This window comes from Sinohyriopsis cumingii, chromosome 9 (genome assembly GCF_028554795.1).
Source record: "Sinohyriopsis cumingii isolate HCF-2022 chromosome 9, ASM2855479v2, whole genome shotgun sequence".
In the NCBI taxonomy this organism is placed as follows: Eukaryota; Metazoa; Mollusca; class Bivalvia; order Unionida; family Unionidae; genus Sinohyriopsis; species Sinohyriopsis cumingii.
Window position 1 is genome coordinate 32,123,911 of NC_142969.1, and position 72,089 is coordinate 32,195,999.

A 72,089-nucleotide genomic window follows, 5' to 3' on the forward strand; every position below is an offset into this window, starting at 1 on the left:
TCGAAGGCAAGTTAGATACTAGTTTCGCACTGTTCGTTGTCAGTTTATTGCATATATATATATATATATATATATATATATATATATATATATATATATATATATATATATATATATATTTTTCCGATATATTACAACAGCCGAAGATATACATCCAATACATGATTTGTTTTTTAAATCGAGCACAGTGTCTTGTGTGAGATCTTTGTAGCTTTTTAACCTCATCGAGACTTGGTTTCTATAATTAGAATTTCCAGTTCGCTGCCAGATTGACCCTCTTTGAAAAGCAGCAGAGGGGACGAACAGACCACTTGTCTGAAATCTCATTTGCTTAAAATATAAGCTTCTTCCGAAATAAAAAAAAATAGGGTCACTGCTGACCTGACCGAGAGTTGTGTTTACATACCGGAGGTCCCGCCCCCTCTGCTGCTATCAATTAAAAATTATCGTATTAATAATGCCACCAGCTAAGGAATCTCACACTGCTAGATTAGCTCGAGAGAGACTAAAAGCAATCAAAACATTTATTCCTGTTCGTGATTATGTTAGACAAAAATTGCAAGAACGTCAAGAAGCCCAAGTTGAATTTACAGAAGGCACAGAACAGTTATTTAAACCCATTACAACAATTACTAAAAAAGCTGTATGGGGATATTTTAAGGATGATGAGGATGACGAGGACGAGGAGAAGAAAAAGAAGAAGAAAGGTAGTCTTCAAGTATTAAAACAAACCGCTGCGCAGACTAAAAAATAGCAGAAAGAACCAAGAAAACAAAAAAGATTTTACGAGATCTTCCAACTGAAATAGCTGCAGCTCAACCTCTACCTGATGAAGAAATACTTAAAGGTATTGGTAAAGTTCGTACTGAAATCGCCGACGTGAAAAAAGAACTTGCGTCTAAACCAATAACAGAAAATATTAAAATAATAAAAAAAATAATGAAAAATTTATCAGAGAAATTAGAAATACTGAAGAATATGATTTACCAGAAAAAATAGTAATTGGTATGTTTGATAAATCCAGTATTTTAAAACCCGGTCACGAAAAAGTAAACGATGATAATCTTATTAAGTGGATATATCGCATATATAAAAACACAAAACAAGTTAGAAATGATGATCTGGAATATAAAGGTCTTTTTAACGAAGTACAAAGACTTTATGACGAGGCACGACAACAACAATCTTCTCCACCGCAATCCCCCCAGCAAGAGCTTTCCTATCCGCTTCTTCCACCTCTGCAACAAATAGAAAAACAACAGTCTTCTTCGCCTCAGCAAATGTTGATGCCAGAATTTGAAAATCTTAAAAAGCGACAAGAAAAGGCAAGAGCAATAAGAATACAAAAAGAAAAAAAGAGAGAAGAATCAAGAAAACAAACGGAGGAGGAAGATCTCGAATCTGAAAGAGTTAAACAATGAAGAAAATCGCAGTCTTTACCAGGTAAGGAAAAAGATCTTGATGATGATCCTCCTGGCGCTACTGGAAGTGGCCTGGGAAGTGTTGTTATTGCCTGTCCTAACAGTGTTCTTTCTGACGTAGAACGACTAGAAATACTGATTGGAAGAAAACGAGCTGGAAACAATTCTTCAGAAATTGTTAATGAAATATCTGATTTTTGTCGAAGATTATTTCAAGGCGGTATTATGGATCGCAGCATTTATCGTTCCCTTATTGATGAAATTGCTGATGATTATCACAGCGACTAAACAATTAATTAATCAGTATATATAAATGATTGTACACACTGCTCAACGTGGACCGATCATGGTCAGGGTAGTAAACTCACGACTGCCAAATTACAAAACAATTTACGGAGATGGACTTGGTGATGTTGTTCAGGGTCTATTTAGAAGGATCGCTCCAAAAGCAATACCAATTGCAAAACAATTAGGGATGAAGGCTATAGAGGCTGTTCGTGATAAAATTCCTGGCGTCATTGGTAATCTTGCCAGTAAAGCGTTTCCTACAGTCAAGGATAGACTATCTCGATTAGTACGAAGAAAACAGCAACAACCAATGAAACTGGCCAGCACTGAAGTTATGACCGCAAATGTCAGTAAAATAATAAACCAAGCGGCAAATCAAAAACTAGCGGAATTATCTGAAGAAGCAGAAAGAAATATAACTGCAAATTTAATGGCGGGAAGTGGTCTTCATGTCAGACAACGATAAGTTAGATCACCATATGGAAAATTAGTAATTATAATAAAATGTTCAAGCGGATATCCGACCCAGCATTTGACATGGATGCACCGGTCCTCAAAGATGAATCAGTACGTGATTATTAATTTTATTACTATGACGCAAGACAACCAAATCAGCGGGGGAGAAATAAATTGCAGGTTCAGGATACAAGTAGATATTTCTTGCCCGCTGAGGCGTTTATTGAAGTAGAAGGTGAACTTGTAACAAATGTTGCGGCTAATACGCCATATGATGCCAATTTGCGAGTTGGTTTTGTCATCAACGGGATTATGGCACTGTTTGATAGCGCCAGATACATGATTGATGGAAAATATATTGAAACAATTCAGAAGGATGTTGATGTTGCTACAACAATAACTGGTCTAGCGAGATATTCTGATGATTACAAAAGATCAGCTGGTCCAACAATGATGTTTGCTAAGGATATTACCAACAACGCCGATCATGTTCAATATTTTAAATTACGGACACCAGTAGGTACTGCATCTGATCCACAACCAGTTGCTGATGGTCCTGAATATGCAGCCAGACCAGGTACTGCTTTTGATATTATAAAAGGTCTTAATGCAACTTACAACTTAGGATTTGCAACACGCCGAGCAGCGTTGTCAGGAGATAATATAATTTTTTCATGTGCAATTCCACTGTCTCACATGTTTGGATTTTGCAGAAATGTTAGAAAGGTCATCTTTGGAGCTAAACACACAGTTGTGCTTGTAAGAAAAGGTGACGATAATGTGCAATCTGTCGAGGTGCTGGTGTTGCTGATGCTGGTAAAGCAAATATAACGAAGCTTTCATTGTGGATGCCTGTAATGATTCCATCTATTGCTGAAGAACAAAAATTACTCTCTTTTACGGATCAAGGCGGTAAATCATTCACAGAGGCTGTTCAAAGTAATGTTAATGGTTTATTCACATGGAATATAGCATCACAACAGGGCGTTTCTGCGCCACGACATATGTTTATTACGCTGCAAAATGATGATCGGATGAATAGTCAAGAACGTTCACATATGATATTTGACAAACTTGGAGTTGATGAAGTTTCCTTGCGGATAAATGGACATCAAGAACCAGCTGAAGATATATTGTTAAATTTTAATCAAAATCACGTAGCGCGTGCATATCATCGTTTGATGCCATTTATGGGACGTGATCAAAACGTGGATACTGGGCTGCAAATATCACAGTTAGATTTTATAAATATGTATCCGATTTATCACTTTTCGCTGGAGCATCTTGATTTATCCAAGCAATCTGTCGTTGATATATACTTTCGAGCTCGTGTTACTGACCTGCCAGGTGGTGGTGTCTACAGAGCAATCGCGGTCATACTCAGCGATAAAGCAATGTTACTTGAAGGTGGTAGTGGTCGAATGAGGGTTATTGATGTACCAGTGGAAAATCTTTAATCATGTTATTTAAAAACACGAGTATTATCATAAAATGCCATATCATCACGTTAGTGTCAGTCTGACTCCTAGTCAGATTAAAAACCTTCAATCAAATTCAGCAAAAAACTGCGGAATGAAATTATCACTAAAGCGAGATCAGATCATGGGAGGTCAAAATAAATTATCATTATCAGAACGTCAACTTAAACATTTCAACAGCGCTAAACAATCAAAGACAGGCGTTAAACTTAATCTCTCTTCGGGTGCGGTTAAAGACTCAATTCAAACAGGCGGTATTTTTCCACTTCTCGCGGATATTCCAGCATTAATTGCTGCAGCCGCACCTGCCGTAGCAAAAGCAGCTGCATTAGGTGCTGTTGGATCCGCTGCTGGAATGGCTCTAAAGAAAGCAAAAGGGCGAGTATTAAAACAAAGAGGGACCGGATTAAGATTACCGGAATCTCGCTGGGGAAGAGGTCTGAGGCTTCCAGGATCACTTCGTTAATTATTCCAGCATCAAATTTTGATTTACTTGATGCTGCTAAACAACTAAAAATAAAAATAATTCAGAGGTGTTTTTATGCGAGATCAATTGCCGGACCGACCAAACAGTGCTGAAACAGGTATTATTAATCTCGATGATAATTCAGGACCTGGTACACATTGGACCGCTTACGCAATTGATCCACGTGGAATCGTTTATTTCGATTCGTACGGGTTAGCTCCACCTCGTGAGTTTATCAGGTATGTCGCGCCACTTCACGAAGCGGTTTGGTATTCAACGCTACCAACACAAATAATGACGGATCCGCCAATATGCAGCAGTGAAGTAATTAATGTATTCGACGCTATATCAAAGTCCTCCGCGGCACCTCATAAAGTCGTGCATGATTATACAAGTAACCGCTTCTTATTTTGAACAGATCTTAAATTATAATGGTTGATATTTACGGAAGATCTTCTACCAGTAAGAAAAAAAATCCGACATGAATTTGTCGAAGTACGCGACTAAAGATGAACTTGCTGATATTATGAACCTGGCTGGAGTTGACCCAGATGAGGTTGTTATTTTTCAGGACCGATACGGAAAACTAAAAACGAGCAACACCAAATGGAATGATATAGTTCGACGAGTACTCGGTGCGGTCACGGATGACATTCCAGTGTTTACTGACGGCGGTAGAATCAGGGATTCAAGTATATCGTTTATAACCATCAGAGATGAAATTATAAAAAGTATTGCTAATCGTGTAAGAAACACCGGCGACTAAATGACAGGTGAACTCAGCATGAACGGAAACAAGATAGTAGTGTTAAGAGATCCAACATCCGACGAAGATACCGCGTCGAAAAAAATATGTGGACGTCGGCTACAGAACCGTATATGGTAAATGATCCAAGTTGCGGGCAGAGTATGATGTGCACGTAGGCGCTTTTGGAAGATTTCGAAGAAATTTTCAAAAAACCGATGAATCCATAGATAAATTCTTCGGCACTCCGCACGCCGTTGACATAAAACTTTCTGATATCAAAACTAACCTAGACACAACTAAAAAAAACATTAGAAGATGTCGTCCGTGGAATTCCTGATATCGTTAACAAAATTAGTCTGATTAAAATTTCAGCTGGAATAACTCCCGGGCATATTAATAATATCGTATGCACGGTGTCATCTGGATTCGCAACATGGTCGCAGGAAAATAAAACTATTAAATATACCGCAACAGTCACTGGCGTGTACAGGCTGTCTGTGTTTAGTGCTGCAAAATTCGAGATTTTTGCAAAGTACCCATGGCGTCATTCCACCGACAAGTTTTGTGGAGTTGTGTCTATCATATTAAATAGCGGAAATGAAGAAGTAGTTATTCTGGAAGCAGCTGATAAGAAATTAACCGCAGCATCTTTCTGGTGGTGTCTAGAAGTTGTAGCTGAAACGCCTCAATTGGTTACTGTATAATATATAATGGGTACCTCAGCATCGCAACATTACAGGTACAATCAAGCACGTGAATGGCAAACGAAGTTAAAAAATCGAGTCGAACAATACACGGCAAAATTAAAGAAATATCGGCGACGACTAGTTATCGTCGAAGTAATCGTTTATTCAGTATCCGCTATTGTTGTGTCCACCGGCGTATTATTATCAACGATAACAATGATGGCGCCAGTAGCCATAACAATTTGTATTTCAGCTACAACATCAATTGCAGGTGTGCTCAATATCATTGCAAAAAAGATAAGTACTTGTACAAATAAATAATTATCCGATTACATGATAAAATTAGTTATTTTCGTTGTTATCAACAGGTCTTAATGATGGAATTATATCTGATTTTGAGTTTACAGAAATGATTAAAATATACAACTGTGCTGGTATTAAAGGCACAAATATATTAAATAATGACATCACTAGAGCTACTCCAGCAGATCGTGACAAACACAACTCCGCTGAAAACAGCGATCATCTCAGTAAGCTCGACTAATCCTGAATTCAACTTCAGTTTTCCAATTGCGATTCCAGCAAAAGAAATTGCACTAGCACAATTACGAGTATATCACAGTTGGCCAAATATCAGATCGAAATTATTTAATGGTACACCAGTAAATAATTCGCTTGTATTTGCTAATAAAAATAAAGATGATGGAACACCTGACTGGAACGTTGTTGGCATACCAACTAGCAGTTATGAGATTGAAAAGATCAATGAAGAATTTGCGCGTGGACTAAAATCAATAACGGGAAAAGAAGCAAAAATATAAATTAACGCTCATGAGCCAACTTTATCAGCAACGATTGAAATACATTTACCTGATTACGCCGTTGATTTTTATCAATCATCGATAAGATCAGTACTAGGTTGGCCTGATATTGCGCCAGAATATCATGGACCAACAGAACCACGTCGGGTTGATTTTATTACAGATGAAAAGAAATTCATAACAACTCCTAAATACCGAAATTTGTATCCATGGAATGGAACCAGTGCATATGAAGTTTATACTTTTAGTGGTGAAATAAGATATTTGGAGGTTTATGAAATGTATTCGGCCCTATTAATTCTGAGGTCAAACAATCAATCGATAATATACAAAATTTGTTTTTGTCGTTATCGCAACATTATAATGATGATATAAAACAACAGATCATTGAGTCAATAAAACATCTAAATCAATTGGAATCAGATTATAATTATGTTAATGAAACTTTCATTAGGGAAGTACTTAATCATGCAAAAGCAGAGATTGCTGCTCGTGTTCTTCCTTTCCCCCGCCCTAGAAAGCCATTTATCAATTATTACTGAATAACAAAAAAGGAATATGAAGAAAAGATTTTATATTTAGGGTACCAACATTTAAAAAAGATGAACTAAAACAAATTATTGATACAAATTTTCCTAAAATCATCGAATCATTGAGAAAAATAGCACCAACTTAGGTTATTTTAAGACATGATAACAATCCATACGGCGGCGGCAGAGATATTTCACCAGTAATCATTAACATAACATCGACAATCGCGGTTAATCTCGTTTGTGATGTGATCGATGGCAGCTATCAAATAGATCTTGGAAAATCAAATCAGGCTCAACAAGAATACATTTTATACACGTTCACACCACAAGTACCCCCTGGGGATTTGATCGTGCAAGTACCAACCAATCCTGTATATCTGCGGTTTCATACTAATATGTTAACACGAATAAATTTTAAACTAACTGACCACCTTGGACACTTAATTGACCTGCGGGGAGAGAAACTGATTGTGAATCTGTATGTGAAATCTTAATGATTTTTCAGAAATATTTTATTTATTCTAAAATATTTTATTTATTCAGAAATATTTAATTTATTCTAAAATATTTTATTTATTCAGAAATATTTTATTTATTCAGAAATTGATGGGGTGGTTTGGTACAAAATCAATCGGTTTGTTAATTTTGATCGGGTGGTACTCAAAATCATGTAAATCAATCAGTTTGTTGATTTGTATGGGGTAAATGATACTTAAAATTGTGCAAATCAATCAGTTTGTTGATTTTGATGGGGTGGTTGGTACTTAATATTGTGCAAATCAATCAGATTTTTTGTTTTGATGGGGTAAACGGTACTTAAAATTGTGCAAAATCAATCAGTGCTGCAATAATTATTATAATCTGAAATATTTTATTCTGAAATAATTATCATAATCTGAAATATTTTATTCTGAAATATTTTATTTATGCAGAAGTTGATGGGGTGGTTGGTACTTAAAAGTGTGCAAATCAATCAGATTGTTTGTTTCGATGGGGTGGTTGGTACTTAAAATTGTGCAAATCAATCAGATTGTTTGTTTTTATGGGGTGGTTGGTACTTAAAATTGTGCAAATCAATCAGATTGTTTGCTTTGATGGGGTGGTTGGTACTTAAAATTGTGCAAATTGCAATAATTATTATAATCTGAAATATTTTATTCTGAAATATTTTATTATTGGTGGGGTGGTTGGTACTTAAAATTGTGCAAATCAATCAGATTGTTAATTTTGACGGGTAAAATGATACTCAAAAGCGTGCAAATCAATCAGATTGTTGATTTTGATGGGGTGGTTGGTACTTCAAATTGTGCAAATTGTAATAATTACTATCATCTGAAAAATTTTATTCTGAAATAATTATTATAATCTGAAATATTTTATTTAGAAATATTTTATTATTGATGGGGGTAGTTGGTACTTAAAATCATGTAAATCAATCGGTTTGTTAATTCTGATGGGGGTTGGTTGGTACTTAAAATCTTGTAAATCGATCAGTTTGTTAATTCTGATGGGGTGGTTGGTACTTAAAATTGTGCAAATCAATCAGTTTGTTGATTTTGATGGGGTGGTTGGTACTTAAAATTGTGCAAATTGCAATAATTATCATAATCTGAAATATTCTGAAATATTTTATTTATTCAGAAATTGATGGGGTAAATGGTAATTAAAATCATGTAAATCAATCAATTTGTTAATTCTGATGGGGTGGTTGGTACTTAAAATCATGTAGATCAATCAGTTTTGCAATAATTATTATAATCTGAAATATTCTGAAATATTTTATTTATTCAGAAATTGATGGGGTAAATTTGCCAACTTTTTTATGATCGATGATAAAAATTATCGATGGCGAAAGTGCAAATCGATCCTTATTCAGAAATATTTTTTGAAATATTTTTCTATTCTGATATGTAGTTTATTATTCTATTTTTTTAATATCATTGATATCAACAAAACAAAATAAACTCCCAGATTGCCATCGCATTCTAGCAAGTTCAGGGATACACAAGGACAGCACAACCCAGAAGTCGTAGCTTGCCATCGCATTCTGCGAGTTCAGTGGGCACACGAAACACAACCCCCTATGAGAGCCCCTAACCCGTCAAACAACGGCCTAGAGGCTCAAGAGTGTGTATTTGATGAGGACAATACAACCCAGAACTGGTAGCGTGCCACCGCATTCAACGAGTTCAGGGGTACAAAGGACAATACAACCCAGAACTCGTAGCTTGCCACCGCATTATACGAGTTCAAGGGCATAATCCCCATATAAACTTCTAGATTACCATCGCATTTTAGTAAGTTTAGAGGATACATATAAATCCCATAACTCCTAGTCTGCCACCGCATCCTAGCAAGTTCAAGGATACATATAAAGACAGTACAACCCCATAACTCCTATTCTGCCACCGCAGCCTAGCAAGTTTAGAGGCGGCCCCATAACTTCTAGATTGCCACCGCAGCCTAGCAAGTTTAGAGGCAAAACACAACATTAAACCCTATAACTTCTAGATTGCCACCGCAGCCTAGTGGAGGAACCCGGAAAAACCCATAATTGGGGAATTTTTCTGGGGTTTCTCCGCATCATCAAAATGATAAATGTATCCGGAAAAACCCATAATTGGGGAGTTTTTATGGGGTTTTTCCGCATCATCAAAATGATAAATGTATCCGGGAAACCCATAATGGGGGAGTTTTTCTGAGGTTTTTTCCGCATCATCAAAATGATTATGTATCTCTGCAACGGATCTACTATTATACAATGCAACTTCAGTTATTTTTTCTGTTTGTAAGTTTGAAACCATAAATATCCTTTTACGAGTATAAATAACGACGTGGATGGTTAATTGACATACATGAATACATCGCAAATTTGCAATAGATGTACTGTACCATTTGATTTACAACAATTTTCCGCTTACGGTCGTAAACACGGTCAAAGGGAAGTAACTCAATTACATGAATATTCTGAACGGAGTTATCCCCCTTATTCAGGTAAGTAGTATACGAGTGGGAATTTCCGACAAAGAAAATAAATAATTAAAAAATAGTTCATAAATATAATTCGAGGTAATTCCATCATTGACTTTTACATTATTGTGGCAGAGTTATCTCCATTATCTGTATCTAACACCAATTGAATATAAGAGAACGAAATCCAGTTTCCAAACCGGTATGAAAATGATGATTTGTATTTTTTATCTGCGACTATTTGTACTGAATTCGTGTGAATACCGAAATATCATCTCTTCGTCGGTCTCTACATTGACAGATTTAATCGCTCTCTTTCCAATGCTCTTGAACCGACCAGTCGCTCCTCGTGCAGAATTCTGGCTTTGCGTGATAGCTTGAAGATTGTGCAGGGAATTGTTCTGAGGATCTCCGTTAATATGATCGATCACAAGACCGTCTTTAATCACCCCAAAGAAACATTCGAATACGAAACGATGACAAAGATACATTTATTCCCAGCGTTGAACCTTAGATAACCAGTATTACTAATAATACCAACTGGTCTCTTCAACCTGCAATTTCTGATCACACCATTACGATTTGATTCGTAATTCTTGATGATAGGATGCTTCACAAACTCGTTCATATTTTGCTCCATTTATATAATAATAGTATTTGTTTAAATCATAATTTGTCTGAGAATTTATTTAAATAATCCTCTTCACGTTTTATAACTCTGTCACTGTCATTATTTTTTTAATCATAATATATTTTAAGTTCCCTGTATCGCTTACCACCACAACAAGCACATAACTGTGTCTTTCCCCGGATTCCGACACCACATCACAGACACGGTATTGGTTCTAAACTACCAATACGAACACATTGTGAATGTTGTCCGCAGAATTCGTTTTTACAGGATTTATTACAGTGAGATAATGAACCGATCATCAACCATTTTCATTGAGACATTATACATAATATTTTTGATTTAAATACTTGTTTGAAATATAATATGAGCGAGTTCGATAGATTGTCCCGAAGAGCAGATTAATTTAATCTCGACAGGATATCTCCCGACCTACCGATGCGAGATCTGGTTGATCCGAAAAATAAAAGCTTGATTAATAAAATTCACGGCGCCATGAAAGAATTTCACCCAGATGGTGCATCTCATGTATGGTCAACGTTCAAGATTATGCGCAACGGTGTCATCGACACTACGATGAATGACGAACGAGCAGGAACTATCATTAACTACATTGATAAACGCAAATATCTTTTCAGAATAAAATTTGTCGTGCTAACAGAAACAGGTAATTGGATTATCCGTGACAAATATGATCCTGTACACAAGGGTGAAAAAACTGTCGTACTAAGTAAAGACTGCAAACCAGGTCTATTGACTGGTATTGACAAACCGTATTATGAGCGAGCGTATCCTGTATGAGCAGTTATTTATGGAATCTATGTGATAAATGAAAAGCCTAGCGTTGATAAACTGGCGCCGATGAAACTTTCAAAAATAAACTGTGTGGCTGGACGAGTAACAGAACATTTTACCGTTTCGACTCGTGGAAACGGTCTAACGGATAAAAGACGTAAAATAATAAACACGTGGGAGAAATGGTTAAAGATACCGGGGCGTCAATCAAAGATGTGGCTGAGTTAGGAAAAAAACTAAAGTTCCCAATAACCGTATCGACGATAACAGGAGAAATATTGTTTCAATCAAAATATAAATCAAAAGGAGCTTCGATCGAAATTATTGATCATAACGCGCATGCATGGACTAGCGCAGTAACAGTGTTTCCACGATATCGAACTGTTAAATACTATCGCGGAGACATGTTTGATTTTATTAACGAAATAAGCAAAAACGATCCTGTGTCAGTATGGTTATTTCAGAGTTCTAACGACGAATCATGCATGGAAGAAAAAAATAAATTTGATCAGTTTGTACGACCTAATGGCATTATTTATCGAAAAGATCTTCTCCACGAGAAAATGAAAAATCTTGCACTGCAATATACTGATGATACTGACGAACTATTGAGCAACTGTTGCGGCTCATTTTGCTAGAAAGAAAAATTCGTGGAAACCAACTAGATTTGATTTTCTCAATGACATAACATCCAGTTGTGTCAAATACGGACACGGTGGATTATGGAATACTAAATACGATCACAGCGATGTTATTTCGGTTGATGTGGTCGCGTGTTATCCCGGAAGTTTTCTCGGGTACGGAGATTGTTCTGTGTACTTTGAGCGATTCGGTCATCCAACGCATGAAATGACACGAGTATCGATAAATGGACCATTACCGGATTTTGACCTGACTGGATTCGCTTGTGTCGAGTCATTCGAATTTGCTATGGGACTTCATCCAATTTGTTATATTTGGTTTGGAAAACATTTTTCAGATAAAATGTGGGTACCAATAGTACTGGTACGGTATATACTTGATTATGCGATGTTAATATCGTTGACGATCAGCGAAGCAATTATATTATATCGGAAACAAACCGAAGTTTGGTTACCACAACAAAAACAGTATTCTGTTGATGAAACCCCGGATAAAACAGATTACGAGAATAAAATTACGAAAGATCTTGGCAGAAAAATAATTGGCAAGTTCACTCAAGGAGGATCATACGATTATAAACGACATTGTGCAAGATTGATCATGGACGATGCTGAGTTAGATTTTATAATCGCTGATACAACGAAGAAAAACGCGTTTATAAGTCGAGAAATAGCTTTCTTGTCAAATGGAACGAAACTAGGTACAATTGTGAGCTACATGGACGGTGAGTCACCTCAGTATACTCATTTAAGATCATCGATGCTCGCATATGTTTCGATAAATCTGTTATCGATGATAAATAAGGTTTCTGAGTTTGCTGTCAGAGTTGCCACGGGCTCGTTTTATATCAATAAAGAACATTCAGGATTATTAGAACAACTACTTATCGATACTTGTGCACAGTGGGGTTCGTGGAGAATAAAAAAAAGAAAACATACTCGATTATTCCGAATCCGCTGATGTTGCGATCAAAGATATTTACATGATAAATAATCAGATATCAAAATTATCTTCTGCACCATCAGTGTACGATCCAATAACCATAAATAAAACGGTTTATCTGAACGGACCAGGGTTCTGGTAAAACGACTCGAGCAATCGTATTATTTCAGAATTCAGATATAATTGTTTTAACGCCTGCACATAGACTCGCGCGAGAGATGAAACAACGAGGAGTACAATCGTGTACTTATCACAGCTTCTTCCGATGGAAGGGTGATGCATGGACTTCTTCGAGGATGGGTGAAAAATATATTCCGAGGATTATCGTTTGGGATGAAATATGTACAGTACCGTTAGAAACATTAAAAACATTTTTTGATTGGTTATTAACAAGAAATACAGCTGTAATAATGTGTGGCGATCTCGGTCAACCACCACCTTTTGTTGGACCATCTCCACATGATTGGCTGAAAGATTTTGTTGACCACTTCGAAGAAGTGACTGATGATCATAAAGCACTTGATGCAGAATTAAGTGAGTTTAAAAAATTAATCAGACTACGACCGAATAAAATTCAATGTGAAGTAATGCGTGAAGTGGTTCAGAAACACCCATGAGAGACATTCTGCAAGCGTGGAGACCAAACGATTTGATAGTTGGAAGTAGAAAGATAGTCAGAGACACACTTCAGCAGCGGTTGTTTCAGTTACAACGAGAAAAGTTTCCAACGTTGCCAGTTCTGTTATGTTATCGACCAGCTGATACACGGAGGCAAAATATTCATGTTGATATACCGCGACTGACCGAGAAACAGAATTTAGTATTAAATGATATTGCCACAGTTGATGTCAATGTTGTTGAGGATGCGCTAAAAACAAATAAATCCCCGTAGACGCTAGGATGCGCAATGACGATTCATTCATCTCAAGGATTAACTATCTCTGATACAGTTGTTTGGATCGTCGATGATCGGATCGAGTGGTCAAATTTGGTTTATCTCGCAGTATCTAGAGTTAGAAGAATATCTCAACTACGAAGGATTATCAAGAACGAGTCAGTGATCAATGATGATGATGTTGACGGTGACATAATAAGAAAAAAATTAGCTGGTTATAAACAGTGTGATAAAAAAAATAAACGTGATTTTGATGTTGACACTGATTTCATCAGCGCGCTAAAAAAACAGCAGAATAATCACTGTGCAAGTTGTAAATGTATAATGTTATGGCGGTATCTGAAAAATGATCCAAGACAATTTACCGTAGATAGGAAAGATAACCATCTTGGCCATACACGAGAAAACACGATGTTGACCTGTCTTGAGTGTAATCGACGTAGGGGTGGTAGTTAATTGATTGCGGTGGTAATTGAATGACCTCGGGAATTATTTGTAGTTGCTCACGTACAAATCCATGTTGAGGAGCAGTTGAATCTAGTCTGTAGATTGCTGGTCTGCCAGTGGATCTTGTTATGTTAGATATATTGTGTGTCGTAATACTTAGCCAACTTAGCCATACTTCGTTGAACTAATTCATTGATGATTTTTACACCGTTGCTCACATTGGTGACAAGGACGAGAGTGGAACTTTAACATTTCACTGTGTGGTGCCGTCCGAATACTGTGGATGTTCGATCAATGAAATACGCGAACGGGGTATAATGCAGTGACGACGAAGAGGCGATACTGAAAATAGGTTGAACTGGAAGACAGAAAAGAAATCGTATCGATCTGTGAAATTCAGTTTATCGTTTTCTGGATATTTTTTTTCTTCTTCAAAAGTTCAAAGTGATATTAAACACGTTTCTGACAAATGATCCTTATTATTAATACACAACCACGACAGTTGTGTCTGGATGCGATTCCTAGCAAACAAAAGGTAATGCATCAATAATGAAACGTTCATATAGTTCTGTGATGTATATTTTCAGAAAAGACATTTGACCTAAATGGAACGATATTCTTTTTATTGCCTTCGTCAGAGATGATAATTGATATGAAAAAGGAGACTAAAACAGAGTGTAGGTGATCAGTCTTTCTATATTTTTGTCATTGATATGCCCACATGACGTAACGAGAGCTTTTGTAACTTCGTCTTCGGTATCTGACTTCCATTTATGCTTCCATCCATGTTGGTGGGTTAGTTTTATTCATGCAAGAGAACGACACAATTTGGTAGAATACTATATCTTACTTTGAACATTCAAAAGCTGCGTCTTACAATTAATTAATCGGAAGATAAAGTAGAGTACATTTCATGTTAGTTATAATATAATGAGCAGCACCCAGCCAATATCCACACTGTTACAGTTTATTGCTAGGTAAAACCCATGGCTTGCTGACCTCACCGTTGTTGAATGCTATGCTGGTCCTATACATATACGCATTTGAATTGCTCCTTTGTGGTGGGTATTTATTTGCTCAGAGAACGACCATTTAATTTCGTGAGAGGGAATGGAATTAAGAAGCAACTACTTGCTGAATTGTATGAATCAATTTTATAATTGTTTATTTACTTGAAATTGTTCGACAATATTTTATTAATTTTACATTTTTGTCATCATATATTTTCGGTACCGGCAGAATAGGTACAATATGAGCTCATCCATGTTGCAGTATAAGACAAGTGTGGTTGTAGCATGCGAGGTTCAAGGCTGAAAGGGTGTGTGGTAATATCTTGCCACTTCATCAGGCCGAAGTGGGTATTTTGTTGTTCCTTTGCGTGGGGCAATGCAATGTACTTGACTTGGGAGTAGATGGCTACTGATAGTTCTATAAGACTACTTAAAGTTCAAGCAGTAAAGACCGATTCAATCATATGACACTCTTATCAAGCTACTGCATGGAAAGGAAATGAAAATAAACTTGACAAAACAATCCCTCACACGAAACAAAAGACAAACACCCACCTACAAATATCCTACCAGAAACAACCCATGCTCCTAGACTATTTACCGGGATTACTTTAATTTCCATTAAAACTCCTCATGCTATTGAAATCGTACTGCTGAGATAAATACAGATGATAAAATACTAGACATGTGACAATTGCAAATTCACAGTGTTAAATGTTTTACTCTTAGTTTAACAAGATAAATAAATTAGCAAATCGACACCACAACACGTTTCAAAACTAGTGAATTGGATAGTTGATTACAAGCTACTTGAGGTATCATACAATGTTGATAATAACACAAAGTTTCATATATAAATTTCAACCATAATATAGTTCACTGTACTGTTTCAGTAAAGATACCGAATTAAGGAATGCAGTTAAGCATGAAAAGACTTCGATAAACATAATCAAATGAGACATCCGAAAGATTACAACAGAGCGAAATACAGATGAGTTAACATACTTAATGCATTTGTAGAGATATACAGTTTATATACAGCTGCATCTGTGGCGGAGATAAAATGTCTCATAAACTTCACCAACTCTAACATTATTTGCTTAGAATGTGTGGCAAATAATGTCAGTGTCAAAACACTACTTGGTGACTTCGATCTAAAATCATTTTTTAGTTTCAGTGGATTGAAATCAATGTAGCACATGAATGGATATACTAGTGTCAGATATAGATGGATAGTCTATTGTCTTGATGATCATTCGAAAACACAATTAATCAAGTGTAAGAACGCACTTGAACATATATACACTTTCAAATACGTAGCGTTGCAAAAGGCAAATAGTTGTCAATAGACTCGAGGTCTACAAGAGATAGTTCACCAAATCTAGATTTAGCAGACGATGTAAAAGAATAATATTTATGACACCTGGACCACAATTCTAAAAGTTCAGTTTGTTACACAAACATTATTCATTTATGGGAACAAATTCAACATGACAAAGGTAGCATAAAATATGATGAATTCAAAGATTGGCTAAACGAGCAGTCTGCATATACTTTACACAATTAAGCCTGATCATGTGGATGATCAGTTACAGTCATGCATCTAATTATAGTTACAAATACAGTCACAGTGATAAACTACGCATGGGTTGAGCATACTAAAGGATGTTATTTGAGATGAGGCCTTTAACATGGACGTTTTTCAGTATGAAATAAGGACAATAATAAAGAGGTTGAGAAATTGACATTTGCCACACGTTTACAATAGCTACATGTACTTCAAAAACTTAACCAGATATAAATACACTCGCGTTCAGTAGTTGTATGTAGCAAGCGAACTGAACATTGCGGTGCGATCGAAGAGCATTGCATTGTGGTCAGAAAGGACGAATGGAAAATGGAAAGGAGAAAATCAAACCTGAGTTAGATGAAAAACTCAGTTGATGTTAGATATATAGTGCTTAACGAGTCCTTTAGTATACCGAGTTAACTGGATCCGGATATCGTTACCACGAATGTTGTTAAAGGTATACATTTGCTTTATCACATCAAAAATATGTATTTAACGTGCTTTTAATTAATATCACACAGCGAGAGAGGTGCCGAAGCATTTAAACGTTGAACAACACCACTCACGTTAACTAATTTTTTTAATAGATTTTACCATGTTTCATCACGTTTCGCAAATGCATGTTCCACGCTTTTGACTCACAACATTGACATTAAAATCCAAATGTCAGGATTGTACTTACCTTGTGTCACGATATGCATTGAAACCTGAATTGGATATAATTTATATTTACTTTGATGACGCACTTAACGTCGTTGATGGGAACCTAATCTATATCAAGCAAAACATACAATTTACCTGCAAGAAAATGCATCTTTGTATTATAGATGGAAAGATAATCAAAACTGTGAGATTTTAATATAAAAAACAATCATGTGGTGTTCACAAGGGATTAAATTTGGCATCAGTGTTACATTATCTGTGTCTTAAATACAACTAATATAATATAAAAATGCTCCTCCTATTTTCTAACACATACAGATGATATTATAAAATATAAAACTTGAACAAGAATTACAATATAAACTGAATAATATCACGAACGTTTAAGCTGACAAGTTAAATATGCATGAATACATTTTTATTGCAGTTTTGACGGATGTTTAGGTGGATATCGCTTACAATATGTTGCAGAATTGCTTATCCTAAGCATATTTTAACAGCCGGTAAATAATGACTCTTTAAAAGCAGGTTCATCAAATACATATCACATCACTCACAGCAATTTCAGTCAAACAACAGTATAGGACACACATACACATACACACATACACACACGCACACACATACACACACACTCATATATATATATATATATATATATATATATATATATATATATATATATATATATATATATATATATATATATATATATATATATATATACACATTTTAGGTGCGTTGTGGGCAGTCATCCCGAAAGTGGGTTTACGGGAAGGACATGATATAGTTTACATTTCAAATCAAAATACATATACATAGGTTGTATTTCTTACATAGTAATTATGTATATGTTGAAAATAAGTATATACACTTATGTTATAGTCCTATTCATGTTTTCGGTTCGTGGGCAGATATATAAATTTCATGGGCAGTTTTGACCTTTAGGTTGAAGATGACAAAGTAACTGCCCAAAAATACGTTCACGAGGAACAAACATATAGCATTCTGCCCGCGAATATGGCCCCGGGAACAGTATATAGCGTACTGCCCACGAATACGTTCACAAGTAACAAATATATAGCATGACTTTCCGGTGTGCGCGCGCAAAATGGTTGTCAAGACACGACGATAAACATTAATCTATTAAAGCATCCTTTGCAATGGCCAGCGTACATATAGCGGACGTGAGGTTCGTTTTTCACAGCTTGTTTGAAATAAATGGATGATTATATATCCAGTGTAACAACTTGTCTTGACAGCTTATGGATGCTAATGTTTGACATTTATTGTGAAGATGATTGTTCATTGCTTGTTGATGAATTCGTAGCTTCTGTTAATCGATGCTATAGCTCAATTTAACTGTCATACACTGATATGTTTAAGTCTGCTTGCACAGTTAACTATGCAGAGTTATGGAAATATAACAAATTGGTTTTAATAACTTTCAGAGTTTGTTTTACTATTACTCAATATTTGTTTCAAGTACTATAAAGGCTGTGATAGGTTGGGTGGCTTAGATTACAAATCAGGCCCTTCTCACTTGGGGGGTGGGGGGTGGGTACTGCCCATTATGAATATTACTGGTCCTAGATGTCCAACCTGATATTTATGACATATAGGTTCAACATCTTACTGCCAGCAGAAATGGTGTTCTGTAGTATTTTTCCCAGTCAATAGTTTATGGATATATTATGTCATGTACTATGCTTGTTTAATTCTGTCATCTCAGTTCTGACGTTACCATTGAATGCTATAATGTTCCCAGACATCCGGTATTCTTGGTTATTAAAATTATATATATACACAGATAACTGAAGGTGAGTTCTCATTATTCCCTAACAATTGTAATTAGTGGGGCTGTAGCAATTGATGGTCTGAGAATTCAAGTTAACTGGTTCAAAACTTGGGTAAACAACAAACTGTTTTCTTCCTTTGACAGGCATCATAAAGTTTTGCATCTTTGTCACTCTGATGACTGTGGTACACAAGTTACAGACTTTGCCTTAGAATGAGCCTGATTTTTGATACTTGTTACTGAATGGGGTGGGGTAGGGAAGTAACAAAATTATTAAAGGTGGAATGTATGCAAACCATGCTGGAAATAGATATGTGCCAGCAACTGCAACATGTAAGCTTCAATCAATTTGGAAACTATAAGCTTTATCCTGTAAATATTAACAGTTCACACCCTGTATAAAAGATGATTTTGTGTTTGATTAACTGGAACTGTTAATTTATTATGTTAAGGAATTTATTGTTTTAACCCTAGTAAATGTAATATAATTAGGTCAAAAGTTCCAGTTTGTTTATTGTTTCCAGAGTTGATTATTGTAACTTGAAGAACCTGTTTCTAAGTGTTAAATGAAACGAAAGAGATATTGTTTACTCAAGTGATATAAAATAAAAGTTTAAAATGAACTGAAAGAAATATTGTTTATTCAAGTGATACAAAATCAATGTAAAAGTGTATATTCATTAAGAAGTGTATTGTCAATTGCAAATAAATGAAGATTTATCTTATTTTGTTCTTTACTTGTGTACAAAATTATACCTGGATTGGGCAATAATTACTTGGACTCCATTTGGAAAAGAAAAATCTATATGTTCTAAATACCTAATGTTCATATCATAATGCTCTTTTAATGGATGATTATGCTTTTCAGCTGACGTTACCATATTGCCAAGTGAACTAATAGTATGGCCTTCGGTGTGGCCCACTAATCACATTTGTAAATGAATTATGCATACAATAGAGAAATAGCTCTTAAAATATCTTAGGAGTTGAACAATGTGTGTACACAAATAAACATGAAGCAAATCTTTGAACTTGTATGCCACACATGCAAGTGAATTGGTGGTTTTCATATGTAACTTGTGTACTCTTATGGCTTTTGTCTATATTACTTTTAGCCATTTCTATTCACACACCAGAACACAACCTTTTTTGTCTGATTCAGGTACTAATGCAAAACTTATTTCAGCTGTAACTGAAGTATACAGAATTTTTCCTGATACGGAGGCCTACTGTGTAGACAGTATAGCTGTAAGTCATCAAATCAAATGGAAGACAACAGTGTGCAGTTGAAGAAAATGATATATACCCAGTACCATTTAGAGTTATCTTAAAGAAAAGTCACAATGCACACTGATACAAGTAGTTTTAGAAAATGCATTTGTTCCACATACATTTTAACTTAACCCAAAAGTTCAGTCTCTTGCCTAAAATTCAATCAGATGTATGCATTTATTCCATAAAACACAAAGATATAATGAACCAAATCATTTTCATTATTGAGTTAGGTAGTAGGCTATGTTAAAGAGTGCAATCACTTTATCGATTTTTTTTCCATTACATTTTTATTTATTATAAAATGACATTTCTTAGTGGAGTGCTAGCAACTGTAACTTGAGGAATATTTTGTACATGCTGGCCTAAGTGTCATGAATATACTGTGCTACATTTTGCTTTATTAGGTATAATACTATCATGAGACTTGCTTGATTAAATCCTAAATTTGTCAGTTACACTTACAAGTCCACTGGTAGAATTTAAAATCTGTGACAGTTTGGGAACTTTTTTTGCAGTAACTGCAAATCACTTTGCCTTCACAGTCAATGAATTCAAGCCATTGATAACTGTCAAACCATTGTGACTGAAAATGTGATTGTCTCTTAGTTGTGTTCTATTTGATAATTTTGCTGCCACAGAGTCTGGATTGTGTCTCTGAAGAAATAGTTCATCTAGACTCTGTTGCAGTATTACATTTTATATGTTCAATTTAATGAATTTTCTTTCTTTGAATCATTCTTATGTCATAACTTGCGAAAATAGTTTAGTTAACAATATTTATTCAAACAGAAAAGATAACCTCACTTGACAAATCATCCTACTAAAGTGATCATGGCATACACTTTTATCTTTGAAATTCAAATATTGCCCACTCGTTAATTAACATAACTAATATTGCACATTGAAGGTGATCATATGTATCATCAGTTTTAAAAAAATAAAGACATAATACTATCATTTAATCACTGCATACAGGAAATAGACACTTGTGTCTGTAAAATGCCTTTCATTGGATTACTTTGGTTTATTAAAACCAAACAGCGATCCACTCAGGATTTTCTAGGGTAGATACAGAGAATATATTATGGTCATTCAGAACGCTATCAATACATCAGACCAGGTTGTTTTTATTATTATTTAGGCAAAATAACTTAGTAAGTCAGATGGCAAACATGAGGATGGTGATAGGTTATGTGGAATTTGCATTGAATCATCTGATCCCAGAAGATTTGATACAATGTCACTGGTTGTGGTAATCATCAAGTGCAGTTGCACGGCACCATAAGACTTATCAAGATACCATAAGCTAGAAAGATGAAGAAAAAGAAAAACGATGACCCAAAGACAAATCCTGCAAACTGTGTGCAAAAACGATTCCACAGATTATAGATGAAAACTTTACTATATTTAGCTTCAAGATATTAATAAATTCGGATTACTTCCTCCAGTCTGCTACAGTAATTCATGCCCATTGCACTCATAAATTGATTATAGTCCTTGCAGTATTTTGTGTGGGCCACAATATTTTAATTGATGCAACTGATGCACCATTCTTCAGTTCAGTGTTGATTCAAACATAGCAATGTCCCTTTGGGATGTGTGCATAAATAAAGAATGCCTGTCCCTTCATTACCACACTTGTTGAATTTATCGTGTCTCTCTGAAAACTGTACCATGTGAGAAAGAATTTTATAAACAAACTGGACATAAGTATTGCTAGACATATACTCAGACCTGAGACTTCATAAAAGACTGCTTACTTGTGAGGCATTATTAGTGCTAGGGTTTGAGGTAATAACTTGCTATATGTTTGGTAAGGCAAAATAAGGGGCCTTATGACTTAAATTGAAACTGTGAAAAAACAAAAGGTTCAAATGCAATAAACTTTTGTTTTTCCTCATTTGTTATATTACAGTGCCATGAAAGGTCATTTCTTTTATCTTTTTAATCCCCTGCCAATTTTAAGTCATCACCACTAACCAAGTCTCTAAATCAATTCTTGGCATATTTAGCTAAAATGGTGTCTACTGTTCCATTATATCATTGATTGTTTAGCTTGCTTGTATGGAGCTTAACACCATTTTTCAGGACATCATAGACTTTACATGACAGCCAACATATTTATTGGAAGAAATCAACACACATAACGCTACTGGCAAGCTTTCCCATATACACACATTGGTTGGACTAGAGAGAGTTGATTAGTGATGTGTATGCCTAGACCATTCTATAATCCAGGGCCCCATGATTGAATACAGCTTAAAGAAATTAACCCTAATTCAATTTCCTTGTTGCATTTAAATCATAACACCCACCATGCAAAGTGACACGTCTCAAGATTTTCAAATTTGTATATGTTTTGCAACTTTTAATTCTGAGTTGATGCATGTGGATGTGGAAATTCAGTTACTGAATACTTAGCTACTTATATAAGGAGCTCTCACACTGGTAAAAGCATGCAATTGGGATTTTATTTGCAAGAGGGCAATTAATTGTTCAAAATACTGTTTTAGCTAACTACATATGCGAAGGGTTGATGTATAAAAAGAGGATCAAGAAATCCTAGCTGGTAAAGATAATTGTATCCAACTTGATAGAAAGTCAGAAGGCCTTTTAATTTTGTACAGCAGTTTCATTAAGGAACCAACTATAATACCATTAAAAGTTTATGAGCAGCAAAAACCACATTTAGGACCAACTAGACATCAAAACCATATGCATAGTTCCATTTACGGCCAACCAGACATCAAATAGGTCATCTAGTGAAAGCACAATGTCAAAATGACCAGCCATCTAGGAGAAGTAGCAAGGAAGGGGTTTTCCAGATGCCCATTAAAACAGCCATATTGGAGGTTAGATTGGCACTATTTTCATTTACGTCCAACTAGACATAAGAAGTCTTTCACTGATATGACGATTCATTCAGGAGAAGTAGTTATAACAAGATTTTCAGGATGGCCACATTGATGGCCTTATAGGATGTCTGTACAGCACCATAATTCTCATTCAGGACCTGCTAGACATCAACATAAGTATTTTGTACACATGTTGACACGCTAACACAATTATCCATTCAGAAGTAGCGATAAAAAGTTTCTTAATATGGCTACTGTGGCAACCACATTGTATGTGTGAGTGGCACCATCTTGTTTTTTCTTCCAGATATTTTCACACAAATATCATATTTAAAGATAACATGAATTCATACAAGATCTTGTCGGTTTATTTCATAACAGATTTTTCCCTCATATTAATATAATCTTTTGAAAACATTTATACATTATAGTTCTAGAAATTTTTCATGCTCTCAGAAACTATTAAAATCACAGCAGAAAGTGTTATATCTTTATTCAGCACTGAAAAATATTTATGAACTCTTAAAGTTTTTTCCCCTATATTAACTTAATTTAATGAAGATTTTCAGACTATAACCTTTCCATTGGATTTATTTTTTCAAACATGGCGTAAAAAGTATGTTATAGTAACCAATTTTTACATTGCCTTCACCATCGCAGAAATCTCTATAATCAATTTCCTAGTAAAGAAAAGCCAAGAAAATAAATGGACAGTTAATATTCACTTCAGGATCACAGACCTGAGGCAAATATGTCATTGTTAAATCAAACATTTTTATTGTGTTTCCTTAGACCTAAATATATATATACTTGCTGTTACTCTAAACGAAGGCTGGTGATCCAGTTGATAACCTTTTGGGGGTTTTAAGGATGTCTTTAAAATTAAGGCCTTAAAAATGTTGAGATCTTATATTAAAAATGACAATTTGAGCCTTGCAGATTCATGTCCACAGGTGCCCAAATAAAAAAAAAGGGGGGGGGGTGCAAGGGGCAAGCTTGTTGGTGTGTTATAAAATAACTGACTTATCATCGGTGTGCTGACAGGTAATGTGTAATTAAATCACTGTTGTAATATTAATAATGAGTGAGTCTGCACAAAGGAATTTCATACAGCTAAACTAACTCAACAACTAGAGGCAATTAAGAAATATATCCACATTCGTGATTCTGTCAAATGGCAGATACAACAGCATCAGGAAGCTCAAGTGGCATTTACAGAAGGTAAAGAGCCGCTATACTTGTTATCTTTTTAGGGATGTGCTTGGATTTTGCCCTCAAGCTGGAGCAGTCATAGGATATATAATAAATCGCCACGGTCGGAATTTATCCCCAAGCTGGGGTAATCGATGGGTAAAGTCTTATCCACAGTCGGGGATTTATTCAAGCTTCAGGTGCAAGTTTTTGTGCATCTCCATGCCCTTGCATAAAACACAGTTACACGTTTTTTTATATAGATATTTTTCAGTTGTAGACAGGAATAATATGTATTTGCGAGTGTTTGAAATGAATGGGTTCATTATGAATTGAGTGGCACTACATTTCAAAAGCAAAATTGGATTGAAATGCAAGAACTGTAGTACGGAATTAGTGTTGGTTCTGGATCGTAGAATGGAATTGTGTGTGTGTGATTGGATTTTTAACGTAGCTTGAATAATTTTTCAGTCATATTGCTACAATGTCTGCAGTGTGGCAGTTTATAGTGATGTATAGCACTGGGGCATCATGCTGCAAACATGTAGTATGATGTTGCACCCAGTCACATTATCCTGATACCAGGCCGATCAGTCCTAACACTAACCTCTTAATGCTGAGCGTCTAGCGAGGTAGCTGTTAATACCATTTTTGTAAGTCTTTGGTATGACTTGGCTGGGGTTTGAACCCATGACCTCCCGCTTCTGAGGCGGACGCTCTAACCACTAGGACACCAGAGTGGTCAGAATGGAATTGTAACAATTACAATGGAAGCAATTTGTATTATGCTTGTTGGGGCATTCCTCACTCATGGATGTCAGTGACATCATCATGGGAATGTGTAACAGCCACAATTTGTAAGAACAAGGTGTAGTTGGTGAACAATACAGACACTTTTCTGCCATTTCCACTGGCATCATCTCATATGATGTTATTTAAAAAAACTTCCTACAACATACTCACAACATATAAAACCTATATGCAAATCTGATGAAAGCTGCTTGTGTTTCTGAAACACATATTCCATACTGGTGGCAAGAATGTCCAAATCTACATTACAAAAATGAAAACATTACCATCCACCTAGGAGTTGCAAATGTATGAAATCCTCTTGTTGGGTAGTTTTACTAACAGGCTTTACAGCAGGGCCTTCCATTAGATTTAAATGTGGCAGGTAAGTTGACAAAGTAGGGTGGGGGGTTGGGGGGACCTACCCCAATAGGGATAATTCATTTGTTTTTAAAGTAGCATGGTGTAAAGTAAAAGTAGATGGGCTGATAAGGAATCCACTGAATTTACAGACTAAAGGTTCAGACATTTGTTTTTAAGAGAAAAATGAAAGAAGGAAACAATACAACAGATATTTTAATATGACTTTAATGTTTATTTTCTAGATTTAATTAAGATTATGAATCAGAATCAGTCTCCAACTCCACTGTAAAGTTTATCTATTACTTCTTCTGCTCAGGCACCTGCAAATTAAAACAAAATTGTAATGCTTAAATAAAGTCATATCATCTCAGCACTAGTTACATATGCAGAAGTCATGTTAATCAGCATTATAAAAATGTATGAAATTTTCTTCACTGCACTTGTGCTTCCCTTACTATCGTTAAGCCATGATACAAGATAACTTTGCACTTACTTATCATTTCTGGCAAGTGGATGGTGCAATCAATTTGCACAAAGATGAATTTATTTCATCCAAATATTTCATGTGAATAAAAATTCCAAATGGAGGCACTTGTCCGATCAGACAAGATATATGCATATTGTAGTTAGCTGGACTCTAGCTTTGATAGTCCTGGGCAATAGGATAAGCTGATTTTGTTATCAGTTTAGAAATGCATCCGCTTTGCAAATACTATGCTTTAAAAGACGAAACTGAATCCAATATTGATGAAATAAGAGCCATTTGGATTACCTTGTTTTTTATCATTCTGCGTTGGTTGGGTGCATATTCGAGGGTCTCTGATATGGTCTCTTCCATTCCATTTGCCTTTGCTTTGCCATTAGTTTTCAAGCAGGCTTCTGCAAGAGTAATACAATGTTTTAAAAAAGTTTAACAACAAAGGATGCATTGCATTTTTCTAAATGCCAGCAATAATCAATGGAATATTTTTAAAACATGTACTTTGAAATGTGGTCTCAAGTTACTTTATCAATTCATTTAAAAATCTCTGGCAAGTCACATGAAAAACACAATTTAAATCAAGCCATACTTACTTATCAAAACCTGACATATCACAAGCTCTTGAAATGCTTTTTTCCCTTTACGTCCCTTTGGACTATACTCTGGCCAGTCTTTTTGTTTTAAGCTTTTTCATCATCCTGCAGACACTATCCCCAATTGTAAACCTGCCAAGGGAGCTCAAGTAGCATATCTGAAAATAATAATAATAATAATATTACTATTTTTTGATTTTTATATTATTATTAGTAGTAGTATTTCATGATCGATGTGACAAAATATGCTTGTATATAGTTATTTTTTGCCATGGTTTTGCAAGCAAATTTAATTTCTCTAACTTGAAAAAAATTTGATAACATTAACTATGCAACACAATGTACTAATAGCAATTATAAACCAAATTAACCACCGTGAATCTATTAACTTCATAAATGACATTCACTCAAGGATTGAATTAAAGTAGCCACATAATATGTAATAGTGTATATGTAGTAAAATACCTGTTACATGTTCATCTCTAAACATGTTTTGGCCTACATTCGTAAGACAAAACAGCCGACCACTACATGTTCACCCCACCTCCAAAAATAATTATACAGGCACTGCAGAACTTGCATAATGCATATTGAGGTTCACAACAGCAAATAAAGGTTATAACAGTTTTTTTAAATAGAAAATAAAGCCCCAATTTACCATCTTCTTGGAGAGTTTGGGATTCTCCTCCAACCTCTGGCAAATCACATGGCATTGCAAGAATTTCTTCTCTATATTCTGTGTCTGGGCCTTGTGTATGAACTTGGAGGGCCAGCTGCTCCAACAAATTCTCAATATTTGTGTCCAGTTTCATAAGTACATTGAACTGGAAATCTGTAACAGATTTGTGATGAAATTAGTTTTGAAAGATCAAGATCATTATTATAAACTCCTTAAAAAGATCTGTACAGTGAACATGGGTTTAACAATGAAATATATTTATGGAATGAAATACATGGCTTTTGTACAGTTTATATGAAAACTTTTCCCATAATCCTTTATTTTTTTATTCCCTGGATATGTTGTTTCACTGCTGGTGTCTGTAAAGTCTGCATTCAATGTAGATGGTTTAGGCGTCTGACTTACACAAGACAATGGTATACATCAGAAAGAAAAATAAAAAAAACCAATGGAATGATGAACAGTCGACACATCAATGAAAAACAATTCATTGTTTATTTGCACAAATAAGTCTTGAACAGTATGTTTTATGACCTATAATTTAATTAATTAACATCTCACAATGTTCTGAAATAACAGTATCTAAGCTACAAGAGCTTGTGCTTTCATGTCATAATCTTCCATTCTGCAAACAAATTTTGATGTTGAATCAATGTATATGACCTTAGCATTGAACACTAACATTCAAAATGTCTACAAGATGACAAGACTATTATCAACTGAAGTGACAACAAACCAATGAGTTTTACGTGCATTGAACATAAGCATTTTTAAATGCTACAAAATGTGTTTTTAGTGTATGGCCACAAATTACCCAACATTTTGTCAAACATAAAACAGTTCTACTACCTTAGATGAGAATTAAATTCATAAATACAGTGTATAATTGACCTACTCGTATTTAGAGAGCTGTAAATGAAATAAGAGATTATATAAAAGTCAACACCTGTAGTATTTGTTTCATTATTCTATAATGTACATTTTTTTTCCATCCTCAATACTTACTACTTGCAGAGGAACTGGCAGAGAGAAATCTTTATATTCTCCACTCCAGAGTGGATGGGGATGGTGATGGTGTTGTCCTTCTGGATGCAGCTAAGAGTATAAAGATTATCACTACTTCTTAATTGCAGTAAAAAAGAAACAAAGAAATCAGACTGGATTTTTTGGCATGTAAACAAAATGCATACTGGTTGCAATGACCACTGTATATAAAGCAGTGATACAATATATCACAAAATGCATTCTTTTTTAACAAAACATCTAATCTCATATATACAGCATCATGAGTAAGTAAGTACTCTTAAACACATCTTATTAAACAGACAGAAAAATGATGAAATTTATACATACTTTTGATAAAGAATTTCCAATTGTGGCATGGTATAAAAGCAATTGATAAAAAATAAAAAGAGACCAGATAAACTAAATAGAACATACCAGCAGGATAAGAGGAAATCTTGGAGTCTGCAAAATACTCTCCATTTCAGGAGGTTTTGGATGAGATGGCTGACCAGAAAGGTTTCCACTTGAGATTTTCATCTTTTTTCCAGTTCTTCATTTTCATCTGAAATGTCAATGAGAACTTGTAAATACTGTATGAGTCCTTGAATACACAGACTCCTTGTGACATACAGGGTTTGCAGAACAATCGCTAGCAATATTCACCACTTTTAAATCCAGCTGGTGAATTTTCACCATGAAATGCATCCGAATGCAGTGAATAATCCTGGATTAAAGACAAAATAGTGTACAGAAATGTGCAATAAATTAGTCAAGCTCCAGACAAAACAAAGATATGATTTATCTCTGATTCATAATGACTTTTCTTGTGCTACACATTTTACCAATGCAAATTACATTGAATTTTGTAAATTAAATGGTACAATTAAGATATGTATGTCAACAGATTACTAATCTTCAGCTTTCCAATTAATGCTAAACACAAGTATCAAGTCATGTATTTAGTCTCTCACCACCAATAAATGCATTTTTAAGTAATCATCCTAGAGTGCACCAAAGTCATGTGAACTTGATCCAATTCCAACATTACTGCTGCTTGAGTGCTTAGATCCAGTATTGCCTTCACTAACTGATGTTATCAATACCTCTCTCTCATCAGCATAATTTCCATCATTTTTCAAAACTCCCATTGTAAAACCTCTGCTGAAGAAACTAACACTACACCATAAGGATTTAAAGAACTACTGCCCGGTTTCTAATCTCCAATTCATATAAAAAATCTTACAAAAGGTTGTTCAATCCCAGCTTGCATCTTGTCTGAATTCAAACAGTCTTTTTAGCAATGTACAATCTGCATATCGCCCTTGCCACAGGACACAAATTGTGTCTGCAAACAGATTACACTCCAGCCCAGTTGATCTATGTTGTGGTGTTGCACAGTGGTCTGTTCTTGGACCTGTTCTCTACACTCTATACACTCAGCTGCTCTCAAGTGTCATAGATCATCATCCAGTGTCTCACCAATTGTACACTGATGACACCCAAATATACAAATCTAGCCACCCAACTGAAGTTGATGCTACCATCCAAGGTATAGAGATGTGCATTTCTGATGTGAAATCATGGATGACTTGTAACAAGCTGCAGATGAATGATGATAAAACTGAGGCCATTCTGATTACAACACAAAGACTTTCTCATTCACATCCTTTACCTCACACAATAAATATCAGCAACACCAACATTAAATTCACACAATCAGTACAAAACCTAGGTGTTACTCTGGACAGTACTCTCACATTGCACCAACATGTCATGAACATATGCAAGGCTGCATATCTTGAGCTGAGACGCATCAGCTCCATTCTCAGATATCTTTCAGTTGATGCCACTAAAACACTTGTGTGTTCATTACTACTTTCAAGACTGGACTATGGTAACTCAATTCTGTCTGGTTCATCTTAATATCTACTGCAGAGACTTCAAAAAGTTCAAAACATAGCTGCTTGGATCATACTTAGAGTACCACAATCAGAGCACACCTCCCCGCTGCTCTGTACCCAAAACTGGCTATCCATTCGATCCAGAATCAAACACAACATTAGTTCTCTGTGCTACGTTTCACTGACAGACTCTAGTCCAACATACCTATCCGACCTCACCTATGTGTACACACAAGCAAGATACTTACACTCCTCTTCCGACAATCATATACTCATTATTCTCACTATGAAAACAGAGTCACATGGACAGCATTCTTTTGCATACCAGGGCCCAGCAACACGGAATGAATTGCCCACTGAACTTAGACACAAAGACGCAGTGATCCCATTCAAAAGTGCTCTCAAAACTACTTATTCTGACTGCAAAAACAAACTTAATGACTTAATAATGTTAACTACCTTAAATATTCTCAGCATGTTTTTTATGTTTTCTAATTTCATGGTGTTTGTTTTTGTAATCATATCATTGTGTATGTTTTTATGTTGTCTAATGTTGCAAAGCGCTTAGAGCTTCTAAAGATTAGGCGCTATACAAAGTCCTCATTATTATTATTATTATATTTAGCTTGGATGAATATTTTTTAAATCAGTGGCCATAACTAAAACAATGGGACTTTGTTTTATGATCATAAAAGTATGTTGGACACCATCCATGATGTACAATGCTGTCTGACATTTCTATGCACCTAAGGTTTCCATCTCAAATATTAAAGCAAAATGCATACCAAATTTGACAGATTGACGAAAATAAAAAAAAGCAATGCTTACCATTTGAAAAGAGGCAATTGTCACTAGAATATTCTATTCAAAATGATATTAATTTTGGACACAGGGGATACCACCCCCATGTTTTCCTGACTCGTGATATGTCGGCCTATTCTGTGCACAGCTTTAAAAGATGTAATGTTTATCCATCGAGCTATAGAAATGAAATACATTTACTGTAGACTGTTTCTGTCAGCAGTTAAGTTGAGTAATTAGGTCAGGTTTATAGCTAGTTTACAAAATTCAATGTAGAATGCCAATAAATGACAAGATATATTTTTGCAAACTAAAGTGATCTTGAAAAAAGATTAGTAAAGTTTAACATTTTATAAAAAAATAAGCTATTATGTGGAAAAGAAACAACAATGAAATAGGATGCAATGTGTTTACGTCTAGTTTTGGAAGGTACCGTCTCTAAGGTACCATCATAATTGTACCGTAGTTTAATGGGTGGAAAGGCCATTGAAAGGTAAGGGCAGTGCGGAGACCATCGAGTATGTTCCAGAATAGCTGAATCTTTGTAGATACATAGATCCATTCGTAACTTCAGTCCGCAAGCGAAACACTGTACTTCGTATCCCAATCCTGACTCGGGTCCGAAGTAGACAAATCCTGTTCTAGCTAAAACATACGAAGAAGGTAATCCTTCCCTATCCGTAGGCCATTTTTGAAACATGTCCAATCGATGGGCACAATCACAATAGTCAGGTAAGAAGACTGGAAAATGGTAGGGTTTGAACTTGGAGTTCTCGCTGGATTTCTCACTCGATTCTTGCTGTGGCGAAGTCATCCTTCTGGTGGGTGGCTATCCTCTTACAACCAATGTTTTATACCGACATGTCCATACGGCAAAGTAAAGTGGGTGGGAAGCCGCACTCGCTTCTGCTACACGATTTGATAGACTTTTTCCAAGGGTCGACTGACGATGTGGTGTGTGGGTAAACGTACAATCTTGTTGGGTTGATAGGTGGTCACTTTCTCTAGACTGCAAGGCTTCTTTCAATACGCCAAAGTTGACCACTCGACTGGTACGATAATTCAGAGTAAGTCCTTTCACTTTACACTTCGTGTGCACTTCTTGTTTGTCCCAGTATTCGTAGCCGTAATTTTTGGGACCACCACTGACGAAACTTAGAATCTTGTCATTGGGGTGCTCGTCTGTCCAGGCTCCTAAACGGTCTCCTTCGATGTCAGGGTGCTGTTGACTCGGGTGATCGATATAAATGCAACTGTCCACGTCAAAGTACAAGACACGTTCCCCTAACAGTTCTAAAGCTTCGTACAATTTTAAGCGAGCATGAGCTGTCATGTAAGCTGCAATGATGACATTTCCAAAGGGGTCATCTTCTACAAAGTTCAGATCTTCTTCGTAATTCACCAAGATCAAATCCTCACGAACGACGTCCACGTGTTTCATGAATTTGGCTTTGTCGTGAATCATCTGAAAGTAGCGGGAAGGTTCGGTCAAATACTCCGTCTTGGGTAAACACGGTCATTGTGCCATTTTACCCCACAAGCAATTTAACATCACTTTGGCAAACGATCGCCTGCCTTCGTTTTTCTCAATGTGATCTAAAGTAATGCCTTCTTGTGCCCAGAATTTCTCTCTGAATGTCTTTTGGTCTTCGGGAGTGTGACACCAGGACAGATAGCCACTGGCTTCTTGCTTCAGTTTCAAAAAGGCATCCATGTAGTCTGCGAAAATGCCTTTCTGCGTGGGGTCACCCTTGTGGAATTATTGTGTCTTGGGAAAGTGGCAAATTTCGTACACTTCTAACAGTTGGTATCCCATGTTCAGAGCTTTGAACAATTCTACGCTGACCCATGTCCCCGTCAAGGCCCGTTCTTCCTGGGTGTGATGACAAGGTTGATCTTGGTTGCACGTTTCAGCACAAGTACGGCACAAAGGAAACATAAGTTTGCCTTGGCAATGGCGAGGTAAGACGGGATGGTATAGGTTCATGGGAGGCAAAACTTTGCACTTGATCAAGCCTTCGTAGTGTCGAATGTTTTTTAGGTCGATGTGTTCGGAGAACAATTGTGGGTGCCTGCAGGAAAGCAACAATATTTGCACACGTAGGGATACAGTGAACACACGTCCAAGTATTTGATTTCTTCTCCTTTCTCTTCATCAGCTTGGTACAGCAAACAGGTGGCATTGGTCCTTCCTCCGTACAAACTATCCCTCGGGTTCAGGGGGTCCATGAACTGGTAACTTTCCATGAGGCGTTTAAACTCGGGATCGGTGTTCAAACGGTGATCGTATTTGTGTTCCCACATTTCCACCACTTGGTATCCTTCCTGTTCTAACTTTAGGCGTCGCTGACAAATGGCCTGGTACAAGTCTTCCATGGTTCGTTGTAAGAACTGATTTTTAGTGCCGCGGTCAGGGTAACAGACGGGACATCCGTGAAATAAGCAACCGTTAAACTCGTACATGATCTTGGGGTTTTCTAAGTCCCAGCCATCGACCGAATGCATTCCAATGATCTTTTCGCCCTGTCCGTTGCGGGCATGCTGAATCCATTTGTCTTCCTTGTCGCACAAGTAATGCAACCAGCATGGGGCTTTGACCGAGTCCTGACGTTTGACATAGTTGGTCGTTTGAGGACTGATGACAGCCACAGTGTTTTCAAGCATGAATCGTTGTCGGTAGACTAAGGAACACGCTTTGGCAATGGTGCAAGCTTCTTTCAAAGGATCAACCCCTCCGTGTTCCATGAACAGTTCTCGAAATTTTCCACAGCATCGCCGTAAAATGTCCACGTCGGAATGATGATACTTTAGCATTTCTTCCTGAAAGTCGAAAGGGTCGGAGGCGTGAGCCTGGTACCAAGCGTAGAAAGTTTCTCGTTCGGTACGCATGTTGTCAGGGTCGTAATAGTGAGCCTGAGGCAAATGGGGTAGAACGGCGTGTTGATTGGCTTCTGTATTGAAAAAGTGTGGAAAGTACCCTTTAGCCATTTCTGTCATTCCAAACATTTTAGGCATTCGACTCAAAGGCATGGCTAAGTAGCTCATCGAATCTTTAAACTGCACTTGTCCCACTTGCAAGAAAATGATTTTGGCTCCGTTCAAAGTGACTTTAGGACGCTCGGTGCCACGTTCCGTATAGCATCTCAAAAGAAACTGTCCATCGTATCCGGAGAAATTATGAGCCATCACCGTGGCATGGTGATGACATTCTCCATAATAATGTTCGATGTCCTCTTGGCTCCACGTCTTGTCGATGGGGTCTAAGACCCATTGTGTGAAATCGGCTAGTGTGTTCGGTCCTTGAAAGATTTTTTCACGCCCTCCAGGAATCTTACTGCAGTGAGGGCAATAACTCAAGATAGGTTCTTGAATCACTTCTCGCACGCTCGATGAGCCACGCAGAAATTAGGAATGTGAATACCGGTCTCTTGCATGCATTCGAAATCGAAAAAGATGAAATTGCCTCTCTTCTTCTTGTAACCATCCTCTTTCTCTGGTTGGGATTGGTATTTTTGCATGTAGCATTGGTGTTCCAAGTCCACGATGCAGTGACAAATGTGACATTTTTTCTTTCCTGAACATACGTGTGCCTTGGTACTGTTGATACATAGACCTTGTCCACACATTGGGCACAATCTCAGGAGTTGACAAGCACATTTCTTCTGTGAACCTTGCATCTTCAGATGTTGTTGGTAACAGTCAGGGCTGACAAATGTGCGCAGACAAGCAGGACAATGCACTGGTTCTTGCCCTTCGCTCAGACAGGGTTGAGAGGCCAAACATCCTGAGCATTTCGATCCACAATGTTTGTGTTGCTCTCGATTATTATAACCATCATAAGTCACATTTCTCACAGTAATATTTGTATCCCAGGAATCCAGTGATAGTGGTAATGGTATCGAAATGGTCATCGTGATGATAGAGGTGAATGTATTTTCCATCCTTAAAGTCTTTCCCTCGAAACAACAGAGACCCGCGCACTTCTTGAGGGTGCACTTTCAAGGTGTATCGTGGAGCTAGGGCATCTTGCAATTTTTGCATCTCAGGAATGCCACAGGATGTGTCTTTGGACAGGAATGCTTGTTGTAACAGAAGTTCTGCTTCAGTTCGTTGTTTGGCTCGGTTCGATTTTCGAATGTTCTCCCAGGCTCTTTTCCATTCTACCGTGTCGTTCTTGTCGGCATAGGTTCATCCCACCACGATGGCTCGGGCTAAACACATGTGGTCTTGAAAATTGTTAATTTGGACAAGACTTGTTTTGATAATGCGAAGGTTGTTGACCAATAAGGTCTTTCTGCACTGTCCGGTCCCTTGAGGAGGAGAGACGTGGGTCATGTCCAGTGTGGCTTTTCCATCGGTGATGTCAAACTGGTCATTAGATTGTTGCACGTGTTGAATCTTGTCCATGACTTTGGAAGTGGTCAATTCTGCAGGGCTGCTAAACTCGATCCAAACAGGGGATTTCAAGCCGTCATGTTGTATGGAAAGTCTCAAGCGATCATCTTCTTTGGGTTGACATTGTCGCTTGAGTGTGGTGAGCAAAGAATCCCACATGTCGGTGATGAACCCTTCTGCTTTCTCTAACAGTACTTCAGACTTGAAATTGTTTAAACTTCACTGTGTATTTGTAAGCCGTAGTTCAAAATTTTCTAGAGGGACGCTTTTCCTTCTCTCGAATGTCATAGTACTATTCAGGGTTGACTAAGGGTGGTAAACTTTGTTTAGAGGGTTTGGATTCTGGTTCACTCATGTCCTCTTCAAAATCACTGGCATGAATTTGTGCCAAGACTTCAGCCCTGGTACGAGGCGATAGATCACGTTTCTGCCTCTTACTTTCTTCTTCTTTCTTCTCAAATGAATTGGATCATTTCATCTCGATAGCAAAAAGTCAAATGACTAAAGTTTAAACACCATGGACTAATTTATAGTCATAGCAGACCAGCGTATATAAAGGGTATGTGTCTTGTCCTTTCACTATTCATTTCACTCTCAAACTGAGCACAACGATGGAAGAGACTACCAAGATCGAACGTTTCATCAGAGCTTTGCGAGGGGTCATTAGAAAATTCTCTTCAGACCAGCCGAGGGACTACTCTCCTTCCTTTCAAGATAAAAGTCAAGATACTTGCTATATCTGTCAGAAGAAAGGGCATTGGTCTTCAGAGTGTCCAGACCGTCAAAAAAGAAAAAAAAGGGGTTAGAAGATACAAAAGTCAAGATACCTGTTATTATTGTCAAGAAAAAGGACATTGGTCACCAGACTGCCCAAAAAAGAAACAAGAGGAGTCAGAAGAAGAGAGGGATTCTTCAGAGGAAGAGGAAGAAGAAGAGGAAGAAAACAGACAGGTGAAGAAAAAGAAACAGAAGAAGAAAAGAAGGGAAGAAAGTGAGGAGGAAGAGGAGGAAAAGACTATGACGGTGAAGAAATTAAAAAAACAGAGAGTGAACAATGAGACAGAATAAGTCTATGAACTTTTTAAAGTGCTCTGTTGTGAATTGTGAATTGTAAATATTTACAAAAGAATAAATTAATTATAAAAGGTAAGTGTCTTTGGGTTTTGATTTTAAAATAAGAACCTACACTCACGCACACTCATACACAGACAGGTACTATTGGGTAAAATGATTTTTTTTAGTTATTGGCAATTGAAAGTCTATCTCTTTTCGAGAGACGTGGATGGCCCTGAAAAGGGCCTTTTTTGGTGTAAGGGGTGAGTTTAAACAATCAACTTTAACTGTCTTAAGCCTTTGCCACGGCCAAGGCCTAATTCTGGACTGTGTACTGCTGATGATGATTTCGTTGAAATCACTAAGGGTGGTGCGGTAGGCGTAGTCACAGGGTTGGAGTGTTTAGCTTGGAAAGGTCGTATTCTCTTCAGCCGTAATAAAGAAGTCTGATACATTTGTTTCAGACTTCTTAACTCCGCTAAAATGTCTAACAGTACCGTGACCGTTTGATTTTGACACCCTTGTTTCTTTGCTGCTGCTTCTTCTTCTTCTTGTTTTTTTCTTACCTCTTCTTCTTGCTGCTGTTGCTGTAGGAGAAAAGCTTGTTCCGCTTCCTTTTGCTGTTGTATAAATTTCTCCAATTCTTCTTTCTGTCTCTGTCTAAAATTTTCCATGTGTGGTAATGAAGGAGAAGGTGACGAAGGTTCAGGAACAAATTCTTGCAAGTTAAAAAAATCCACAAAATCCCAATTCACCTCTCCTGAAAGTAAGTCTGGGTTCCCTTGGGTAGTCTCCACCATCAGTGCACCCCAACTGATCGTTTTCTGAGTTTCCGTCATGTTGAAAAACTGTCGCTTAGATTGACTGCGCACAGGCGCTAGCGAATCTATATAGACTATGTGACGTCACAGACTGCTCTCTTCGGATTGGACGTGGGCTGACTGAATTTTGTAACACGTGTTTGGATTGGTCAACAAACTCAATCCGTTTCAATCCTTCCTCTCCCTATAAATAAGTACAGTTCACTGCATTCCTTCACCTGTTACTCAGCACCCCAACATGTGGACCGACGTACAATCTTCAACGCTTGTGTCTTCAATGATGTTCCGGACGGACATACCAATGTATGTCCGATCCAACTGGACAGTTATCCACAGGACAGACACCAGCCTGTGGATGCGAAGAATCTTATGTGGAGCATCAAGGATGCCTCAAAAGAGTCTTAATCTATGGTCCTGCAGTCAGGCGCAGCCTAAGGTCAAGAAGAAGATGTCACAGATGCCCTTTATGTTAAGGGTATATTAACATAAAACCAAAGGCCCTTTTCAGGGCCATTCCTATCTCTCGAAAAGATCTTGACTTTCAATTGCCTACCCCATTTTTTATTTTTTTGTTTAAAAAAATGATAAAAAAATAGAGACCCCTACCTGTTTCAATTTTCGCCTGTTCCATTTTCATAGACCCATCAGGTCGGGACCTTATTAAAATAGGGTCCCGACCCTGTTCCATTTCCCCTAGTCCCAAGACAGTCCCACGATTTATTCCCCATGTTCAATTTCCCTTGTCCCTAGAGTGAATAGTTTTTTTTCTTTCTCCCATGTTAAATTCCCCTTGTCCCTAGAATGGATATTTTTTTTTCTCCCATGTTAAATTACATAGTCACCAGAGTGGATATACCCTTTTTAACATGGAAGTTCCCTAGTCCCTAGACCGTCCCTATTCACTACTACCATTGTCATTACCAGCCTGAAACCCAATTTAATGCCATTTGTATAAATTCATTTCAAATAAATAATTGAAGTGTAAAGTCAAGCAAGTATTCTGTTTGCAGATTTTACATTTTAGATATTATAGTAAAGTCATATTTTCTCTTGTTTAGTAAACTTTATTGCAACTGGTTCCAAAATAGTAAATCTTATTTCATGTTCATTGACCGGAATAGGTATTAATACAATCCCGAATTAACTGTATGGTACTAAAATATACCCTGATCTTGTGTGAGATTGTAATATACAGAACTATACCTCAAGACAACAATAATATATTGAATTTATATTATATCAAGACTGTCATGGTTATGAACTCCAACTTTATTCAGGTTTTTCATAATAAATGATCATCTTGTGCTATGGTTGAAAAGAAATCAAAGTTCAGTTTAACTCCATTCTCTCCACATTTGTCAGTTGTTAAGAGGCATACTCATCCTCAGTGTTATAGTAAAATGTAATCTTATTTGGATCAATCTTGGTGGTGTAATATATGAATGGAGAAAGAATATTATCATCCAGATTAAAATATGTTTTATTCAGACTCTACTAAAATTTTTAGTTGGATATGGGTTACGGAGCCTGATGTGTACCATGACCTTTTTAATTTAACATTTTAAACTCCTGCAGAAGAAAGAGATTTTTTAGATCCATTAAACTGTATTAACAAAAACATTTCTTCAGTATGATTTTCCTTTACTTAGTATTGACAAAACTCATATTTTAAAGTTGTTGTTTTTTTGTGTTTGGTTTGGCCTTTTATGGTAAACCAACACAAGTAAGTTATTTAGTGCCAAGGCACTTTAAGTATAGTGCCTTGCCCAAGGACACACCATGGTAGCTAACCCAGGTTGGTCTGATGGTAGAATCTGAACCTACCTTATTTCACAGTCCAGAAAGCTAACCACTGAGCCACTACAGCTCCCCATCATATAGTGGAATGCTGGTATACTTTATGATCAAGAAGGATGGGTTGGGGTATGCATGTTGCATCTGAAAAAAGTGATGGAATTTTTGTTTACATAATATTTTAGTCATACAATATGAATCATTTTCTATAGATTTAAGATGTATCAGATCAAGTTAAGAAAAATCATATATTCTGTTTCCTGGGAATGTACTAAAATTCACTGTTATTGTTTGATTTTTTGGTAGTAAGCTTACTTGGTATTTTTTTCTTTTTAACTTGAATACCTAATTTGTTAACATCCTATTCTAAATCTTCATAGTTCTGTCTATTAAGCGACAACTGTTGATACATGTAGGGAAGTTTCTGTTTATATCTTTTGATTTTTGTGATTCTGGAAGTTGCAGTATTTGTTGTTGTATTATTAACCATTTCAGTAATTTAATGAATGCAGAGTATACTGCTCTATAAATGAAATTTAAGGGAAAATAATGTAAAAGTATGTTTCACTGCAAATATAAATTGTTTAAAATAATATATCATTTATCATATGACTATTCAATTGTGGTAACTAGTATTCCATCCAATATCTATATATTAAAATATGTCTTTTCATACAGCTGGTGATCATTTAGATACAAGTCCAATTGAACATAATCAAATTATCAATGCAGGTGTTTTTATTAGTAGTAGTATTGCAAGTATAAGTGTTAGTATTAAGATTTCATATACAGGTATGATAAGTGTATCATAATGTTTAAATGATGCTCCTTGTTACAACATAAAATATGTTCATTGAAACAAATGGTTCACTGGTAAATTGGCAGCAAAGGTCTTCACTGAATTATGTTGCATAAACTATTTTACAATAAAACATATATGATGCATCTCAATTATGATGAATGTGAGGAGGAGGATTAATAATAATGCAATTTAAGTTATCTTCATAACATAAGTTCTAGCAGATGTGTAATTTTTATGTGGTTCATCATCAGTTTGAAACTGGTCCATGATTTCTGGATCTGGACATATCTGGTCCCCCACTGTTGTGCTGCTATGGTCTTTACAGTTCATTAGGATATCAGTTACACTTGGTTTACATTTAGAACCCCATGGGATAGAATGCCCAGTTTGAAACTGAGAGAATGGTTAATTATCCATAATATAACTCCTGCAGTTATTATTAGGTTTGATATCAAGGTCTTTCTTTAAAAGCTTTTCAACTCAGGTTCTGTTCTACCATACAGATAAATAAAGTCAAATTCAAGGCTTTCAGATTTGTCCAGTTTGTTTCATGTGTTGCGGCAGACAGACTGTATATTGCCACTGTACCATATAAATATCAGTGCTTAGTCTGCTCTCAGTGTCATCACATGTGACTAATTATTGACCAATGTAATGAAACTTGTATAATTAGAAGGCTGGACATAGTACACAATTAATTTTGCTATATGTTCTCTACATTTGTTTCTCAGTACTGACCTTTCCACTGTGTGACAATCAATGCAAATCATATGTTAATCTAAAATACCTTCAAAGATGACTTCACGGTGAAGTTCTTGTCAAAGGTTGACCTGCTCTTTTTTTAGATCGTTGACTGTCAACATAACAGCATGTAACCAGAACACGTATTTCACTTCTGGATCATCACCAAGGCCTTAGTACTCACTGTGCACTGTCGCCAAAATACATACAGACAACAACACCCTGAGCTCATATTATCAAGAATAAACAGTTACCTTTAAATCCCTACCAAAAATGCATAAATAAAACTCTTCTATCACCACCAAAATGAGAGAGGAAAAAATGTTCTAAAAATAGACTAGAACTACATTCGTGGGTACTGAACTGGAAGTATTAATTGTGATGTAATTCCTGACAGGCTCCATGTTTTATGCCAATTTTAGTCAAACTTTTATATTTGCATGCTATACCTATTTCAACTTTATACATGAAGTCTTTTTGAATTTCCTTGCAAGGAAAACATGTGACACCTGTCAGAAAGTATGTAGTGCTGGTGTTCCACAGGGTGCAAGTTCTGGTCCAAGTGCTCCTGAGAAACCAAAACTAAATTTGCTATATCTTCCTTAATTATAGGAATTTTTCAATGCAGTAAAAACCTAATTGTGATACAAGATAAGCCCTGTCTGAAAATATGTTTGAAAGTTACAAATGTTGATAAATTCAGTTTTAATGGCAAATTAAATAAACATTTAAATTTTAAAAACTAAATTTTATTGAAAACTTAAATTTTCATACAAGTTTTAAAACACAGTTTGACAAATTTTAGACAGAAAAGTTGACTAATGAATGATATTTAAAACAAATGGTAGTTTGGGTCTGTATAACTGATAACATTTTCCCCAGGGGTAGTGAAGCATCATAGCTCATAGTGATTTTGGCAGCAAACCGCAATATGCCTGTCCAGATGCATATAGGTGTACACACTAAAGAAACACTGACAGGTGCTATGTTCCACATTTATTGTGTCAGGTACTTAGGCAGTTGTTTCCATAACTAATAGCACATTCAGATTTAAAGTTCTAATGGGACCACTACCATGTTTTATAGCAAAAATGCATTCCATTTCAATGTCGATAACAACAAAAGGTGGCAATGGGATAGGAAAATAGTTTCTAGGGAGGTTCTACCTTACTGAAAAATGGTGCTGATCTCTCTCATGAAAACCTAAGCCATGTCTTTGAGGTGCCATATATCAGTGTGGTGATATGAACTAATCTTGGTCACTTATGGCAGTACACTGCACATGCCCTTATGAAACCATGCTATTACCACCAGACTACTCAGGAGAGCTTCCAAGCTGATCCAACTCTAACACTTTGTTCCAGATACCAGGCTAGACCTGAAAAGATACAATATGTTTCACTTAATTCTAGAAAACAGTAAGATCTATGTAAATGAAGTTAAAATGTGTTGGATATGGTGATTTCAAATTAACATTAAGGTTGCAAGCATGGGGGAAAATATTAAACTTGACAGAGTGACACTCAGAAATGTGAAGCAATGGCCATGTATTAAAGTGTTAAATTCATCCTAAAAGTATATGAGGTTTCTAGAAGCACATTTAGCCATTTACAAGTTAAATAACTAATCAGGTAGACTATGTATCATAAAGTTTAAGGCAATGTTGGGGTGGTGAGGTTTGATCATTGGTGTAAACATTACATACCAGTATACAGGAAAGTCAAGTGACAATGTACTAAATTAGAATGTGTTACTATAAGCATTCTTATTCATGAGGGAAATAACAATTTTGGATATTGCAAGTGAATACAGCCAAATGTGGTCATACAAATCAACTATAAGCACCAATAAATCCTATATCATCAGCTAAATGTGAAATTCTCATCCCCAAAACTTGTAAACAAGGATGGAAATTTGCATATGTGGGACATATACAATGTACTTGTTAAGATCAAATGTGCAAACATAATTCAAATGATCTATTTGAACATTTATATGGTATTTTGAAGAGTGTTGGTTACCAATTATTAAGCTCATTGATTGAGTGGAATCAGATATCAGCTGATGTTTCAATACCGCACTCTGTCAAAGTACTAAATTTAAATATGTTACGATACATAGGCATATTCATGATGAAAATAACATTTTGGGATATTTTCAGTGCACATAGCCATAAATGTGCTTTACAGGTTCACTATAGGTACAATGTCAGCCTATATGATGTACTGAATGTGAACTTTTGATCCCAAACATTCTAAAATGGATGGATATTTGTACATGTGGGATATGTAACCATGTACAAAGTTAAATTCAAATAATTTGTTTGAATACTTCTTATGCAATCTTTAGAGTGTCAGTTAACAAATAGTATTAGTAATTAATAATGCATAAAGCAAGATGGATCATTAGAATTCCCATAACATCATATAGGCCACAATGCCGCACTGCACCAATAATATCTTAACCTAACTGAACAATGAAATGGAATGCATTTTGTATTCAACTTACATCATTTTGCTTTTTTCTTACATCCAAGGGTAAATATACCTGGGGGAAGCATATTTTATCCCTTTGACCTGTATTTCATTCTCAGACAGCTTAAAATGATTTAGTACAGAACTTGAGTAGGTTCTAGTATAAAGTTTTCATCGCTGTCCTCTCACTAAATACCTTATAACTATGTTTATAAAGAATTACTGAAGGCTATACAAGTAGATGTTTGTTACTCAGGAAGTAACCCCATCGTAAACACATAAATTAACTGATTGGACCCCTAATAAATAGTCTGAATGGCCAATACAAATTATAATTTTGTCTTCATGTATTTTTAATGAAGGTCTCATTTTGACTACAAAGATATTTTCTCTGACAAAATGTGACAAAAATCCAACATTGGAGCTTTTATATGGTGTAGGAATACATACATGCTGATAACATTTAATATGATTCCCAAAATATTATATATGTGCATTTTAGGGGTTTTTTAATTATTTTTTTTAATTTTTTTTAAATTTTATTAAAATTTTTAAAATAAAAATTAATTTTTTACTTTTAATTTCATTTTTATATTTTAAAAGTCAATATACATGACATATTAAAATTTCATGTGTCTATCGTTAATAATAAAGATTTTATACCAATTTAAACTTTGCTCCAATACTGCCCTGACAGGACATAGTACACAATTAATTTTACTATATGTTCTCTACATTTGTTTCTCAGTACTGACCTTTCCACTGTGTGACAATCAATGCAAATCATATGTTAATCTAAAATACCTTCAAAGATGACTTCACGGTGAAGTTCTTGTCAAAGGTTGACCTGCTCTTTTTTTAGATCATTGACTGTCAACATAACAGCATGTAACCAGAACACGTATTTCACTTCCGGATCATCACCAAGGCCTTATTACTCACTGTGCACTGTCGCCAAAATACATACAGACAACAACACCCTGAGCTCATATTATCAAGAATAAACAGTTACCTTTAAATCCCTACCAAAAATGCATAAATAAAACTCTTCTATCACTACCAAAATGAGAGAGGAAAAAATGTTCTAAAAATAGACTAGAACTACATTCGTGGGTACTGAACTGGAAGTATTAACTGTGATGTAATTCCTGGCTGTATTTAAAAACTCTAAAGATCTTAAATGTGTGCTAGAGGGTAGGGTTAGCAGTTATACTCCCAATTATGTTTGTGATGAGCAAAAGCAGCTGCACAAATTTGAGCTTTTAGTTTGGTTCTGGTAGGGTCAAAGGATGCAGGTACATTTTACATTCATTTTTTACTAGAAATAGCTATTTTCAATATTTTTCTGTGACAAGGCAACTAAAAGAATCAGTATGTGCCTTATGCATGAATAAAGTTCACTAGTACTATAACAAATTAGCATACTTTTCATCACCCCTCTACCATCAAGATTTTTTTATATTTACCTCTGTAGCAGACACAAATAAAAGTTGGCAGCTCATTTGCAGACTAAGTTACGCATATGATCTCCAATGCTCATCTAACTGTGACAGGCAGTCACCAACAAGCCAACCTATTTCCATGCCTAACTCAAAGTAAATCTGAACCACATTATAGATTTAGCTTATGTGTAAATTTATAAATGCTAGGCTTGTGATAATTAGGTTCATGCCTTCTACCTTAAAAATTAGAGGGATGTCAAAATACGAAACTATCCAGTGAGACCTATGATGTTAATTTTAATCCCTATGGGATTTGTGACATAAAAAACCCAAATGCTTTATGTATTAAAAGGTAACTAATGGGGACAGGATCTGCAGTGAATCAATGGTTAGTATGCTAGACTCCTGATAAAAATGTTTGTGTTAAAATCCTGTTATCAAGTCAACCAGGTTACCTACTGCAATGTACCCTTGCCTTACTCCAATTCCCTCAGTACTCAGTAAACAACTAGTGTTGCTGTACATAACAAAACCCGTCCATATTGATTTTACATATTTTACTAAATCCTGACAAAAATAATTCTCTAAATAAAGAATGATTAATATGTGATGGTCTCGCATGTAATCAAACTCTTCCAAGCTTTTAATGATATGAACCGATTTATCAATGTTTATCAAATTTGCATGAAAAACTATTTCTTATTTGTCCTCAAATATGTTCAATGTTTTGATCATATAAGCATTTCTGCTACATTAGATCAAAATAATCTTTTTGTCAGAAATAGAGCCCTTATAGTATTTGCAAGGTCAACCAATCAGATGCAGAATTTGAGTTTAATATGAATGAATATTTTTTTTACAAAATTGCTCTTTTGCTATATCTTGATGAGATAAATCTATTCACCAAGTCTGATAAAATTAATCAGAAATAGTTTTAAGAGCAGTAGCAAGAATGGCTAGTGAGATGTAGAACCACCACATTATATGCATAGATTCTGCTTATAGCCTCAGACATACAAGCAAATAATTAAACAAGTCAGATCTAAATTGGATCATAAACACTGTTGTGCAAATCATAAGAAACTCTGCCAATCAGATGCAAGGTCACTTCACTACCATACCTTTATCACACTCATAATAAGCATCATTGTGAAACTTGACTATATAAGCCCAATGGCCAAGCATGATCAAACTTGAATCAGCAGTAGTGGTTATAACCTCATGTATTTGTATGCATCTTCACTTCTTCAATCTAGATCTCATTTATATAAGCATGTATTCTAAGTTTAGTAAAAACTGCACTACATGTATAAATATTGCATGCGGTGGTAACATACTCAGATGAAAGATCACCTTATTATTATTAATGGTTAACACTCATCAAACTTCAAGGACAACTTAATGATTTTAGCCTATATTGTGGAAGTATGGCTTTTAGGCTGGTTAAAAAACTCAACTAATCTTATACATGATCACATGTATATACTTGGATTTTGCTCATTATTAGATTTATCCAAGATGTTGATTTAAGCCCAAAACCAAGTTTTATATAAACAAATTGATCAGAACTATGGACTCCAAAGTAGCTAATTTCTTACTGTTGAAAGACAGAAGGGGATGTGAAATAAATAACACACTCTGGACCATTACATAAACCCACTTAGCCTTTTGACCAGTTGAGATAAAATATCAACAATATGTTAAATAAGATTGATAAATTATGTTTTCTCACATTACCTCTAGCCCTTTTCAACATGGATGGTATTTTTCTTCCACATATGTCAGCTCTTAATTAGTGGCCCTTTCCCATCATGAATGTTGTAGGTGAAACTCTCAGAATTAGGCTTTTTAATTTATATCTGTAGAAGAAAAAAAACTATTGGTCTGCATATATCAATGTCACCATTTCTGTATTAGATTAAAATACCATATGTGTGTGTGTGTGTGTGTGTTAATTTTAGAATTTAAGCAAACTTGTCTCCATGTGTTTATTTTAAAACTGATGATGATAACACATAACAGGTTCAATGGATAAAATGTTATTTCTTACTTCTTACAACTGCTCATTATATCTGAATTTACATTCAATGTTTGTTTTAATTAACATATTTGGGATAATAGGCAAATTATTTATTTTGTAGTTTATCATTATATCATTTAAAAGTCTTTTATCATTCAAATATGTAAAATATAGTACCATTATACTGACTTCATATTCTATATGATATCCCAGCAATACATATTAAGCAGATAAGTGCAAATAAAAATGTTCAGAATGTAAAATTTACTCCAAGCTCAAAGAAGATCAGCAAAAGATAATATCCAACAAATTACCAAACAAAAAGCGAAGTTAACGCAGTTACCTTTATTATGATGTCTCCAACACCAACGGTACTGTACAGCTACGTCTTCCGAGTTTTACCGTCATCTTGTCTTTCAAACCAGAATTAATTTCTTGAGCTCTTACAAAATGAAGAAACTTTTAAATACTATAATTTAAGCAGCTTCTTTACATGCCATCAGATAAATTATGGCACAGTGTTATGTCTGTCAGCAAAACGCAACTTCACATTTGGACGGCGCGCTGTGTGGGCATCGCCGACACAGCAACTGACATGAATTCTCTATTAGCAGACAATGATTCGGAATAAATCCTTCGCAAATCTAACATTCTCGATTTTTCATAGTTCCACTTTTCATTGTTGCATCTGTTTGATTGTACAATTGCTAATGATGTTCAATGAATCAACTTCTATTCATCTGCTGTCTGAAATCCCGGTTCAGTTGGTATTTTCTTCCGCGCATGATGCCGTGTAAATAAAAGATACGGTCGACATTCAAAGTGGTTTAGGTTAATTTATTATTTTTCTTTATTAAGGTCATTTGCAGAAAGTGTTTCGCTAGGGTGAGAAAAAAAAAATATAACAAAAAGAAAACTTTCTTTTCCAACGCTAATACTGTATATATTTCAATTTGTGATTGATGCTATAAATAAAAAAAAAAATGATAATAAAGCATTTTAGCCCGTGGCTTCGGCACGGCACTCGTTTTTGTGGGTTTTTTAAAATGTTGTTAGTGTTGTTTTGGGGTTGTTTTTTGTGTGTGTACCATACTAAAAAACATACCAGGTATTAGGCCTAACGTAGGAAAAGAAATTATCCTCTATTTATTACTATTCTTACTGTCAAATGACGCAAAAGTGATCAAATTGCTATTAAGATTTTGTTTTGTATAACACTTACCGCTCGTTTTCCTCGAGATAAAGCAGCCACTTCAAAATGATTATAAAATCTGTGACAGATGAAAAACGTGGTTTAAATAATTCGTAATCGCCTGCCTTAAAATACTGTAGGAATTTGCTAATGTATTTCATGGCCCTCGTTTGAATAGATACCAACGATTATGTATATCGACCAAAATTTGTATATTCCTGCCCACAATCATGTATTTTGTATTAAACCGTATATTACACGAGCGCTCTGTGGCAAACTCGGGGGGGGGGGGGGGGGGTCTCTATTATACCCAGAGGCGGAGCTATGATATTGTGCACCCGGGGACGAACTATAAAATTGGCGCCCCAGCCCCCTCCCCGTTTAATCACATTTTTGAATATTACCCTTGTTTACTTATTATAATGTAACGTTGTAAGCCTCATTTTGGCGCCCCTGTACCTTGGCGCCCGGGGACATATGTACTCCCCTTCCCCCCCCCCCCCCCCCCCAGCTACGCCTCTGATTATACCTGCTGTATCAGTTGAGAAATATATTGAACAGATCAGGCCCCAATACTCTCGCTCTGAAAAACATTAAAATAATTATATGCAGAATATCGGTAGGTCTCCCTCTTGCCGAAAATGTCAGCACCATATATATTTTGCAAGTAATGTACTGGGTATAATAACACACACACACACACACACTTTTTTGGGAGTGGGGTGGGGGCACCGGACAGATGCCCCCATTTCCAAAAAAAAATAAAAAGTATTTTATATTTGTGTATTTCCCCCTCAGATGTGTTCTACGTTTTATTAAAACAAAATTTTATATAAAAAATTTAGTTTTTAGAATTTTTGATGGGGTATTTATGTTTCCATAGTGTTATCTAAAGGGTTGTACGTCCGAGTCTGGTTTCCTTCACCTTGCTCGAAGTTCCTTCCCTTGAAATGTTTTGTAACCTTTGCTATATGTCGCCTAGGTCTCAGTGTTTGCTATATGTAATGGTGTTATATTGTGTGTATGCTATATTTTCTTTATGTTTGAGACAGCAAGTATAGATCAAATATCTTTCCCAGTTGTATTTCTTCCTTTATGATGTTATATTGTATCTTTTAATTTGTTTTATGGTTTTCTAATTTTGACGATGGAATGGTGTACTATTTAGATTTTGTTTAAAAAAAATAATTTCCTATTTTATTATTCGAGTGATAATATGTGTCGTTCCTCATAATAGTCTTTAAAGATGTTGATAGGTAGGTTACGCTCGATCCAAGGTTCACGCTTCTTTATTCTCTATGTGTTTTTCCTGGGTCGCGTTAGGCCTCCTTTATTTAGTTTATCTGATTATGCTTTATTGAAAGATCCAAACGTATTTATGAGACCACATTATTCTATAGTGGTCAACCATGCAGTGCGGGAGAAGTTAGTAGGGTTTTAAACTAAGTGTTATACAGTATGTATTTGTGTCTTTATTTTGTCTGTTTATATTCTACATTGGGTGTTTTCAAAGACTCATGATGGGCCTGTGCACTTCACTGAGCCCTGTGACTTAGCCCCATGATGTCATCGCCATTTACTTCCCCCTTATATTTTCCCTGTATCCCTTCCTATATGTGTCTTTAGAATTTTCTTTCAGAGAAAGAAGAAAAAAAATTAAATTACAAAATTCTTTTATTTTTTTCTTTCTTCCTTTCTTCCCTTTTCTCTTTTAAAAAAAAAAGTTATATGGGTTTCTTCGAAATATTTGAAATAGAATTTGAAATTTTCTTTGAAATATGGCTGTTGTGGGGTGCGAGGAGGGGGTATGGGTATGGCATCAGCTCGCAATTGCGCTACGCGACCCTTCGGTCTGTAATACCTATTCCTCCCTCCCCCTCTCTCCCCCAATTCCAACATCAATTGCGTTATATCAACCTGACGGTAAGTATCTATTCGTCGTAAGACGTATTGAGTTCTTGTTGTGGTTAATATTGTTATTTTTACCACGTATCTTATTTAAAAATCTTTATCACCTGTCCACAGGATATCATCGTAGTTACTATATACTCTATACATTTTAGAACGATTTTGTTTTCGTAGTCTAAATCTATGAATAAAATGTTATTTTTGTTATACTTATATTTTTTGCAAATTTTCATTATCAACTTTATCCTATTATGTTTAGTTTTATCACATTGGACAATCGTATGTAGTTGGTGAAGTTCGCTGTTTTACATAAAGGGCATTTCGGCATTATCCTCAGCATACGATGTTTGATTGTTTCTTCGCCTGTTAGCCAGGTGTTGTGCAGGTATTTAAAAATTATACTTTGTGTTTTGACAGATCTTATTTTCCCCAATTTTTCCAATTTTTTGTCCAATTTACCCCCTCAGTTGTCCTGCTCTACTCTACATTTTATATTTTTGGTTACCTCCTCCCTAATCCAAGCGTGACTTTTACTTATTAAATTTTGCATAAATCTGTTTTGTCTCTATATTTTAAAATTAGTTCTCATATGTTTGCGTGGCACTTCGATTTTTTTATATTAATTTGTTATTTTTGTATATCTCTGGTCGGTTTCTCAAGGTGAAGCCGAACCAGTAGATGTACGGTGCTTCTCACGCTGTAGCCGGGTCTGAGTGCATTTTTTTTTTAATCTATTGATTATGTTAGTTAATTATAGTAGTAGAGGGCTCGGCAACCCCAAGCCCCCTCTACTTTTGGCCCTATATAATGTCTCTTTTTTTACATGATGCAATTTATGATTCCATATATAATCTATTATTTCGTTGTCTGTTTTGTTTAAAATTGTATTATCCATATCTATGGATTTAATTATGTAGTTAATATTTGAGTATAAATAAGTCTTGGCCACTTGGGCCCGCTCCATGATAGGTAATGGCGCCATGGCCAGATTTTCACATTTTCTCTTATTTTATTGATAATATGTTCATAATTTTCTACAGCTTCTTTTTTTTATTACCAAAGTAAACCCCTAGAGCCTTTACAGTGTCTCTCAGTAAGTGTGTGTGGGGGGGGGGGGGCGATAATCCAGGCTGGTTGCCCCTCCAGTTAACTATTTTTAAGATTTCGTGCTTGTTGTGGTTTATTTTGGAACCCGACGCTTATAGCATTTCCCCTCTCTTATAAAGATGTTGTAATCATATGCATGTTAGAGCATTTTTTAATTCTTTTTTAGGTTTGGTATTTGTATGCCTTGTATAATCAGGGGCGGATTAAGGCTCACTGGTGCCCTAAGCACTGACAAATCTTGGTGCCCCCCTCTTTTCCACGTACATCTGAGAAGATAACCTTAGGGTGTACCATGATCAAGAAACAGAACATCATGATCAATTTGCACTAGTTGTATCAGTTTTTTTTTTACAAATCTTCATTCTTTTTTCTTTCTTTCTTTTCACCCTTTTCTCAACTTTGTGGTGCCCCCTTTGGCCCTGGTGTCCTATGCACGTGCTTAGTCTGCTTAATGGTTAATACGCCCCTGCTTATATATCTGGGTTGTTTCTTATCGTGTGACGTAGGATTTATATTGCCATTACGTATTCTAGCATTGATAGTGGACATCCTTGTATCACTGATCGTTGTATTTCAAATTCTTTCGTGCATTTCCCGTTTAATTATCCCAGTGTGTAGGATTTTGGTCCATTTTGGAAATTGGGTCCGAAACCAAATTTTTTAAAAACATTCTTTATACAGTTTTGTTCAAATCAGTCGAAAGCTTTCTCCTGGTCGAAGAGTACCATAGCACTCATCATACCAGTTTAATTTATGTAGTTAATTGTAGTTTTAATGTTTAAAATATTGTTTTGTATATCCCTCCCCCACAAGTTTGATTTACATTAATTATCTTGTTTATCCTACCCTTTACTGTATTTGTTAAAATCCTACTTAAAATCGTATAGTCCGTGTTTAAAAGTGATATAGGCCTCCAGTTTTTAATCTCGTCTCTATTCCCTTTCCCTTTGTATATAATTGTGATAACTCCCTCCCTCATAGATTTAGTCATTTTATTTTTACTTAAAACTATATTATTATACAAAGCGTTTAAGATCGGCGTCAGTTCACCGTGGAACTTTTGGTAGAATTCCACGATGAGTCCATCTTTCCCTGGTGACTTTTGTGAGTGTTGATATACTTTTTGTGATTTCTTCATCTGAGATGACATCATCACATTGGTCTCTATGTACTGCTGATGTCATCTCACAGTCGACATTTTTTAAGTAGCTGTCGATTGTGCTGAAGTATATGTTCTGTGTGGTGTGTGGTGTATAGTTCTTTATAATATTTGGAAATATTATTTAGGATATCTTCTTTTACAGTATGGGTTACATTGTTTATTTTGATATTGTTTAAAATTGTATCACCCCCTTTTCTAAATTCTTCTCGCTTATATACGTTTTTTGCCTCGTTGTAGATCTCTGTAAATTTTCCCGCCCTTATTATTCTCCCCTGATTTTCATCTTCTTCAACGATTTTAATTTTGTCTGTCAATCGTTTTTTTTTTTCTTTCTCCATCGTCGTTTGTTGTTTTGCTTAGTTCTAATTTGAGTTCGTGTTTGTCTTTTTTTTCTGGGGTTTTTCCGCCCTCTATTTGAGTACTGAATATTTATTCCTTTTATTTTGTTTTTTAAAACATCCCAATCAATTATTATATTAATATTTTCTTCATTTTTGACGGTTTCAATTTCTTTTTTTAATTATTATTTCGACATATTCTTTGTCATTTAAAATCTTATTATTTAGTTTCCATAGTCCTGGCCCACATTTTTCTATTTTTTTCATTTTTAGGTCAATAGTGAGCATGAAATGGTCTGATAGCTTTTGGTTGGTTATTGCAGTATTAATATATATTAATGGATCATAAAAATTTCCGTAAAATTTATCAATCCTGCTAGACTGGTTTAATTTATAGTTACCCAGTTGAAATCTCCCCCTATGATTAGATTTTCCATCGAATATTGTTGTAGGTAGGTATATAAGTTTTCTTTAAAATTAGTTTCTTATTTCTATTAGCTGGCATGTACACATTTATAATATGCCAATTAAACATTTTAACACGTAGCAACTGTCCCTTAAAAAATTCCCCCCTCCTCAAACCTTTCCCAGCTTTTTAAAAATATTATTGTTGCAACCAACTCTAATATCATTATTTGCAAAATTGTTGCATATCTTTATTGCGTTAAGTTTGTCTTCTACTAAAATTTCGAACTCTGGCTTAATTCTATAGTGTGTTTCTTGTATCATTATTACATCAAAGTTTGTTTCTTTGGCTACTTTGTCTGCTTTCGCTTTGTCTATCCCATTGCTGTTGATAGTAGCGATCCGGAAATTTGTTTCTTCCATTTTTGCTTTACTCCCAGGTGCCGCATCACTTTTATATTGAATTTAATTGTATATATTTCAGTTAAAGTTATTATATTCCATTTTTTTTTGTACACACACACCAGCACGCTTGACAAAGAGCGCTTGAGTAATATACAGTTTGATGCATCCTACATGGTAGTGGGCAGGAATACATATATAGGTCGTTATCCTTCTCGACCGAAGTAGTAACATTGTTCCAATGCTAACACTCGACGTCCTCGATTTGTGCTTCATCGTATTTGCAGTCTATACACTTAAAGTTACAATGGAAAAGTGTACATGAACATATTTATACCATAGACAGAGCCTTGAAGTACTACTTTTTTCGGTCTAAAACTGTCCCCAAAAAAAAGAAAAAAAAACCCAGCATGTAATAGTTCATTTCGATACAGTTGCACAGAGCATTTGACGTTCATTTTGATGTCAATATATATTGATATCGATTAAGTGCGATTTGTTTTCAAAGCTGCTTTATTGCTGGTAGTGCTTCTGTTTTCAAGTTCGATATATAATATACCCATGGAGCAGTAGTAATACAGAAATCAGAACAACAACCATCATCATCATCATCGGGAGTATTATTATCGTATATGTTGGTCACATCGATGATCATTAATAAAAAGCGGTTGAAATATGAACAATATTCCATCTCTTCAAATAGCAAATAACCAAGCAAAGTGTGTGTGTGTGTGTGTGTGTGTGTGTGTGTGTGTAATTTTTAACGTAGCTTTAAAAAAAAATGCAATCATATCGCTACCATGTCTGCATTGTGACAGTTTATAATGATGTCTAGCAATGTGGCATCACGCCACAAACATACAGCATTTTGTCCCACCCAATCACATTATCCTCACACCAATATCTTAATGATGGGCGCCAAAAGAGGCAGCTGCTAGTACCATTTTTATGTCTTTAGTATGATTCGGCAGGGGTTTTGAATCCGCGACCTCTCGCATCCAAGGCGGACGCTCTGTACAGACACTGCACCACCTGAGCGATCGCTTAGCAAAGAATGTACGATACTGTTTCCTGTTGTTCATAACAACTCGACCTGGAGACCTACCTGACGGAAAATGAAAGCGCATTATAACGTTATAATATACGAATCCGGAATTTTTTTGATTATTATAATTTTCAAGAAAGTTAGTGCCTTTTAGCATTTGACAAAGTGTGCTTGCAGTTGCATACTAAGGGGAGGGGGAGTTTACAACATACTTCCATGCTGACTACTGATTTGAAGCATACAATTAAAACTAAACAACAGCATAACATGTTTATATATCTTATTAAATACGTCTTCATTTGTCTTTCCGTGCGCCAAAATGCCTTCCTACACGAACATGTTCCATATAGGTAAATAAGTTGTACCAATCGTAAACAACCACCGATTTCGACATATATGATATCAATTTATAGGTTTCTCATCAGTTTAAATCGATCTGTGCAACAACAAAAAAAATAATAATAATTAAAAAAAAATGTGTGAAAATGAATAATAAAAAAGTTGCTATTTGTGACTCATTGTCGCTTGCGACTTTACCGATCTTCGTATCCTTGATGCTTCCATCCTTCCCGTTTAGGGATGGTAGCACCTACTTGGATGCTAATACTATAGATTTGAAGCATATAATTAAAGCTTTACAACAGTAAATAATATGTTTATGTATCTTCTTATTAAGTACGTTTTCATAATGTATGTTCGTGCGCCCAATGCCTTCCTCTACGAACGGTTTCGATATACACGAATAAGTCATACCAATAGTAAATAAACACCGATTTTGACAAATTTCATATTAATATATAGGTTTCTCATCTGTCTAACTCGATCTGTGCCAACAGACATGTGTGAACATGCAGAATACAAAAAAGTGTACTTTTTACTGAATATTGGGTTCGACTTTACTGATCTTCATATCCTTGCTACGTTCATATACCGTTCCCGTTCTGCGATGGTAGCACATACTTCCATGCTAATACTATAGATCTGAAGCATAGAATTAAAGCTGTACATAATTATAAAATATGTGTATGTATCTTATTAAGCACGTCTTTATCTGTCTTTCCGTGTGCCTACATCTGACCTATACGAAAGTTTTCCATATGGGCGAATAAGTCATACCAATCGCAAAGAACGATTTTGACACGTTTGATATCAGTTGATAAATTGTTATCAGTCTAAATAGATCTGTGCCAATATAAATGGGTGAAAATGCAAAATAGAAAAGTTGGTATTTTTCACTCAGTATCGCTTGCAACGTTACCGATCATCGTATCCTTGCTACGTCCATCTGCCATTCCCGTTTTGCGATCGTATCACATTTTTTCGATGCTAATTCTATAAACCTGACACATATAATAAAAGCTGTTCAACGGTAAATAATGTGTATGCGTCTTATGAAATACGTCTTCATGTGTACGTCCTTGCGTTTAGTGCCTTCCTAACCGAATATTTTCCATATAGGCGAATAAGTCATACCAATCGCAAACAACCAACGATGTTGACAAGTTTGATATCAATTGATACGTTTCTCATGATTCTAAGTCGATCTCTGCCAATAGACATGTGTGAAAATGCAAAATAAAAAAGATTGTTCTTTTTACTGAATATCGGGTGCGACATTACCGATCTTCATATCCTTGGTACGTGAAACTACCATTGCCGTTTTGCGATTGTACCACATATTTCGATGCTAATACTATAAATTTGAAGAATATAATTAAAGCTGTACAACAGTAAATAATATGTGTGTGTATCTTATTAAGTACGTCTTCATTTGTCTGTCTTTTCTCCTAATGTCTTCTATACGATCGTTTAACAAACAGGTGAATAAGTCATTACAATAGTAATAAACACCGATTTAGCAAAATTTGATATCAATTGTTAGGTTTCTCGTCAGTCTAAATCGATCTGTGCCAACAGAAATGTGTGAAAATGAAAATAAAATAGTTTGTATTTTTGACTCGATATCGGTTGCGACTTTAACGATCTTCATATCCTTGATACGTGCCTCTACCATTGCAGTTTGCCACGGTACCACATATTTCAATTTTAATATTATAGATCTCAAACATATAAGGAAAGCTATACAACAATATATAATATGTGTATGCATCTTATAAAGTACATCTTTGTGTGTCTGTATGTCCGCTCAATGTCTTCCTCAATGAGCGTTTTCCATATAGGCAAATAAGTTATAACATTAGTAATTTTTTAAAAACGCGATTTAGACGAATTTGATATCAATTGATAGGTTTCTCATCAATCTAAACTGATCTGTGAAATATATAAATGTGTGAAAATGCAAGTAAAAAAGTTGATATTTTTTACTTGGTGTCGCTTGCGATATTACGGATCATCAACGGATCATCATATTCTATATTCTACCTATGTGCCTCTACCCTTGCCGCTTTGAGATGGTACCATATAATTCGATGATAATCATTTGAATGTTAGTACTCCTAGATCTTTACAACACGAACGTTTATCTTAGAGTCGAATAAGTCATACCAATCGTAAGCACACACAGATTTTGGCAAATCTGGTATTATTTGGTAGGTTTCTCATCAGTCTAAATTGATCTATGCCTACAGAAATGTGTGAAAATGCAACATAGAAAAGTTTATATATTTTACCCAGTATCCTTTGCGACTTTACCATTACCAATCTTCATATCCTTGTCACGTGCCTCTAGTATTGCTGTTTTGCGATGGTATCACATACCTCGATGCTGATACTAGTGATATGAAGCATATACTTAAGCAATAAAACAGTAAAATTTATGTGTATGTATCTTATTAAGTACATCTTCATTTCTCTGTCCGTGCGCCTATATCCTTGCAACATGATCGTTTTCTATAAGGCTAAATATCTCATGTTAATAGTAAAAAAAGCTACAAAGATTTGGACCTATTTGATATCCAGTTATTGGTTTCTCATTAGTCTAAAACGACCCGTGTCAATATAAATGTGTGAAAATGCTACCTTGAAAGTTGCCTTTTTTGTCTCGGTATTGCTTGCGACTTACCGATCTTCATATCTTTGCTACCCGCTTCTACCCTTGCCGTTTTTTGATGGTTTGTATATAACCAAATAAGTCATGCCAATTGTAAAGAACCACCGATGTTAACACATTTGATATCAGTTTATAGGTTTCTCATCCTCCAAATCTTTCTGTTTTTAAGAAACGTTTTTCTAATTCAACTAACGGGTCATCACGCTAAAATTACGCTACTGTCAAATGTCACCTTAATATCCTACATACTAAACTTAGACAAGCAGGTAGTCTCCTGAAATCCGACCTTTACATGGTGAATTTAGTTAACTCTTTCACGTGTGCATGTGCTTATGATAATGAAGAAGTTGAACACTTTGTCTATTGCCCATTACCTAATGCCAAAGATCCCAGCTCTTTCGCTCTACCTTTCAATACACTTCTTGGTTAAGTCTAGATTTATCATTGAAAAGTGACGTGACTACTCACCTACAATAAGATGTCTTTCTGCTTGTGTGATGACACGTTAGTTAAATTAGAGAAACGTTTCTTAAAAATAGAAAGATTTGGAGGATTTCGGATATCATCAGGCAGAGAGTTCTAAAGACGAATCGTATATGGTAAAAGGTCGTGTGAAAATATAAAGTTTGGTTGAGATTGGTGTGATACTTTGAGAGTAACGTAGACGATATTTAGATGCCTCATATCTCCTTTGTGGAAGAAGTTCGTTTAAATAGTTAGGTACTTGAGTATTTATAATCGAATACATAATGCATAATCTCTTCCTTTTCCTTCGTTGTGCAAACCAAGCAGTTTCCGCATAAAGAGACTATCTAGAAGAATTAATGGTTATCGATCTGGAACGATCCGTGCATCTTCCATCTGATTTTCCCCCCTTTATTCTGATCTTTCCGAATCTTCAATAGAACAATTATCCCAGACTCCAGAAGTATATTCTAAGGTTGGACTTATGAATAGTGTATATAATTTAGCTGAAGTCAACAATTAGTCTGCATTTAGACGGTAGTGTTTTATCTCCTTTCTTATACATCGGTATGTCATACGCTAGCTTGCACTGTGTTAGGAACACGCTGGCTGGGAGTGATTTATTTAAATGTATTTGCAATGGAACATACATTTCTTCAACTATACTTGTACAAGTTTATTACTTATTGGATTGGTTCCAGCGGTTTTGTTTAGGTCAAGACTAGTTACTACATCTATAATTTCTTGTTTATATATAATGATGGCAGAAATAAAAGTTTCATTTCTAACTTCAAAATGCGGTAACTGTTTATCATAATTTTTTAAACGTGTAACATATCAAACTTCCGAGTTCAACAGGTCGCACTTCTCCTGATCACTTGTTGCAAATTTAGATGATCATTTCGTACGTTTCAGTGGAGGTAATAGGTTCCATGTCTTTGTAGAATGTACTTGTTATCTCATTATTTTCCAATAAGGTCGAGGATTTGATCCGATGGCAGGGGTTGAACCTGCATCCTTTCGGTCGCAGGTCTGAGACGCTAACCACTGAGCCAATGTTGCTCCTCTTAAGATTAATATACTCATATGATATTTTCCAGTATCATACGTAACTATATGATACGTTTAATAACACCCAATAACTCAGCAAATGCCGGCATGACGACATATGAATTGAAGGTGCAATGACGAATGTAATTTAAAGTCAATTATGTAACCTATTTTTATGCTTTTTATTGAATATCATTTCTGTCATGTGATACACATAACATAATCTTACATTTAAGATTATTTAAAATGAAATTTATGAAATTCGTTAAATAGTTTCAATCTTTTGCGACTCTCGTGAAAAGATCCTTCATTGCTGTTCATGTAATTTTACATGTCATTATATTTCTTTATTGATTTGCACTTTGGTTACAAAAGAGACAACTTTTGCAATTTAAAACTTATTTCATCTATACTACACTAGTATAGCTCATGAAATGAAAACAGTTTACTTGGCCTCTAATTCATCTATAGGGAATGATACCTGCGGGAGACTGCTCTATCTGACCAGTGTGTAACTATGGAAACGGTAATTTAGTGACCTCTTCTCCAGCCTCGAGCTTTAGGTTAAGACTGAAATTCGCTGTCTTATGTAATGTTCTGTATCTGTAGTTTAAAGCTGGGAGAATTATACAAAGAGAATAGCAAGTAAACCCTTCTGTAAATGGAGCAAACTCGCACTTTTACATTGTAAAACTAATTTATCTTACAATCATTTATGAATAATTAAAAATTACTGAGTAGTAACTAAGAATATATAAATTCTTTAGATGGAGACCCAAATTTCATTTTTTAAATTATCGTATTTTTTATGTTTACTTTCCAGATACATTTTTTTAAAAATTCTCAAGAAAATATGAAATCTAACAAAAGATGAACGAAAGTCTTATTATTTTGATTTTTTGTAAAGAGCAAAGAAAGAAAACTATTAATGACATAAGCTTTCATCATGACATATACACACTAGCCTCCACAGAAGTACTTTTATGACAGTGCGGTTAAAATAGAAATAAATATGCATATACAGTTGTAAACTTTCCCGATTTATGACTAAACATTTATACTGTGATAGGGTATTCTTAGTAAGTAAAATGTGTATTATACAATGAATGAATAGGAGGTATTCGATGAATGGACTGCACGCATTTCAGGTGCAGTGGCTACTCAAGATTATTTACTGATGCACAAACTAGTTATAGTTGTCATACTGGTTGTCATTCCAGGGATACTGACAGTCAGTGATTTCCACCTTGTAAAATCTTTCCTCTAGGGCGGACAATAATAATAGTTTCTGAAGCTGATTTTATTAGCAATGGTTTGCAAAATAACAACAAATATCCTTGTGTTTTATCAACTCATTATGGTTCCGCTGCTTCGGTAGAACAAAAAGGAATGTTCTTTATTGTTTTATGAATTTTATGCCCTGTGACAATGGCCAACATTTTGTAGGTCACGATCACTTTGGCATAAACTTATTTTATGCATGGCAGTTGGAAACTACGAAAATCTTCTTAGAGGCGAGCTGTATAATCGGCAGTTACATTGTTATTCTGAAAGAGTTCTGATAACTAAATAAATAAGTAAATAAATAAAAACACCATCTTTTATCATTAAAAGTTGCCAAGTGTTGTTTATACATTGTACGTGGCGTAATTCGTAAGTTTACTCGGCATATTTTCAACTCGGTAACGCCTGGTAACGGTCATACTTTTACCTAAATATGTGGGTCCTTTGAGAGCATCGTAAATGTATGGAGGAAAAGAAATAATTGTATTTTATGCTCATCTCAAAAGATTTGTTTGTATTTCTGCGAAATAGTCATGCCTAACCAGATAATAGCACAGACCCCCCCCCCATTGTAACTACAAAGCCTTGAGCAAGTGCGAAGTTACCAGTTAATTTTATTGTTTGTTTCTATTTTTCAAGTTGTCTTCGTGTGTGCGCGCGTAAATTGAAAGCTTGTTATTACTAGTCAATATCGTCAATCATATTTGCTCCATTATTCCATGCAGATAAGAAAGGAACTAATTTTGTGTTGAATTTGTGCCCCCCACCCCCCACCCCGCCCCGGCACGGTACAATAAACAAACACTTGATTGAAAATAAAAGAAACTAACCTTGCATTGTTATAATGTATTCCTTCTTTTTTCATCATACGAAATTTACAGAACAAAATATATCAACGAAATCCGTAAATGTAGCGGATGCCGGCATGCGTATGCATCCTTACTGTGTGTGTATCGCTAATGTCAGATAAAAAAAATATCGCAAAAGAGACGAAAATATCACCAGATTGCTTGAAGGCGCCTGCCATTCACGCATGATAAGTTTCAAGGTGCAAACGGACCAAGATTATATTGTATCCAGGTTAACTATACGACGATATCTCGCAAATAAAAAAAGAAATCATTATTTTAAAGAACATACAATGTGAGTGCAAATGATAATCTTTCGCTAGTATGAGTTACGAAAGTATCATGGGGGGGAGGCACCAGACAGATGACCCCCCCACACACAAAAAATAAAGTGTTTTCATGTACTCTTGTATACCCCAAGATGTGTGTGCTTGTTTAAAGTTTAAAAAAGGAATTTTGATCAAACTTTTAGTTTATAATTAGTCCTAGTGTTTTCTAAAGGGTAGTAGTCTGAAACATGGGTCTTATTCCCATTTTCAGATTTCATATCCTTGATTTTAGTGATCTTTGTCAAGAATTTTCTATGTTCCGTGTATGCTATGTGTATCAATGCTATGGTGTGTGTATGCTATATAGTCTGTGTGTAGGGACAGCAATACTATGTCAAATTTGTCTCTGTTGTCTTAATATATATTTTTCTATGGACTTTTCAAATTTATTTGTTTGTCCTGGTATAAATTTAGTTGCTTTTGAATTAATTTGCAATTTAGAATTCCGGCGAGATGAACGGTATACTACCATTTGAAATTAAAATAAAACCTTTTGTTTTATGTGATTGACTATGGTGTGGCGTTTCTCACATTAAAGTCTATTTTCAAAATGAGGTAGGCTGTATTCGAGTCAGGGTCCGCACTTTCTTTCTTTATTTATTTGTGTTTCTCCCGATTCGAGTTAGGCCTCCTCTCTAGTATTTAATTTATAATGTAAAAGAAGTAAATATCCAACCCAAAACCCCTTAGGAAGCTTTATACATTTACTGGTTTGGTTTTAGCATGAAAAACATAAGTGACATCTACAAAAATAATAAACTGGTAAAAAGACTAGAAACAACAAGGACCTTTAGAAGTATAAAGGAACTTTTATGTAAATATAGGGAAAATGAGGAACTTTGGGGAATTGAAACTAAGGAAACATATAATTGGATAAGGGAAAATTTAACCTCTAAAATTAAAAATAAAGTAGAGGAGGAAATATCTCGGTTAATTGGGACAGACCTTGGAGGTACTGGACCAACATCGGCTCTCCAAAAATACAAAGCTTGATATTCAAATATCTACACGACATATGCATACATGTAAAATATCTCATGTGCAAATGTGCGAACTTCACAAAATATCATGCGATGGCACAGTGCGAGTTTAGGAAACAAGACAGGATACAATTAATTATGGAGATATCCAAGAAATAAAAATACAGAAGAAACCAAGTTTTATATCAAGACGGCAACTTTAACAAAACTTTAATAGGAAAAATAACAGATAACATAACTAAAACCATGATGGCGTATGACCAAGTCATAAACATAAAAAAAATGAATAGGCAAATTTTTTTGTAATCCTTTCAAATTAATTAGAAAAAAGAACTTCTAGGAAGATTTGTGAATGGGAGGGACGGGGCTGCAAAGGGTGAAAAGAAGGGGAGGGAGATGGGGCAATGGATAATCTCCCCTTAAAGGGGACCATCACAAAGTGAACCCTTGCCCTCATACCCCCACCCCGGATTGGAATCTGCTGTAGCCGCCACCCTTTTAATTTCTTATAAATTTTCCTAAACAGCTTCAGTTTCTTTTTATTATCCATTACAATTAAAATTAAATAATTATATAGACTTTAATTATATTACGTAAACTATCACAAATCCTAATTATCGGGACAGAGAAAATATATGGGAAAAGTACGAGATAATGACGTCATGGGACTATGAAAGAGTCGGGAAAAACACCTCATATAGGAAACTTTACATACATACACGAAAACAAAGGATCTAATAAGTCTCTCTTCTAATTCTATTTGCTCAAAATGTGCAGCTCTCGCACTGCACGGTAAATCCCCACTGTGTGTGTGTATGTGTGTGTGTGTGTGTGTGTGGGAAGAACAACCATTTTTAGAGATTTTGGCAGAAATCCAATAAATAATTTGAGACGGCCTAACTCTAGGTGGGAGAAATACAAGCAAATAAAAAAGTGTATGGACTCCAACTCGAGTACAGCGGATTTCAATTTACAAATCCAATATGTGAATAATGACACAATATATTTGCACACAGAACACATTAAGTTTTTTTTTCTTAATTAAATTATAATACACCGTTACTTAGCCAAAATTCAAAAATATATTAAATAAATAAAAATAAACCTTTTCTTGATCCGATTATAACGTCCTAAGATTACTGGGGAGATTTGGGAAAAAATAAAGGCTATCCCAACATGGAAGCAAAATATAGCATACACAAACTATAGCATATATATATATAGCACACACGGGATATAGGCGACCTCTAGCCAAGGTCAACCAAGAGTATAGGGAAGGGATTTCAAGTCAGGTGATGGAAAGATGGAAACCTATTCGGAAAAACAACCCTATAGATAAAACTAGGTTTTAAAAGAAATACCCCGTTAAAAAGGAGAATTAAATTTTTTTGACCTAAATTCTTTTGCATAATATAAAAATACAACACATGGGGGGGGGGTGATAAATACACATAAAACACTATAATTTTTTGGAAAAGTGGGGTGGGGGGTCTGTCTGGTGCCGCCCCCCCCCCAGTACTTCGTCTTGTGGGGATAAATGTACGTCATTTCCTGCTGGCGTCCTCTATAGGTGGAAAATCGTATCTAAGTAACAGTGATGTATACTTTTATTTCGAGAAATTAAATTATTTTTTCTGTACACTTTATAGGTTTTTTTTGGTTCTTTTTGTTCAAGTATAACTACTTTTAATCATGTTATGCAAATCTGATGTATAAAGAAAAATGTTGGTGCATGGCCGGTAACTTTTATACGTCATGGCAACGGAAAATAAATTCCGCGCATGCGCATTTTGTGTGGGAGCACAAAAAAAACCCCACACAAAAACAAGCAATCTACTAAAACAAGCCATTACGTGAGAACTTGGCCTGAAAAGAGCAAATATAGGTACTATAAAATATTGCTAGTCTCGGATTTGACAATCCTTAGTTTTTTATGCTGATGAAACATTTTTCAGTAGAATTTTTCTTCCTACAGTTTAAATGCCTAATTTTACTGTTTATAATCATACATGTTCAAATGTACTGGTCACATATAACAATATCGTCGAAATATTAACTGATACCATGCTGGATTTATATAGAATGTCTAAATAATCATAAAACTAAAGGTGTAATTGATTATAACCAATATATATTTTTTGCAATAACAAGATAATGAGATCCGAACATTGACCAAACAGTACTTAGAGAAATTCAATATCGATTAGTTCATCCTCAACCTCCAAATGATATACTTTATTGCAAGGGGTAAATAGTACCGTATTGAAAGACGTGTTAGGATAAAAGATACCGTTGTTAAAGAATATCCTGACCGACTGAGATCTTAACATCGTACGTCATAGCTGAAAACAGTGCAAGCCAGTATACATATTTGCATTATGCTCACGCAAGAAATTTGTATCAACCAAATGGGTTTCTTGACCGAGCGATGTCAAGCCCTTGCGCAAATCCCGCTACGAGTCATAGGTTTCCCCGATTCAAAGGAATCCTGTACAACTACTTCTGCAAACTGGAAAGTCCAACGCGTCCAATCTATCAGTAATGTTACTCTAATTAATACATGACCACAAATCCCAACTTCCCAATTGTATGTCAATGTCACAACTGCAAAGCTTCTCTTCGTTAACTTTCCGTAACTTACCGCCAGTATTTCACGCCGTGAAACTATACAACTCAACAACCTAATACAGGGAACCGTTTTTACTACGCCACCTTAGGCCTTTTAAATCATGATTTTTAGCTTCATTTCGCCTGTAACTTTGTAACATATTTACCACCACAGCAACAATAAATGGCGCCCGCCGACGGCGGAACAGTCCTTTTCTGTTGATTCCATTGTATAATTTACCAATCTCCAGTCATAAATACTGCACCTGGAGTCACACGATCAATTCACGCAATTAGATTTGAATAGGGACTACTGAGTGACAGGGATACTCATGCGGCTCTTACCTGAATTCACCAAAAGTAAACCATGTCATCTTGAAACTCACTTACACTTCACTCCGTAACGTTTGCCCCTAGTAATTGGCTAATTATTTTGGTCTAAAGACTATAATCCCAGCACCGACTTCCCATATTCAAGCAAGTATATAAGGAATCCTTAAAATGGAGAGCGGTAAACAAATGCGCATACTCCAAAATATATTACAATATTATACATACCTTGGAATTTTATTAACTATTTTTGTTTACATATTTTCATTGTACTCGTGGATGGGTAATGTGATTTTGCGTTCTGCCTTGCTTATAAAATGTATTGTCTTATGGTCAACAAAAGTTGATTTAGAGAGGATAAGAAAAGAAGTTTTGTTAAACGATGATGGAATTAAATAAACACTGGGGACAATATCGTACGTTGCACATAAATCGCAGAGATTAATTGAGATTTTGCTTAACGGTCAATCAGTCCGCACTCGAAGTAGGGAAATAAGCGAATAGTGCAAAAGCCGACCATTGTCTGATAATCGACGTACATCTGCCACAGCCATATATTGTAAAAATCCCATTACTACAGGTAAAAAAGAATTAACTACAACTGCTTCTTTGGGGCGTCATGTGTGACCAGTGTATATTAGTACTGTGTTAGAAAAATATTGCGACAAACCAAAGTAAAGAAAACAGTCACTTTTATCAATCAGTCCATATCGTTTTACAAATTATACTGAATAACTGACTTCAGTAGAACTCAGAAGAATGTATTCCTGTAAGCACATCACGATTGCGGTGTTTGTACATTTATATAAAGTGGGATCATTTTACAAGCAAAGTATACATTTAAAAATTAACACTACAAATGAGACAACGCTTAAGTACGTACGGATTATAATCGTGAGATGGCAAAGAATGGTTCATATGTTGAGAGGTAACCAATACACCAACAAAATAAGAGTTTGTAAGAACATCTTATTTCCTTCTTAGATATACTTAGCCATAATGCAAATTGTTTCCTAATATGAAACATGTAAACATATTCCGACCATGCTGGAAACAAAAATAGTAAATTTAATTTAGTTCAGCGTAAACTGTAAGTTAGTTCTTTCCTTTTGGCATGGTGTCTGAATAAAAAAGTATATTTCTCAAATTTGCTAACCACTACACTGTCATTATGTAATTAGATACCTAATTGATGTACCATGGTTGTATACATATATCTATAAATATATATAGTTTTGTGGATATGTACGGTTGAATAATACCATCCCGTGTTTGTGTAGGGAAATGCGTACATCACAATCGCACTCGTAAATTTGAATCAATACCATCTCATGAATGGTTAGGGGCCGTCCATTTAGTATGTACACATAGAGTGGTGGGGGGGGTAACCCAAATGCATAGGCTTGAGCATGGAGGTATACTGATAATATATGTACGCATTTAAGGGGGGGGGGGGCGCTGAAACCTCGAAAATAAGTTGTATAATACGTAACCTGTTCGACTTGGTTCAGTAGGCTTTTGCATTTTAGCGGACATAAGACAAACTTGTCCCACCCAGTCACACTATCCTGACACCAGGCCGACTAATCCGAACACTAACCTCTTAATGATCGGCACCAAAAGAGGCAGCTGCTAGTACCATTTTTATGTCTTTAGTATGATTCGGCCGGGGTTTGAATACGCGACCCCTCGCATCCGAGGCGGACGCTCTATAGACACATTGCACCATCGGAGATGTCGCTTAGTAAAGAATGTACGATACTGGTTCCTGTTTTTCATGACAACTCGACCTGGAGACCTACCTGATGGAAAATGAAGGCGCATTATAAGGTTATAATATACGAGTCCATAAATACATAAATATTTTTTAAATTATAATTTTCGAGCAATTAGTGTCTCTTAGCATTTGACAAAGTCTGCTTGCAGTAGCGTACTAAGGGGAGGGGGGTTACAACATACTTCGATGCTAATACTACTGATTTCAAGCATAAAATTAAAGCTAAACAACAGCATATAACATGTTTACATATATTATTAAGTACGTCTTCATTTGTCTTTCCGTGCGCCAAATACCTTCCAACACAAAGATTTTCCATATAAGGTAAATTAGTTGTACCAATCTTAAACAACCATATATTTCGACATATATAATATCAATGTATAGGTTTCTCATCAGTTTAAATCGATCTGTGCCAAAAAAAGTCGAGAAAATTAATAATAAAAAAGTTGGTATTTATGACTCATTATTGCTTGCGACTTTACCGATCTTCATATCCTTGATATGTGCATCTACCCTTCCCGTTTTGCGATAGTAGCACATACTTGGATGCTAATACTATAGATTTGAAGCATATAATTTAAGATGTACAACATTAAATAATATGTGTATGTATCTTATTAAGTACGGTTTCATATGTCTGTTTGTGCACCCGATGCCTTCCTATCCGAACGGTTTCCATATAGGTGAATAATTTATACCAATAGTAAACAAACACAGCTCTTGACAAATTTCATATTAATATATAGGTTCTCATCTGCCTAAATCGATTTGTGCCAATAGACGTGTGTGAAAATACAAAATAAAAAAGTTCCACTTTTTACGGAATATCGGGTGCGACTTTACCGATCTTCATATGCTTGCTACTTTAATACACCCTTCCCGTTTTGTGATTGTAGCACATACTTCGATGCTAATATTAGAGATCTGAAGTATAGAATTAAAACTATACAATATTATAAAATGTGTGTATATATTTTAATAAGCACGTCTTTATTTGTCTGTCCGTGCGCCTAGATCCGACCTATACGAAAATTTTTCATATGGGCGAATAAGTCATAACAATCGCAAAAACAACGGTTTTGACACATTTGATATCAGATGACAAATTCGATTTTAATTGATATGTTTCTAATCATACTAAATCGATCTGTGTCAATAGACATGTGTGAAAATGCAAAATAGAAGGTTTTGTTCTTTTTACTGAATATCGGGTGCGACTTTACCGATCTGCATATCCTTGCTACGTGAATCTACCATTGCCGTTTTGCGATCGTACTACATATCTCTCGATGCTATTGCTATATATCTAAAGCATATAATTAAAGCCGTACAACTGTAAATAGTATGTGTATGTATCTTATTAAGTATATCTTCCTTTGTCTGTCATTTCGCCTAATGTCTTCCTATACGATCGTTTTCCATACAGGTGAATAACTCATAACAATAGTAAATAAACCCCGATTTTGACAAATTTGATATACATTGATAGGTTTCGCATCAGTCTAAATCGATCCGTGATAGTAGAAATGTAAGAAAATGCAATATGAAAGTTTTGGTATATTTGACTCTGTATCGCTTGTGAATTTAACAATCTTCATAACCTTGATACGTGCATCTTCCATTGCCGTTTGTCTCGGTATTACAAACTTCAATGTTTATAGTATAAATCTGAAGCATACAAGGAGAGCTATACAACAGTATATAATATGTGTATGAATCTTATTAAATACATCTTGATGTGTCTGTATGTCCGCCCAATGTCTTCCACAGCGAGCGTTTTCCATATTGTGTATTGTTCCACTTCCTATTTTTACACTACCTAATTTTGACCTAGTTTAATAAACACCCATTTCTACAGAGGACACATCTGTCGCAGCCTCGACATTTTTTTACACTTATCAGCATTGAGTCACTCGGACAAAAAGATTTGTCAAAAGTCATGTCATTATTATTAATGAAGTGAAACAAGGACACATACGATGAAAAAAATAATACATTTCTCCAATTCACTTTTTTCCAACCAGGAAGTCCTCTTAAAATCTTTACCAACTATTCTGACAAGGCAAATACAATTCGTTCCATACCAATCATCCAGTCTGCTACTCAACATGTGTTAGCTATGTGACTCACAGCTGATAACTGCATCTCCATCACTTTTTTAGAATTGTGTTTTGTGTTTTACGTGAATATGTCATTACTGATTTTCTGAGGTGGTTCTTGGGTATTTTACTTTGGAGTAATGAACATGAAACACACGTTTATGGTATATTTCATAAATAAATCAGCATCCTCTACATTACTGCTAATTTAAATAAAATTACGTGTATTACTATTAGGATTTTTCTCTCAAAAATAGGCAATTTTACTTTAATAGTAAATTTTCAAACGTCCATTAAACTAATCTTGATATTTAACTTATTTTGACAAATTAATTCTTTCTAAATGTCTTCTGTCTCCTATTATTTGCACTATTAGAGAAATAAGTTATGAAGTATGCAAAACAGTTTTGTACCTTAAACAGTACATGTACATTAAAGAATTGGGGTTCTGCATATTCACAATGCCATTTAATTATTGCAAGGATGTTGTACACTAAATCTAGTATTCTTTTATTATAAGTAAACAATTGTATTATTATACCATCATGATTTTCCCCCAATTTTATTCTTTCAGCTTTTCCAACAAAATATCTGTTCCAAAACAAATTTTTTGATAAATATAGGAACAAATTCTGAGTAAACACCATTTTTCTTTTGTTGTCGTTGTTAATGGTAGACTGAGAGAAGAAAATGCAGCAGCATATAATATGAACTTAAGTGAAGTTATGAACTTACTAAGCCTGGATTTAAATAAATGGTATCACTTGTATTTCTAATGACAGCCACAATCCTCTTAGTTTGGGCTCAAGACCAGCAATAGTGAATAGAGGTATTTCGAAAGACATATAACAGCTCACTCATTATAATGTTACTAATTAGCATTATTGAAAACTTCTTAGATATCAAAATAAATAGTATATATGTATGGTGCTTGTTGGCGACATTGGCAGATTATTCACTCCACATCCTGGTTCCCGGGCAGTTTTGATCTCTCACAATAATAATCACGGGCACAGTGGCTCGTTACAAAGAAAATCAACAGATTTGGGTTCTAACCTGTAACTCTATTAACATATTATATTGTTACAGGTTAGAACCCCATCCCTTGATTTTCTTTGTAACGACCCCCTGTCATCATGGGCAGTAAATTTGAAACATACTACTTCCGGGTCAATCTATTTTTAAGGTGCAATATATACTAGTACATAATGGGAGGTAACTCAAGTTGTGCTATTCAATTCAATTCATTAATGAAAAAATGGAAATAAATAGGTAAAAAGGCAATTATTTATTTTGCAGATGAATATTTATCGAATATTTAACATTCAGCAGCGTAAATATGCATTTATTTTATTGATATTTGTGGCAAGAGTGCAGAAAAGGACGACGTGCTTCGTGGGCAGATGGAAATCTGCCCACGAAGAACTTTTATCTGCCCACGAAACCGTCTGAGGACGACAAAACTGCCCACGACCCACCTTAAATAATAATATATATATATATATATATATATATATATATATATATATATATATATATATATATATATATATATATATAAGGGATATGTTAACAATACGCATTAAAGGAGGATATCATCCATATTACACAACAATCTGTTTGCATAGTCTTCCAGTCAACTTCTTTCAAATTACCATCTCATCGTCCTTGCACATCTTGACGGCCATACTGTAACGGATTTCACCAGTTGGGTCACATTGTAAACTGCAATCTGTAAGATGATGAAGATATGAAGAGTCATTATGGATTTTTTGATTGATTGACTGGTTGTATTTTAACGGCGCATCAGCACTGTTAGGCTATTTAGCGTCAAACAAAATGTTATATGTATAATCTTTTAACAATTATAAAAGGTTTCATGTCGACCAGCGATATCAAAACCAAACAGTTGAAATTAAAACGATAAGATGGTAACGGTGAAAAATAAAGCTTCTAGATCAACGGGGGATGTAAATCGTATTTGTTAATGAAGAGTGATGAAAATGTATTGAAAAGGGACTATATATACATTGCATAAGACAGCGCTAGGTGATAGCATAAAAGTTAGAGTTTAGAGTAAACGTTCACTGCTTTCAGGAACTCTATAATACAAGTGATGTTTATTGTATCGAAAAGTTCCTTCATGTCATGCACATAATAATACTGATCGCGCGTAGGTTGCAGGTCAAAACACTATCATAAAGTGTTTAACAGTGAATGGTTCATTGCAAGAAACGCACTCTGGTGAGTCTTCACCTTTTAGTATCTGGGAGTGGGTTATATAAGTATGACCAATTCGGATTCTTGCAATGGCTACTTCCTCCCTACGCATGATTCTGTAGGAAGGAGTCCATTCTCCTAGGGTTGGCTTGATGCCTGCAACTTCTGACGTAAAGTCTCTTTGATACTAGGTTTAAAATCAGTATACGATATTTTAAAATCAGATAGTTCATGAGATAGGGCCATTTTAGCAGCGCGATTTGCTTTCTCATTACCTTTAATACCAACATGGCTAGGTAACCAGCAGTATACGATATTGTGGGAGGTACTCAGCTTAGTATTTTTGACTGGAACATTTGTCAACAATTGGTTCTCCAGTTTTCTATTGTGTAGTGATTGAAATACTGATAGGTAGTCAGAGATGATGATGCTGTTTAAAATACGTTTGTTTTCTATTTTTTTTTTTTTGTGTACTCGAACAAACATGTTTCTACTTAAATTTAAGAAATGTTCATTGAATATCAAAATTAGATTGTTTAAATATTATTGCTGTGTAATGTATTGTTTTCCCGTTTAGACAAACTTTAGTGAATATATGAACAGAAAACTAGTTATTGGATATAATAATAGTCTTAGCTTTCCGTTAAGCCTTTCAAGTCGAAATAGCACATCCAACATCTTTGTAGATTATAACGGATTCGTTTTGATGAATTAATGAGAGAATATGTGTTCTCAATGATGACAACTGTAAATAGTATGAGATTTATCTCTGCAGAACTATGAGATTTATTTA

The 72,089-nt window shown here is 35.4% G+C and overlaps 1 long non-coding RNA gene across 2 annotated transcripts; it reads right to left on the minus strand.

Annotated features, from left to right (window-relative positions):
* Positions 1 to 25,942: 25,942 nt before the first annotated feature.
* Positions 25,943 to 47,941, minus strand: LOC149791504 (uncharacterized). Of its 2 annotated transcripts, XR_016423364.1 has the most exons (10): positions 47,079 to 47,941; positions 46,453 to 46,574; positions 41,966 to 42,177; positions 39,287 to 39,400; positions 28,927 to 29,053; positions 28,492 to 28,581; positions 27,466 to 27,639; positions 26,808 to 26,965; positions 26,506 to 26,612; positions 25,943 to 26,053 (listed from the first exon to the last, which is right to left on the minus strand). It is a non-coding gene; the product is annotated as an uncharacterized LOC149791504 (long non-coding RNA). The 2 variants fall into 2 exon arrangements; XR_016423365.1 differs by having other exon boundaries at positions 27,466 to 28,581; positions 41,971 to 42,177.
* Positions 47,942 to 72,089: the final 24,148 nt, after the last annotated feature.